Below are 72,089 nucleotides of genomic sequence, written 5' to 3'. Positions count from 1 at the left end.
AACATTCTCTGAAACTCCCGCAACTGAAAATCAAGCTGAGAAGGAACCCCAGTCGGGGAACTTTGATAAAATACAAGAATCTGGAGGTTCGTGAGAGTGCTTGATGACAGATCCCTGAAGCGGAAAACATCTTCCTCAAAGGGCTGATTAGAATAAAAGAAGATCTACCAGACGGCTGGTGTTTCCAGAGAAGAGAGTCATCATCACAGGGTTGCCTGGGTATCCTGCAGTTGAGAAGAAATTCAGAGATTATGGGCTGGGATAGACTGCTAAGGGAGGTAAACCATTTTGGCTTACAGTAGTCTGGGAGTTCTATGCGAACTACCAGGCTAGATTAGAAAGCATGTGCAAGAGTGGAGAGACCATAGCAGACCAACCTTTGCTGATCAGAGTTCCAGTTTGTGGGGTAAGTATAGATATTTTTGATACGACTATCAACAGGTTTCTACATGGACCCAACTTCAATCCTCAGGAGATAAATCCTATATTCCACCATTGTCTGAAGAGTAAGGATGACCAGCGTTCTTGGTTAGCTATATCATAGCTGAGGGAGACCCTTTATGGCTGAACCAACCCAGTGAGCGTATTTATAAGGCTTCTTTGACTCAAGAGGCAAAATTCTGGTAGGGTGTTATGCGCACCCATTTGATGCCGACCGACAGAGATAATATTCTAGGTGATGATTGAGTAATATTAGTCGCATGTCTTGTGGACAACCTTAAGCTGAATTTTGGGGAGATTATTCCTGAAGAGATCAAGATTCGGGTAACAAGATCTGACATAGCTTATCTATTTCTTTGTCTGATTACCAGGATATGAACAGAGGCAGGGGTACCACATATTGCTGGGATTGATGAGACTTTGTATGCCACTAAGACCTATAACCCTATTCGCTATGAGTAAAATTAGCCAAGGCTGACACTTGATAGAGGGGTGAGGGTTGAGGTGAACCCATCAATTGTAGGCCCTAGTTTAGTACGTGAAGTTGAGGTGCAAACTTTTGAGGCTGCTCAGACAGGCTCAGTTCCTAACGATGAGTTAGGTCCATCAGTTCCTACAGCACCAGCAAAAGCTACATCCCAGCCTAATGATATCAAAAAAGTAGCCAAATAGGCCTGATGGTGTGAGATGCAACTACGTGCCTTTGCTGAGCAGTTTGCTGCTGCTGTAGATAAAAGAATTAGGGATGATCTTGAGCCTTTTGCTACTTTTCCTGCATGGGCTATAGATCTGGAGAACCATTTTGATGTAAGGGCACAGGAGCTGACTGGAGCATAGCTTGCTGAATTCAGAGTGGCCCTAGAAAAGGTAAAAGCTGAAATAGTGGTATTACAACAACACCAATTTATGATTCCTGTAGGGCAGACAGTTGAGGAATCTAAAAATGAACCTCCAATCCTAGATCTCACTATGGAGACAGTGAAAAGGAAAAAAAAGAAAGAAAAAGAAGTTGAAAAAGGTAAGATAAAGAGACAAGAAGATGATGAGAATAAGAGCAAGGCCAAGAAAAAGGTAAACAATAAAATAAGGCAGAGAAAAAACTGCAGGCAGATGATGAATTGATGGAACAAGAGAAAGCAGATCTGAAAAGGGCAACGTAAGCGTCCCGAGAGGACAACTGGAAATGGGAAGAAGCACTGCGAGCGATAGCTATAGGAGCATCATCTAGCAGAACAGCTAAACCAAAGCAAAGAGAATCTCCTGATGAGGATAACACTGATGCAGGGTCGAGGACCCATGATTTGAGACTTGATTAACTCCAGGTATATACTAACCCTTAGTTTTATTTTGTTTTGATTTTAAGTTGAGGGTGTAGGGTAGCATGTTTTTGTAGCATATTCTATAAATAACTAGGAGTAGTGCAAGTTCTGTTGGCAGTTAACTAATTTTGTGATTTTGAACACCTCTTCGAAGGTTTGTTTTGCATGACTGTATGAATTGCACCTTAGTGTGACCACTATGCATCTCGTCATGGCATTAGTTTAGTTACTTGACCATCACTGCTGAACAATTGCATGAACCAGATAGGTAGTAGCCAGTGATATTGCTTGTGTGCCATGTGTGTGTGAGACTATATCGAGTTCTCTTTGTAGTGTCAAATCTAGAACTTGCTCGGTTCGTTTTACCATAGTTGAGAGATAGGGGTTAGGAAAGAATCATAGGCCATTTTTGAATTTAAGTCACTATTAGCCTAAATGACCTTCCTCTAATGCATGATATCCCTTGATCCCAGTTTGAGCCTTAACTGACTATTTTTCTTTCTATGATGCCTATCACCTTTTCTTTTTAAATCATAATGAACCTGTTTTGGCCCTAGTCCTCCTTGGACACTGTGCACCTTAACGTAGGCAAACAACCTAAGTAGAGGGTGGCTATCATAGGGGTACGTGATATAAGTTGTGTATGAAGAAGGGTAGAGTAGAAGTGAAAGAATCAAATAAAAAGAATAAAAAGTTGGGTATTGGTGAAAAAGAGCAACAAAAGAAACTCTGCTTGAATAAAAAGTACACCCATCCTGAAAGTGTGATCAAGAAAATAGAAAAAGTAAAAAAAGAACATAAAGAAAAGAAAAGAAAAAGAGAGAAAAAGAGGTTAATAAGTGGACCCCACAAGTTAAGGTAGTGCCAAGGAGGTTAGTCACTCTAAATGCCGTATAATATCATAGCAGCCCTAGCCTATGTTACAAGTCGAATAAAGACCTATATTGATCCTAGCGTACCTATCTGGAAACCTAGGTAATAACGATAAGGGCAAGCATATGGTGTTTGGCATACACTGGTTTGAACTTCATTCTGAGAGTGAGTGTTTTTGTGATGATTCCCGTGTTTATATTTTTGATTTTGAGATGAGAAAAAAAGGGGAATTTCTTTGTTGTGAGGGCAAACTAGTATCTTGCTAAGTTGCTTACTTGTTTGGGTAGTGTACATTGATACATGCATGATTTTCGGTACTTAGTGGATGCCATGGGAAGAAGCCTTTGTATTACGTTGTTGCTTTTCAATAAAATGCATAGTAATTTTGAGTTGGTTGACCTTTGAGATGGTAAACTGAGTTTTGAGCTAAATTGGTTGTTGACTGCTGAATGTTCGTTGTATTCTTTTAGTTAGTTGTTGCTTGAAGACAAGCAATTATTTTAAGTTGAGGGTGTTGATGTATGAGCAAAAGCTAACACATTTAATGCTTTTTAGCTCAAAATAATTATGAATTCTGAAGCAACTCTTGTTATTTTGATGTGTTTGCTCATGATATTGCAGAAAAAGGTTGAAGAAATGAGAATAAACACTAATGGAGCAAAAGAGTTGAAAATCTAAGCAAAATAGAAGAAAACATGGCTGACGACCTCTGTGATAAGTCATCAGCCTCATGATAGCCTATCAGCATTGGCGTCTGCCTTAACTAGGGAGTTACAATTTGAGGAGCTATTCTGATGATGCTGGTGATGTGGCATCAAAGTCCTGATAAGGCATCAAGAATGGCGTCAGCCTTAAGTAGAAAGTAGTATGGGAAGAAGATATCTGACGACGTCGGTGATACACCATCAGATCCCTAACACAGCATCAGCCACATCATCAGCCTAAGACAGAACCTGAAGGCAACTGAAGCCTCTCTGACGCTATCCATGATATGACGTCAACTTCTTGACGCAGGTCAGCCTAGGCGTCACTTATTCTGGACAATTTTATTAATTTTGTTATTTTGTTTTCTTAATTAGGCTTTAGTATAAATAGCATCTTTTAGGGTTGTTGATGGAATTAATAATTCATCTACCAGACATCAACTCTAAGATGAGAGACACATATTTTTGCTCTCTTTCATAAATTATTCTTGTGTTTTCGTATCAAATATTTTTGGGGTTTCTACCTTGTGATTAAATCCGAGGAACTACTTGTTTTTTTCTACCCATTCGTAAGTTTATCATTATAACCATGAATTCAACTTGTTATTTCGTTCATCAAATCATGAGCGATTAATTTCATTAGTCGGAGTTATGGGATCCATGGATTAGGGTTTGATATAATACTAGGTGTTTAACGGATTCAAAGAGTAGTAAAACATCTTGAGATTCTGTTGTTTTAACTAAAATCTAGTGGTTGGAAACATTAGGTTATGCCTTAGGTTTTATTTGCTTCTAACTGAGAAATAGACTAAAGGACGTGAATTATCAATAGGGACTCAGAAGCTACCAACCTTCTGTTTAATGATTAATGTCGTAACTAGATTAATCTACCTGAGATAACATCCTATTGGAAATAGATAAGTTATCTAAGTTCAAGAGAATTAGATAATAAATTTTCTGGTAAGGTCGAGAGATAAGTCAGATAGTATAATCGTCAGGGATATTCTACTATTCTACTCATTTCGAGAATCTCTAGCATCACCTAGTATCTGTCAATTCCCTAAATCCTTGGTGAACAAAGCTCTGGTTTCCCATTTATATTGATTACAACACTAAAGTTGAGAAAGTGGAAATTGATTTATTGCAAACCTCAAACCCCCATCTTTCGAAAATAGTAAACTATCAATAAAGCATTTCGTAAACAAATTGACGTTTACACCCTATTCCCTGTGGGATTCGACCCCAACCTAGTTGGGTTTTATATTAACGATCATTAACACCCACTCAAGAGTGTAATTTAAGTATTATCAGTAGGAGGTTATAAGATATTTTAGGAATAGTTTCCCTTCTCTTAGTATTCATGTAGTGCTAGTGAGCATAATCTCAAGTCAATCTCTCAGTCTAATCAACTTCTCTTTATTTCAGAACATGCCTCCCAAGCGAAGAACCTAGCCTGTCCAAGAAGATCCCTTGGATGAACATTTTTCTCATGCGGAGTTCAGTGCTGCATTAACTACTCTTGATCAGTCAGTTGCTGCTTAGAATGAATGCCCAACTGTTATTTCGGCAAACCCAGTGACCAATTCAGCTGCAGCCAGGATTCGGAACTTCACCTGAATGAATCCTCCAACCTTTCACTGGTCTAAGACAAATGAAGACCCTCAAGAATTCCTATATCAGGTGCAGAAAGTGACAGATATCAGGGGTTAACTACTATTAAGAGTGCTGAGCTAGCTGTATATCAGTTGCAGGATGTTGCTCATACTTGGTTCAAACAGTGGAAGTTAAAAAGGGCAGATGATGCAGGGTCAGTTGAGTGCGAGGAGTTTGTATCTGCTTTCCTTATAGATTCTTTCCCCTAGAATTCATAAACCTCAGGCAGGGCAATATGACAGTGAAAGAGTATTCTCTTAAGTTTACTCAATTAACCAGATATGCCCCTCATGTGGTTACAGATAGCAGGGCAAGAATGAGTAAGTTTGTTTTAGGGGTGAGTGATAGTGTGGTTAATGAGTGCAGATCTGCCATACTGAATAGTGACATGACTTTAGCCAGGCTTATGACCCATGCTCAGAATATAGAGGAGCAAAGTATTAAGATGATGAAGAAGCAGAATAAGAGAGCAAGGTTTGGTAATTTCAACTTTGCTCAGCCCAAATTAGAAGGAGGAAACCGTTCTTAGTTTTGTCCTAAGCCATCAGTTCCAGTTCTTTCTTTAGCTAGTGCTCCATTTCCTAAGTTCAGAGAGGGTAACAAAGATAGAGCGCTAAGATCCAAGTCTCAGGGCAGTGTTAGCAGTGCCCGAACTAATCCTCTTTGTCAGACTTGTGGTAAGAACCACAAGGGTATGTCCAGAGCTGGAAGCGATGTCTGTTTTGGTTGTGGAAAGCCAGTCCATAGAGTTAGAGACTCCCCTCAGTTAGGTTATCAGAGTCATCTCTGCTTCTCAGCTCAGTCTGAATGCCCAAATCAGCAAGGTGCCGCCTCTAGTGCTACTAGTGGCCAACGTCCAAATCGTCTCTATGCTCTTTAGTCCTGGGAAGATCAGGAAAATTATCCTGATGTGGTTACTGGTATGTTATAGATCTTTCATGTGCATGTTTATTCTTTGCTAAATTCTAGTAGATCCCTTTCAGTCTCTACCCAGTGGGTAAAACCATCATAGCCCAGCAGGTATACAGGAACTGCTCGATTATGATATTTCAGAAAGTTACTTCAACAGACTTAGTCGAATTAGAGATGACTGATTTTGTTGTCATTCTCAGCATGTATTGTCTTCATTCCTGCTATGCCGCAGTCGACTGCAGAAATAGAATAGTCCAGTTTTAGTTCCCAAATAAAACTGTCCTTGAGTGAAAGGGTAGTGTATCTGGTTTCAGGGGTCAGCTTGTTTCCTACCTTCGGGCAAGGAAATTAATATCTAAGGGATGTGTCTATAATTTTGTTCATGTTAAGGATTCCAATTCCGAGACTCCCAGTCTTAATTCAATCCCAGTTGTGAATGAATACTCAGATATCTTTCCTGAAGATCTTCCAGGAATTCCTCCTAAAAGGGAAATAAACTTCGGCATTGATCTTCTACCAGATACTCAGCCCATTTCTATTCCACCATGTAGAATGGCACCAGTAGAACTCAGAAAATTGAAGGAACAGTTGAAGGATCTCCTAGATAAGGGATTCATCAGACCCAGCATTTCCCCGTGGGGCACACCAGTCTTATTCATGTACAAGTAAGATGGTTCCCTCAGAATATGTATAAATTACCGTCAGCTCAATAAAGTCACGGTCAAGAACAAGTATCCTCTTCCTAGAATCGATGACTTATTTGACCAACTTTAGGGTGCTAACTATTTCTCCAAGATAGACCTCAGATCTGGCTATCATCAGCTCAGAGTTAGAGAATGTGACATTCTAAAAATAGCTTTCCATACTCGGTATGGTCACTTTAAATTCTTAGTCATGTCTTTTGGTCTTACCAATGCCCCACCCACTTTTATGGACTTGATGAGCTGTGTGTTCAAGCAGTACTTGGACATGTTCGTCATAGTCTTCATAGATGATATTCTGGTCTATTTCCGCAGTGAACGCGATCATGTAGACCATCTCAAAATAGTACTTCAAACTCTCAGAAATCATCAGTTGTTCGCCAAATTCAGTAAATGCAAATTTTGGCTAAGGTCAGCAGCATTCCTTGGTTATATCATTTTCGGTGATGGAATTAGAGTAGATCCTCAAAAGACCGAAGCAGTAAGAAACTGGCCTCGCCCTGTCTCTCTATCAGATATCAGGAGTTTCTTGGGTTTGGCTGGCTATTACAAATGGTTTGTTGAGGGATTTTCTTTTATTGAATCCCCTATGTCCAGATTGACTCAGAAGAAAGTCAAGTTTTAGTGGTCAGATCATTGCGAGAAGAGTTTTCAAGAATTGAAGACTCGACTCACCTCAGCTCTAATTTTAGCTCTTCCAGATGGTTCAGATAGGTTTGTGGTGTATTGCGATGCATCCAGAGTGGGTTTAGGTTATGTCCTCATGCAGAATAGTAAGGTCATAGCCTACGCCTCCCGACAACTTAAACCCCATGAGAAAAATTGTCCTACTCATGATCTTGAGTTAGCAGCCATACTCTTTGCCTTGAAGATTTAGAGGCATTATCTATATGGTGTTCATGTAGATGTCTTCACAGATCATAAGATCCTTCAGTATGTCTTTTCTCAAAAAGATCTTAATGTTCATCAGAGAGGGTGGTTAGAGCTCTTGAAAAATTATGACATAAGTGTCCTTTATCATCCAGGCAAGGCTAACGTAGTGGCCAACACTCTCAGTAGACTGTCCATGGGTAGTATTTCTCATATTGAGGATAGTAAGAAAAAGTTAGCTTAGGAAGTCCATCAGCTTGCCAGACTAGGCGTTCGTTTAGTCAATATAGAAGAAGGTGATATATGGGTTCTGAGTAGTTCAGAATCATCTCTAGTTTCCAAGGTAAAAGAAAAGAAAGATAGAGATCCCAGCCTTATTAAGTTGAAAGAGTCAGTCCAGAATCAGAAAGTAGAGGTTTTCTCCCAAGGAGGAGATGGTGTTCTTCATTGTCAGGGTCATCTATGTGTTCCAGGTGTAGATGAATTAAGACAGCGAATTCTTGAAGAAGCGCATGGTGCATGCTACTCTATTCATCCAGGGGCCACAAAGATGTACTGCAACTTACGGGAGGTCTATTGGTGGAGTGGGATGAACAGAGATATTACAGAGTTTATGGCTAAGTAATCTACATGTTAGTAGGTTAAGATAGAGCATCAGAAGCCTAGTGGTCCTATGCAGGAGTTTATTATTCCTACTTGGAAGTGGGAAGAAGTGAACATAGACTTCATGATGGGTTTGCCTCGAACTCGTCATTAGTATGATTCAGTCTTGGTCATTGTAGACAGGATTACCAATTCAGCTCATTTCCTTCCAGTTCATACCTCTTATTCAACCAAGAATTACGCCAAACTTTACATCAAGGAGTTGATCAGATTGTACAGTGTTCCATTGTCCATTATTTCAAACAGAGGTACTTAGTTCACCTCTCATTTCTGGAAAGCATTCCGAAAGGGTCTTGGTAACCAAGTTTATCTTAGTACAATCTTTTATCCTCAGATAGATGGTCAAGCAAAAAGGACCATTCAGACTTTAGAAGATATGCTAAGAGCGTGTCCAATTGATTTCAAGGGTAGTTGGGATGACCACTTTCCTTTGATTTAGTTTGCATACAACAACAACTATCATTCTAGTATTCATATGGCTCCGTTCGATGCTCTCTATGGTAGGAGATATAGATCTCCAATTGGTTTGTTCGAAGTTAGTGAGGCCTCAGTCATAGGGCCTGACTTAGTATTCGACGCCTTAGAAAAAGTCCAGTTGATTAGACAAAGACTCCGGGATGCTCAGAGCCGACAGAAGTCTTATGTAGATATTCGCAGAAAGTATCTTGAGTTTGAGATTGGTGACTATGTCTATCTAAAGATCTCTCCCATGAAGAGAGTGGAGAGGTTCGGCAATAAGGGAAAGCTCAGTCCCTGATATGTCGGTCCCGTCAAGATTCTCAGTCGCTTCGGCAAGGTAACTTATGAGCTCAAATTGCCTTCAGATCTAGCCTCAGTTCATCCAGTCTTCCATGTCTCTTTGCTTAAGAAATGCATAGGTGAACCAGAAATTGTAGTCCTTATTCAGGGCTTAGATGTTCAGAACAGTTTCTTTTATGAAAAGATTCCAATTGAAATCCTAGACTATCAAACTCGTAGACTGAGGAACAAAGAAGTCTCTCTAGTTAAAGTTCTTTGGCAAAATCAGTCCGTCGAGGGAGATACTTGGGAAGCAGAAGCAGACATACATACCAAGTATCCTCACCTCTTCTCTGCCAACTCATATCAAGCTCAAGGTAACAATTCTTCTTAAACTTACTCAGTTTCATGTTAAGTGTTCATCACAAACTTGGTATCAAGTACCTTTGCATATTCAGTCATGCATTCATGTATCAGTTCAATTATATAATTATGCATCAGATATGCATTCTCACTGTGAGAAAATTTAGTTCATTAGAACACTCAGTTATGCATTCATGAATCAGTTACACATGCATCAGATATGCATGTTCAGTATTATATGTTCAACTTGTTAGTCATGTCAGTCATGAGATCATGTTCCAGTTATTGATGTTTAGTATGAAAGTCAATTTATGTTCTTCCCCTCACTCTCAATCTCATTCGAGCATGAATATTCTTAAGGGGGAGATATTGAAGACCCATGCCTTTTTCCTGCTTGAAATCATCTCAAGGAGGTTAGAACTTGCTTTGAAATACGAATCTATTTTTGTACATATAGTATTTCTAAGATTCTCAATTTCTATCACGTGGAAAATTGAATAAGTTTTCCATCAATACCAATTTTATCAAAATTTGGTATCGGGCGGAGAAGTTATGGCTGAAATATAAAAGGCAGCAAAACCACCCAGGTGCGACGGTGCAGGCCGACGGACCATTGAACAAGCAATGGACCATCGACATCGATCGTCGCATGGAGGTAGTGTGCCAGTTTTCTGGTTAAGTACGACGGAGAGGTCTGGAGGATCGTCGGATCAGCGATAGACCGTCACTCCCTATCATCTCATGACCCGCTCAGTTATTTTAAAATGTTTTAACATGGGCAATTTGGTCTTTTACCACCCATCTATATATACCCAGTTATATTCGGTTTCAACCATTTTGTTTATTATTATTTCACAACAACAAATATTAAAGTTTCTCACTAAGATTAATCCCCAGACATAAAATCCAAATCTTTTTCAAGAACAAAGAAATTAAAATCCCTCAAGTTCAAGAACATCAAGAAACTCAATCCAAGTATGCATAGTGTTCATTCATGGATCCCTTTCGTCCATGAAGTTCAAGAATACCTTTTCTAAATTCAAGATTTATGTATTTCCTTTATGAATTTCATGATTAGGTTGCTCTTATTCATGTTGATAATGTGTAATTAAATTCTATTCCATGTTGGGTGATAATTTCAATGTGAGTTTAATTATTATAGATATAGATTCATACAACCCTATGACTAAACCCTTGAATGATGAAATTAAAACTGAATTATGATGTTTAATTATTGCACAATGATGTTTACATGTACTATGCCTACAATATGTTCGATTAAATTCCTAGATGAAGTAAAAGTGCCTAACTAGCATGATATCATGAAATCCCTATGTATGTACAAGTTTATGCCTATCACATGTTTGATGAAATACTTTAATAAATGTATTATGGATTATGATGTTAGTCATGTGTTCAAGTAAGTCATGCTCTGTCAGTTTCCTTCCATCGTGTCCTGGGGGTACTTGTACCCGAAAAATTAGCTGTGTGCCTAGAGTCATGTCATGTGTTCACGATACTCTTAGTCAAGCTATGGATCCTTAGACTTCAGACAGTCTTATGACTCAGGAATTTTCCATGATCTTATGAACTCAGTCAGTTGTCAGATATCAGTAGTATTCTGCCAGTCGATAGAATTCAGTAACTCAACCCATGTTCAGTTCAGTAAATCATGTTCGAAGTCTAATTAGATAGGAGTAGAAATTAGCACTGAGTAAACCCAAGGATGGGGACACACACTGTCAGATAAGGGTGTGATCGTTAGAAGTCATCCTTGCATTCCAGAACTATGTAGCCAGCATAGGTTGAGACATCAACACTTTTTGGTGAGGGTTAATAAGGTGGATAAGCACTGTCAGCTAAGGGCCTACCGTTTTCTTTTGGGGACACTATCATATAAGTTTCACCCACATCTTATCCTTATCAGTGACATGGTATTGACACCCTTCCAATTGGGGTTACAGATTAGACCCTAACTCAGCCATAATGGCATATTTGGGGCATGTCAATTAGATGACTACTTCCCACAGTTTCAGTATCAGTCTCAGTAGAAGAACTCAGATAGTTCTTCAGATTTCAAGACTGTTAGATACTGTCAACTCATACACAGTATGGAACTTGGCTAGTTCTATCAGATTCAGGACTGTCAGATACAGTCACTCATGTTATGAGTCTTATCAGTTATCAGTATGTCATGTTATTAGTATTCAGACCCAGTAATCATGTTATCACGATGTTAGTATCATTTATTATGTCTCATACATGTATTCTCACGCTCATGATAGTTAGTCAATTATTATTATTGTTCATGTATATGATCCCCATGCATTTAGCCTACCTCACATGTATACCATTACATTCAAAGTACTGACGTATTCGCGTTATGGTGTCTTATACCATAGGTTCAGAGACACGAGTTCCAGAGCAGCAGTAGATTCCAGTCTCATCAGTCAGAGTTAGAGTGAGTCCTCATCTTTTGAGGACATGATCATTTGCTTTTAACTATTATCTCAGTAATTAGTTTATTAGTTGGAGTTAGTTGGGAACATGTCCCATCAACTCCTTACTCATTCAGACAGTCATATTTAGAGGCTTTCCAGGCCATCAGGTTTCAGACTTCAGTATGTTCAATTTTGTTTTGGGTATTCTATTACTTCACATAGATGTTATATTATTCAGATTATGTTCAACTTTGAACCTTATGGCCTTTCAGTTTATGTTTCAGCATTATTCAGTATTTTATGCAGTATACAGGTACAGATATCAGTCATGGGTTAGCTTATGGTCCTTCGGGGTCATAAGCACCGTGCAGCATTTCGGCTACCAGATTCTGGGCATTACAGGTGGTTACAAATCTGTTCCTCCCTTGATTCTTCTTTCAATTTTGTCCATAATTCGACAGCCATTAGTGGCGTGTTTCTCAAACATAGGATGATCTTTTTATGAATATTCCATGATTTTGTGGGATATTGGAAATCTCGATTGATAATCCATTATTTGACGACTTTCTAGTACCTTTTAAGCCTAAATTATCATGTTTTTTCCATTAATTTCTGTTGATTTGATATTTATCTCATACTTAATGATCATTTGTGTAGGAAAGGTTACAAAGGGAAGATGAGCAAATATTTCAAGTCAAAAGGAGGTAAAATATGAAAGTAAAGGGTCATCTACTTTGAATTCGCTTTCCACCTGCTCTCCATCTGCTTAAGCAAATCAAGAGCAAGGTGGCATTTTTGTAATATTGGGCAAATGTAGAATTAGGGCTTAAATAGGAGATTTTAGCTCATTTTCACTATCTTTTATCTAGTCACTATCCATCCTTAGTTTAGTTCAGGGTCTCAACTTATTTCTATTATATTAATTGAACACTCCTACTTATAAAGTGATCATCTAGACAGCTTCAAAATTTATGTGCCACATCAATATCGGATGTTAATGTGACACAATAATGATGAGTTGGAGTGTTTAATTGTACTCTGAGACCAATTTAAAATGTTTACATGTACATTTTCAAAATGAAATAGTTACTTTTTTTTTGGATCAAATTTGAATATCTATTTAAATATGGAAAATCTACATAGGGTAGCAAACCTAAGTATTAAATTACAAAAAATAGCAACACTTAGATCAAATTACATTGTGTAGCATCAGTAGTAATATTTTAATGTAGTCCCCTACTTTTGCCGCTTAAGAGAAGTTACCGTGGAAAATTTCCCCCTTTCATGCTTTTCTTATTTATCTTTCCTTATTTTAAAATATTTTTTCCCTTTTTTTATGCCATTATCACTCAATTCGCGCTTCAAATTTCTTTTTCCTTTTGAATGATTTTAGCACGATAAGATAAGGATTATCTTCCTCTATTTTAGGTAATTATTTAATTCAGTTATTGCATGTTAGTGATTTCTCTTTTTTTTCCACTGTCACACATCTTAAAATCTGATTTTTAGGTTTGTTATGCTTTAATGGATGAACACACACTAAAATCACGAACAAATAGTGGTATACAGAATATTAATTTGGTGTCTGATTATGCACAATATTTTAGTATTGGATTAACTCAAGAAGATGTAGTTAAAGTTATTTCAAATCCTATACAGTCGAAGAAATCTGTGAGTTTGAAGGAGATTAGGTCCAAGTTTCGCAACGACCCGGTGAAGATGACTGAAATTTAAAAAAAACGTTGAAGAAAACTCCTTCTCTAAAATATCAAAAAAAAAAATACTAGAAGAAAAGGAAAGCTAAAGAAATTGAGGTTGATAATGATATTCAGAACTCTTCTGCTGATGATGAAGAAGACAGTGAGGAAGAGGTATTTTTTTGTTGTAAATATATTTTTTACTACTTACTATTAGTATTTTCCGTTCTAAGTAAAGATGTTATCCAAGTTGGGAATGATATGTATTTTTTTCAAGTAGTTAATACGTATTTATGTTCTACTGATATTTATTTTTTGGAATTGTAGCAAGCTTTTTTGTGAAGATGATAGTTTAACTTTGATAAGTTGCATGTATGAAAAATATATTATTATATAAACTATTCATGAAGAGTTATTTGGCTATATGTTTTTTTAGTATGGTCGATATGTATTTTTTGTATTTTTGTTCTGATCAAAATACATATGCATGTTATATGTATTTTTTTTGCTGATTTGGTTGTGTTTTGTTGTTCTTTACAGTTTAGTAAGGTCTAGTTTTAATATGTACTTTATTTTTTGTTGATATGTATTAATGAATTGCAGTGAGCTGATATGTTTTTAACACTTGTATTTTTATACATACATATCAGATATCATATGTATTTTGTTTTAGGGATGAATTTATATTTTTTGGGCTCAAAATACATATGAATGTTATATGTATTAGTTTGGTTAAATACATAGGTGATTGTGTTATTGAATTGTATTTACAGTTTAAGAAGTTGTAGTTTTACTTTATATAGGTGTTGCGTGAGTAAATATTCATTTTAAGAAAACTTCCGAGATTTCCACCTCATATGTGCTCGTACAGTGATAATGATATTGATATAAGTATACGGGTCATATGAAACAAGGAAAAGTATAAAAAGTTTTGTGAAAATATCATTTTTGGTTATTTCATGAAGAAGAAGCACTGTGTAGTTCAGGCACAGTTGTGCAGATGTGTTATGTCGCTCAAGATAAAGAATAGTTCTTCTATGATAACCATTCCTAATGGCACCTCTCTTAATTTTACTCCTAGGAAATTTTCTATTGTCACTGGATTAAATTGTGTATTTAACAGGTACGACTTTGTTTTTTACGAGAATGTGCCAAACAAAATTGTTGAGAAATATTTCAATGGTGCAGAAATTATACAGAAAAGGTAACTATTTCTAGCATTCAAAAGTTTGGGGGGAGAATGATGAGGATGCTGAGAAGTTTGTAATTTTGTATTTCCTGCATTCTTTTGTTTTATCCAATGTTGATACAGTGGTTATACCCCGACTTTATTTTGATTTGGTTGATAGTGGAAGATATAAGAATTTTCCATGGGGTACTTTATCATTTGAGGATCTAGAGAGAAGTAACAGGTTGAAAGCAGGTGAAAAATTTTATTTGATATAGGGAATGTCACTGGCTATTCAAGTGTTGTTCAAATGTCCTATGAAAGATTGCATCGAAGGTTGATAATCAGATTCCCTGATTATTAAATTGGAAGACAAATGTACCTCGGCCACATTTTGAGTATTTGATGGATGTTATGTTTAAGAATGATGAAAAGGTTTGTTGTTAATAAATACATATACTCTAATATGTATTTTATAGTCTACATATATATATTTGATATACGATTGTTCAACAGATACGTTAACATCATTTATCTATATTCCTAGGTTGTATTTAAGAACATAGAGCCAACTCAAAGGGAATTGGCAAAGCTTCAAATACTAGAGAAGGATGTACTTGAAGATGAAGGTTCAGTTGATTTGGATGATGACTTTCAGAATCCACCACCAAAATAGATCAATGTACATGCAAAAACAAAACAAAAGGTTGATTCATCAACCCCAGTAGTGAAGATATCATTAAGAAAAAAGTCACACAATATTGTTGACGAGAATACCGAAAAGAGGACACCACTTTCTCGTGCTGCAAAGGTTGCTGGATTTAAGACACTAGTATTCAAGACACTTCAAACATGACAGGCAACTCCTTCAAAAATGAAGAAAGTGAAGCAAACAGCTAGGTTTATTTTTCCTCCAGAACAGTCAAAGCTAGAAAGTCCTGTAGAGGAAGAAGCTGGGTCAAAGCCAGAGAGTCCTGTAGATGAAGAAACCTTCATTTCTAAGAAAGTTTTTGATGCATTCCGTGATGGGGTAAGTTTTTTGTCAAATACTTGTTTTACATTATAAAAATCTTGTTTATTAATTTTATATTAAAACATGTTCATCAAGAGTTTAAAGAAATTCGTAGACTAGTGAAAAAAAGTTTGATCTGATGCTCAAAACAATTGAACAAAGTAAGGAAAAAATTTTACTATTACAATATTCTTTAAAAAATTTATCTTATTTTTAATATGTATTCTTAGTGGATTAAATTATATAAATACAACACATTTGTGAAACAACTCATTATATACTTGTAGGAACAGTTTTCAGATAAAGAAGATGAACAAAAAAATGTTGATGATGTTGGTTTAGACAAATTTGAACAACACTACAGTCCTAATGTTGTTCAGACTTTGGATAATTTGTTTGACAGTACAAGGTTAAATATTAAACTTTCAAATACCAATTTACAAGAACTTTTAAATGTTGTTCTCATTCATGTTGATAATGAGAAATTAAATTCTACTCCATGTTGGGTGATAATTTCTATGTGGGTTTAATTATTATGGATATAGGTTCATGCAACCCTATGACTAAACCCTTGAATGCTAAAATTAGAACTGAATCATGATGTTTAATTATTGCACAATGATGTTTACATGTACTATGCCTATAATATGTTCGATTAAATGCCTATATGAAGGAAAAGTGCCTAACTAGCATGATATCATGAAATCCCCATGTATGTATAAGTTTATGCATATCACATGTTTGATGAAATTCTTCAATAAATGCATTATGGATTATGATATTAGTCATGTATTCAAGTAAGTCATGCTTTGTCAGTTTCCTTCCATCGAGTCGTGGGGGTACTTGTACCCAAAACATTAGTTGTGTGCCTAGAGCTATGTCATGTTTTTCATGATACTCTCAGTCAAGCTGTGAATTCTTAGACTTCAGACAGTCTTATGACTCAAGAAATCTCCATGATCTGATGACTCAGTCATTTGTCAGATATCAGTAGTATTTCATCAGTCAATGGAATTCAGTCTTTCAGCTCATGTTCAGCTCAGTAAATCATGATCAGTGTCTATTCAGATAAGAGTAAAACTTAGCACCGAGTGAACCCAAGGATGGGGACACACACTATCAGATAAGGGTGTGATCCTTAGCAGTCATCCTTGCATTCCAAAACTATGTAGCCAACATAGGTTGAGACATCAACACTATCGATGAGGGTTGATGAGGTGGATATACACTGTTAGACAAGGGCCTCACCGTTCTCATATAGAGGATACTATCAGATGAGGGTCACCCACAGCTTGTCCTTACCAGAGGCATGGTATTAATACCTTTCTAATTGGGTTTACAGATTAGACCATAACTTAGCGATAATGGCATATCAGAGGCATGTCATTTAAATACTACTTCCCACAGTTTTATGTTACAGAATCAGGAATGTCAGTCACAGTCAATCATTCTCAGTAATAGAACTCGATAGTTTGTCAGATTCAGGACTGTCAGATACAGTCACTCATGTTATCAGTCATGTTAGTCATCAGTATGTCATGTTATCAGTATTTAAATTCTGTAATCATGTTATCACGGTGTCAGTTACAGTTACGTAGTTATGCATACACTCTCACGTTCATATTAGACAGTCAGTTAGTATTAATTATGCATGCAAACTCTTGAATTCAGCCTACCTCACATGTATACTTAGTATATTCCATTGTACTGACGCATTTGCTCTAGTGCTTTCTTTTTATGTTACACCATAGGTTCAGAGACACGAGTTACAGATCAACTGTAGATTCCAGTATCAGCAGTCAGAGTTAGAAGTGATTCCTCATCCTTCAAGGACACGATTATTTCTTTACCATCTCATTAATTAGCTTATTAGTTGGAGTTAGTTGGGGACATATCCCATCAACTCCTTATTCAAATTATTCAGACATTAGAGGTTTTCAGACTAGATATAGGCTATTATGATTCAGACTTCAGTTTTGTTTTGGGTACTCTATTACCCCACACACATGTTATATTATTCAGATATGTTCAGTATTGAACCTTATGGACTCTCAGTGCATGTTTCTACATTTTTATGTCATATTATGCAGTGTATAGGAACAGATATCAGTCATGGGTTAGCTTGTGGTCCTTCAAGGTCATGAGCACCGTGTAGCATTCCAGTTTAGTTTGGTTCATTGTAGACAGGATGACCATGACGAGGGATTTGCCCCAAACTCATCATCAGTATGATTCAGTTTGGGTCATCATAGACAGGAAGACCACATCAGATTATTTCCTTTCAGTTCATACCTCTTATTCAGCTGAGGATTATGCCAAACTCTACATCAAAGAGTTGGTCATATTGCATGGTGTTTTATTATCTATTATCTCAGAAAGGGGTACCCAGTTCACCTCTCATTTCTGGAAAGCATTCTAAAAGAATCTTGGTACCTAAATTTATCTCAGTACAGCTTTTCATCCTCAGACAGATGGTCAAGCAAAAAGGACCATTCAAGTGTTAGAATATATGCTAAAGGCGTGTGCAATTGATTTCAAGGTAAGTTGGGATGATCACTTTCCTTTGATTAAGTTTGCATACAACAACAGCTATCATTCTAGTATTCAGATGGCTCCATTTGAAACTCTCTATGGTAGGAGATGTAGATCTCCAATCGGTTGATTCGAAGTTAGTGAGGCCTCAGTCCTAGGTCTTGACTTAGTATTTGATGCCTTAGAGAAAGTCCAGTTGATCAGAGAAAGACTCTGGGCTACTTAGAGCCGACAGAAGTCTTATGTAGATGTTCATAGAAAAGATCTCAAGCTTGAGATTGGTGATCATGTCTATCTAAAGATCTCTCCCAAGAAGGGAGTAAAGAGATTCGGCAAGAAGGGAAAGCTAAGTCCCCGATATGTCGGTCCCTTCAAGATTCTCAATCATTTCAGCAAGGTAGCTTATAAGCTCGAATTGCCTTCAGATCTAGCCTCATTTCATCCAGTCTTTTATGTATTTTTTATCGGGAAGTGCATAGGTGACCCATCAGTCATAGTCCCTATTCAGAGCATTGATATTCAGAACAACCTCTTTTATGAAGAGATTCCAATCGAAATCTTAGACTATCAAACCCGTAGATTAAGGAACAAAGAAGTCCCTCTAGTTAAAGTTCTTTGGCGAAATCAGTCCATTGAGGGAGCTACCGGGGAAGCAGAAGAAGACATGCATACCAAGTATCCTCACCTCTTCTCTGCCAACTCAGATCAAGCTCAAGGTAACAGTTCTCCTTAAGCCTAGTCAATTTCATGATCAATGTTCATCACAGACTTGGTATTCAGTTTTATGTTCATGTTCCTAGTATAAACTCGGTATCAAATACCATTGCATATTCAGTCATACATTTATGTACCAGCTCATTTATGAAATTATGCATCAATTATGCATTCTTATTGCGAGAAACTTAGTTCTTTAGAACACCCAGTTATGCATTCATGAATCAGTTATACATGCATCAAAAATGTATGTTTAGTATGTTATGTTCAGCTTGTCAGTCATAAGATCATGTTTTAGTTATTCATTTTCAGTTCATATTCAGCTTATTTTTTCTCTCTCAGTCAGTCTCATTCAAGGATGAATGTTCTTAAGGGGGAGATATTGTAATACCCTGAACTTTTCTAGCTAATTGCGTCCCAAGAATGCCTAATATTAGCTTCTAAAGTGAATTATGTTTATTCCATGAGGAGTTTTCAAGATCTTCACTTTTTATCATGTGGAAATTCAATAAGCTTTCCATCAACGTATGATTCACTTAAATTCGATAACCGGGTAAGAAGTTATGACTATTTCAAGTTCCCATTGCAAAACAGTGCCATATAGGTCAGTAGCGCGCTACGTCACAAGCTAAAATGGCAATTGTTCTTTTTCCAATGTCTCAGCATGATTTCGCCTGCATCGCACCAAAGTTCCAGGTCACAAAGGAAGGGGCAATGCAATGGCTCCGCGTCGTGCCACCCCTCAATTTCCCAATTGTCAAATCCCAGTGACAAGACGTGATAATGCTGCGTTGTGCCAGGGGGCCCAGTTTGGGAAAATTTTATTGAAATTACAAGACGCATCTAGGGTTAAAAGGGTTAATTTCCTACCCCTATTTAGCCATTCTTCACCCAAAATATTCTAGTTTCTCTCAAGTTTCTCTTAAGAACAAGCTAGGGTTTCTATTGGGGATTCAAATTCAAGAAGGTTTCACCATCAATCTTCATGAAATCACGAACTAAGGTATGCATAGTATTAATTCATGGACACCTTTTGTCCATGAAGTCCAGGAATCCCTTTTCTAAACTCAAGTATTGGATTTCTATATGTTTTCATGATTTGGCTATTCAGGTTCATGTTGATAAATGTGTAATTGGATTCTACTCCAGGATTGGTTAATAATTTCTATGTGGGTTTAATTACTATAGCCATAGATTCATGCAACCCTAAGATTTAAACCCTTGAAAGAGGAAATTAGAATTTTAATAATGATGTTTACATGTACCATGCCTACAATGTGTTTGATTAAATGCCTAGACGAAGGAAAGTTGCCTAACTAGCATGATATTATGAAATCCCCATGTATGTACGAGTTCATGTCTATCACATGTTTTATAAAATGCTTCTATGAATGTAGTATATATTATAATGATAGTCAAGTATTCAAGTAAGTTATGCGAAGTCTATTTCTTTCTATCGAATCCTGGGGGTACTTGTACCCAAAATGTTAGTCGTGTGCCTAGACCCATGTCATGTTTTTCACAATACTCTCAGTCAAGCTATGAATTGTTAGACTTCAGACAGTCTTATGACTCAGGAAACCTCCATGATCTCATGACTCAGTCAGTTGTTAGATATCAGTAGTATTTTGTCGGTCAACGGAATTCCGTATTTTAGCTCATGTTCAGCTCAGTAAATCTTGATCAGTGTCCATTCAAATGGGAGTAGAAATTAGCTCATGGGAATATTTTGGTCATTTACCACCCACCTATATATATACCCAGTTATACCCGACCTCAGCTTATTTATTCACTATTATTTCACAACAATAAAACTAGGATTTTTCTCTCTAAGATTAATCCCAAGAACAAAAATCCAATCTTCTTCAAGAACTAAGAGATTTCTTTTTCTTCAAGTTCAAGAACATCAAGAAACTCAATCCAGGTAAGCATAGTGTTCATTCGTGGACTCCTTTCGTCTATGAAGTCTAAGAATTCCTTTTTCCAACTTCAAGTTTATGGATTTTATATATGAATTTCATGATTGGGTTGTTCTTGTTCATGTTGATAATGAGAAATTGAGTTCTACTCCATGTTGGGTGATAATTTCTGTGTGGTTTTAATTATTATGGATATAGATTCATGCAACCCCATAACTAAACCCTTGAATGGTGAAATTAGAACGGAATCATGATGTTTAATTATTGCACAATGATGTTTACGGGTACTATGCCTACAATATGTTCGATTAAATGACTAGATGAAGGAAAAGTGACTAACTAGCATGATATCATGAAATCCCCATGTATGTACAAGTTTATGCCTATCACATGTTTGATAAAATGCTTCAATAAATGTATTATGGATTATGATGTTAGTCATGTGTTCAAGTAAGTCATGCTTTGTCAGTTTCCTTCCATTGAGTCATGGGGGTACTTGTACCCAAAACATTATCTATGTTCCTAGAGCCATGTTATGTTTTCATGATACTCTCCATCGAGTTATGAATCCTCAGACTTCAGACAGTCTTATGACTCAGGAAATTTCCATGATCTCATAAACTTAGTCAATTGTCAGATATCAGTAGTATTTTGTCAGTCAACGGAATTTAGTAACTCAACCCATGTTTAGTTTAGTAAATCATGTTCAGAGTCTAATCAGATGGGAGTAGGAATTAGCACCGAGTGAACCCAAGGATGGGGACACATACTGTCCGATGAGGGTGTGATCCTTAGAAGTCATCCTTGCATTCCAGAACTATGTAGCCAGCATAGGTTGAGACATCAACACTGTCCGATGAGGTTTGATGAGGTGGATAAGCACTGTCAGCTAAGGGCCCCACCATTCTCTTTTTGGTACACTATCATATGAGGGTCACCTATAGCTTGTCCTTATCGATGGCGCGGTATTGACACCCTTCCAATTAGGGTTACAGATTGGACCCCAACTCAGCTATATTGCTTTATATGGGGCATGTCGGTTAGATGATTACTTCCCATAGTTTCAGTATCAGTCTTAGTAAAAGAACTCAGATAGTTCTTTAGATTTCAAGACTATCAAATACAGTCAACTCAGATACAGTACGGAACTCAGCTAGTTCCATCAAATTTAGGACTGTCAGATACAGTCACTCGTGTTATCAGTCTTATCAGTTATTATTATATCATTTTATCAGTATTCAGACCCAATAATCATGTTATCATGATATCAATGTCATTTATTATGTCTCATCCATGTATTCTCATGCTCATGATAGTTAGTCAGTTGTTATTATTGTTCATGCATATGAACCCCATGCATTTAGCCTATCTCACATGCATACCAGTACATTAAAAGTACTGACGCATTCGTGCTATGCTGTTTTATACCATAGGTTCAGAGACACGAGTTCTAGAGTAGCAGTAGATTCCAGTCTCAGTAGTCAGAGTTAGAGTGAATCCTCATCTTTCGAGGACATGATTATTTTCTTTTCTCTAGTATCTCAGTAATTAGTTTGTTAGTTGAAGTTAGTTGGGGACATGTCCTATCAACTCCTTACTCTTTCAGATAGTAATGTTTATAGGCTTTCCAGGATATCATGTTTCAAACTTCAGTATGTTTAGCTTTGTTTTGGTATTCTATTACCCCACACAGATGTTATATTATTCAGATTATGTTCATCTTTGAACCTTATGTCCTTTTAGTTCATGTTTCTGCATTATTCAGTATTTTATGCAGTATATAGGTACAGATATCAGTCATGGGTTAGCTTATGGTCCTTCAGGGTTATGAGCACCGTGTAGCATTTGGGGTACCAGATTCGGGGCATTACAATTACATTTTTGTATTGTTTAAATATATAGGGAGCTCAGCAGGACACATACATATATTCTCCTAGAAACATCCATTTGTTTATCACACAATTGATGTGATAATGGATACAAAGATTATCAAGAAGTTCATGGATTGGATTTCTGTCGACCTTCTAAAAGTTCATGCTAAAAGGTATGTCTTTTGAATTATCTCACCATATTTTTTTAATTTTCATTATGTTTTCATTATTTACCATGTAATGAAAAAATAGGAAGGGAAAAGTGGATCTTTACAAAAAGGGCAATCAGCCATTGAGATGATGCATTTTGGAGTTGAGACTGTTGAAGATAAAAACTGATTCTATACTATGGGGTTCTCTGATCAGTCATGGACAGACTTGATTAGTATATTATTTTGATAATTTTTCCTTTACAGTTGTAACACTAACTAAAATACATATTATGTTACCTGTAAATACATATGTTTTTACTAATTTATAAATGTTGTGTTAAAAATATATTTATAACTTATCAATATACATATGAAATTTTTATTTAATCATTTACTGTTGAATATACCTTTTTCTTACATTGTCTGTATATAAGTGTAGTTTACAAATAAGACATTAAACTAAAAAAATGCATATGTATTTATTACATACACATGTTAATTTAGTATACAAATTGTTTGAATGTTCTAAGATTTATGGTGTTAATTACTACAGCACATTGATATTTGTTTCTACTACTTGAGAAAGAAGTCAAAGTATGAGCCAATCAATTCTTATAAATACAGCACAGTAGATTGTAATTTTATAAACATAATAAGGTCTGTGATTGATGTTTACTCTGTGGATGATCCAAACTTGAATGCGGGAGGACAGGAGGCCCATCTTAACGAATACATCAATGGCTTCCGTATGCATGTTGCAGTGCCATAGTATACTATGGAAGACATTTATATTCCAATGAATATAAAGGAAAAATATCATTGGGTTCTCGCAGTTTTGTTCTTCTCAGAGAGGTGTATATGCTTGTATGATTCATATGAATCAAGGATTCATTATGTGGCTGTTCTTGCTGAAATAAAAAAATTAGCTAAAATTATCCCTTTGTGTCTCCAAGCTTGTAATTTTAACGAAAAGAAAGGTATTGATCTTTAAAAGCATCTGAGATACAAAGATAAATACCCCTTAGATCTTTTTGATGTGATATTTGAAGATAATTTGCCTCAACAACCAAGTGGAAGCTTGTAAGTATTTTAATATACATATACTAACTTTGTAAGTTTGTACAGAATATATTTTAGTTATTAATCAATATTTTTTTAGGAACTTTGGGTTGTATATGGTTACATACACAGAGTGTCCTTCATATGGTCAAAGAGTTCCTCCGATTGAGTTCAACCCAACATACTCTGTACAAGATATGCTGCACTTTTGTGGGACTATGAAATACGAAAATAAGAAGCAAATGCTCATAGTTACTTCAAAGCACCCTTGAGGCCTGTTAGGCAAAGCAGAATAACTAGTGTAATTGAAGTTTTTGATGTATGATGATTGATGGATTTATTAGATTGTATAGTTGACAAACTGGTGTATGGATGTAGTTTCGAATTGTAAAAACTAACTTTCTGTTTTGAAGTGTTTCAGGCATACTTATTTTGAATTGCATGAAAGTAATTTATTTATTCGTTTATTTTTAATATGTTTTCAATAATTTTGTACTAAATATTTTATTATAGTGTTCAGTTTTATTTGTTGCAGTGAGATTTACCTGCAAAATATTATGCAGTTTTGACATTTTGTATTAAAAATTCATATACAGTTACAGTCATACGTATTTAACTTAAAAATACATATGCAGTGTTCAAATTTTGATGTGGGTTTTAGTTTAAAAATACATATAGAGTTCGGATTTTGATTTAAAAATACAAATGCATTATACATCATATGTATTTAGATCAAAAATACATATGCAGTGTTAACATTTTGCAAAATATATACATCATATGTATTTGTACATATGCAATATACAACATATGAATTTAACTAATAAATAGATATGCAGAGTTCATACATTGCATTCAAAATACAGATGAAGTTTACATCATATGTGTATTGTTCAAATTTTGCAATATATACAATTATAGTATTCAGATTTAACAAAATTTACATGCAATATATATTGTACAATTCAGTTTTGATATTTTGCATTAAAAATACATATGCAGTTACAATCATATGTGTTTAGCTTAAAAATACATATGTTCTATACATCATGTTTATTTAGCTTAAAAGTACATATTTTGTGTTAACATTATGCAAAAATACATGCATCATATGTATTTTAATATTTATTTATTAACATTCTAAAAACAAACATTAAGATATGTAATTCATGCAAAAAATAGCTTGTTACCCCCTCCCCCAAACTATACCCGAAAGTGCTGTGACACACCTCAACTTCAAGGAGGTCCTATTACCCCCTGAACTAAATTAAAGTGTATTATTGACCCCCTTGACTGCCTACGTGGCGCCTCCATGTCACAAAGAGTGTATGAAAACTCTGATGGTGCGTGAAGTCCTTTTATTGTGTCTCCTTATCCAACAAAAACTCACCACTTGTCCTAAATAAATTAAAAAATAAAATTTTTATTTAAACCCTTCTTCCTTCATTGTTCATTCTCCATTGAAGAAGAATTAGAAGCAACGGCTCTTTCTTACTCTGTAAATTCTTCTTCAAAATTTTATTACTCTTCGAATTTCTCTTTGATTTGGGAAAACAAAGGTAATTTTTGCGTAAATTTCTTATGTTAATCCATGTAATGTCGTTATTAAAGTTCTGATTTTAGGTCTGTTAATGAAAATCCGATCTCTGCATTTATGATTAATCCAAAATTAGAAGTTTTTCAGCATCATTAATGAAGTTTTTCATCTCCATTACTAAAGTTTTCATGTTTTCTATTTCTAAAATTTTATGATTAGAAATGAGGAAATACGAGTTGAATAAGTTGTGTATGGATGAGACTGATCCAATGATCAATGTTGAAGTGCGATGTAAACAAGGCATTTTATTGCAAATACAGACGTCTTGGTCAGATCACAATCCCAGTAAAAGATTTTGGGTGTGTCCTTATTATGAGGTTTGTGTTCATTCTTGATTAATTGGTTAATGTTGATGTTGGTGTAAAAATCTATTTTTATGTTCTTAATTTTCAGGCTACGAATTGTAATTATTTTAGATGGAGAGACTTGGAACGAGTTAACAAAAGATCGAAATTTATTCTTCCAAGATTGGTGAACAAGATTAATGAGCAAGAAGAGAATTATGATAATGTTAAGATACAATTGAATAAGCTTGAAGACTCAGCGTCATAATCCCAACAACATGAATTTAGACAATTTGGAATCAAAATAGGAAAATGACTTTGAAAATATGCAGATTAAATTTCAAAGTCTCAACATCAAGACAAGTCGTTCAAATATGAAGAATGAAGTAGATGAGAATGTGATGGGTAATTAGAAAGAAAATGGCAAGTGCGATTTGAAATACAAGAGAATGAAAATGGCAAAAAAAAAAAGAGCATGCAACTTTACTGGAAAATTCCTTTCTTGTATGACTATATGTGTAGGTGTTGTTGTTGCTAGTTTTGTTATGTAATTTGGCAACATGAAGAATAGTCTAGTTAAGTTGCCGTAGTATGTCGTAGGGACTCACTTTGTGTAGAAATAAAATTGCAATTTGCTATGCTAAGCTACCAAAGTATGTAATAAATCATCATTTTGTGGTAATGTGACTTTACTTTGATTTTATTTTGGTATTGTTACACTTTTTTATTTATGATAAAGAAGGTTATGAATTATTGTGTAAATAACCAAAAAGAAGCAATAAAACAGAACTTGCAATTTGGAAGAACAGAAGCAAAATTAACATTTCATTCAATCAAGAGACTGAATATCAATACCATTTACATAAGATATTCATGAGTGACAAAAATAACAGATTAACAGATCCAAAATATTATCTTTGTAGGACCAAAATAGTAGATTCATTGTTTCATAAAAGAAAAGTAGCTAAGTGACACCAAATTAGTTATCAATAGACAACTATAGTTTCCAGGGGTCTCGGGGTTGTGAAGAGGATGAGGAATGCATGGTTGCATTGTTTGAAGGCCTTGATTGATCTTTTATTTGTTAGAGCCTTCTTCTTATGATTTTTGCTTACCTTTCCACTTCAATCCACTTGAAGGTTTGAATCCAATGTCTCCACATACAACTGCGGATTTCATTACTTGATTAGGTCCAGTGAAAACTATTCTCCTACTTGGCAGCCCAGGATACAAAAAAGGTTGTTTAAGTTCAAGACATTATAAGAAAAGTACACAAGCACTGTGAATATTTTCTCTTACATTAATGGTTGTGAAGCCATTTTCAGCTTAAAACACACCCATTTTAGTCATTCTTGGTCTTTTATATTGAATTGTGTTTCCAACCACTTTTCCCCTTCCTCTAGCAGCAACAATAGTCTCTCTTGGTGAAAAATTTAAAGCATCATGTGTTGTACTACCTTAAGAATAGGTAAACCAACTTTCAAGTGGTTAACCACTCCCTCTACCTCTTTCTCTATCACTTTTAGTTCTTGATAACACTCCAGCATTGTGTGGAGGGATTTCTGGTGTTTTAGATGGTTTAGCATGTGTTGCTCTTCCTCTATAGTTTGGTGGTTTTGCAAAATCAGTACCAATAGATAGAACTAGTGCTTTTCTAGGTCTTTCTCTCCTTTTCTTTGCAGCAGGTTCTGCATCAGTATTTATTTTTAGAAAGGTAACATAAATATATTGGTTATAAACCTAATAAAGAAACAGTAATAGATAAATTACCTTTGGTCTACCCCTTTCTTTTTTTGAGCATGATGATTCTGTAGTACTTGCTGCCTTTGGAGTAGCAACATCACCTCCACTTCTCTTCATAGGAAAACCTTTTTTTTTATGACCTTTAACATGGTATTCACTACATGTCACAGTAACTCCAGTTCTAGGCAATTTCCCAGACTTCTTTCTTTCACCAGATTCCTTTGTTCTCTTCTTTTTTGGCCTGCCTGGCAGTTTCTCTATCTTTGGTGGAGTAACAAATGGGTTTTTAGATATAGGCCACAGTGGCATGTTACTCATTTGTTGCATGAAATATGAGTAAGTGGACATGTACGTCTCTTTAGACTAGCATGGATCAATGAAATCTAGTGGGTCATATTGCTTATGCAACATTGCAGCTAAGTCATATTGACATGGTATCCCCTTCAACATCCAAGATCTACAATTACACTCTCTTTTTGACAAACACACAGTGTGTTGTTTATATACCTCATAACTCCATAACCTGTTACTCCATTGAACTCTATGGTACAACTCATTGACTTATCAATATTTTCCTCTAACACTTTAATTGACATTGGAGAGAAATTACTGACCCAAGTTCTTGGTAATTCTCTTAACTTGGCTAGTCTAGTCATGACCTTGACTCTTATCTATTCAAGCATACTAATAATACTCATATGCCTTGCTGCTAAAATCCATGAATTAAAACTCTCACAGAGGTTGTTATCTATAGAATCACACTTGACTTGACAATTAAAATAAACCTTGCACCAATAGTCTTTATCATAGTAAAGTAGATCAGTAACAATGTTCTTACCAAGTTTAGACAATTCATTCAGATTTTCTCTGAATTCAGCTTCAAAAGTACTTCTAGGACACTTCCAAAATGCCATCTTCCTTTAAAGACCCCTCCAATCCTTTGACCAATTTGCTAAGATATGCCTAGAACACCTTTTTTCCCATACTAATAATACTCATATGCCTTGCTGCTAAAATCCATGAATTAAAACTCTCAGAGAGATTGTTATCTATAGAATCACACTTGACTTGACAATTACCAATAGTCTTTATCATAGTAAAGTAGATCAATAAAAATGTTCTTGCCAAGTTTAGACAATTCATTCAGATTTTCTCTGAATTCAGCTTCAAAAGTACTTCTAGCACACTTCCAAAATGCCATCTTCCTTTAAAGACCCCTGCAATCCTTTGATCAATTTGCTAAGATATGCCTAGAACACCTTTTTTCCTCACAACCTGGTAACAACTCCTTAATAGCCAAATTAAGTCCCTAAAAACATGAATGTTATTAGTAAAAGCAAAAGCATATATAAATAGATTTTTTCCCAGAATGAAATTCAAATTGCAATAAAAAGAGTTTTAACAAAAGAATACCTTTTGCATGTCTGACAAAAATAGTGAAACCACTTCCATCTCCTAATCCCACCAGCTCCATGAATTTTTATTCTCTTTAGGCACTACATCCCAAGCAAGTGGAAGCATTTGGTTGTTTCCATCCTTAGCCACAGCAACCAGCAGCTGACCCCTACATGCTCCTTTTAAGAAATAACCATCCATACCTATGAATTTTCTACATGACCTGAATGTCATCTTGATTGATTCAAAGCAGATATAGAATGCCTCAAAAAGTGGCCTACCAAGCTCATTAGCTTCACCAAGTTTAACCATACAAGTACTCCCCGGATTGGACTTTAATAATTCGTCCTTATAATCAAGAATTCTGCCATACTCTAGAATATGATCACCTATATTCTCATTCAAAATTCTAGTTCTTGCTCTCCTAGATGTTTTTTTACCTATATGCAACTTAAACTTCTTTCTAATTAACTGTTGTAATTTGAAAATTCTGATGTTAGGTTGCTCAATTAAATCCTCTCTCATAGCCTTGGCCAAAATTCTTGTGTTGCACAAGAAATTTTTGGTGGCCCTATCGCAATTATGTATTGGAATATAAGTCCTAATAATAAAGTTATTGGACTTAGGATCGAGACTTGTATATAATAACCACCTGCAGTTTTCCTTGCTGCATCTCACCCTAACTCTATTTGGCTCATTTATATAATTTTCAATTTGAACCCTTTTCTGAATTACATACTTAGTCACTACCTCTCTAAACTCTTTCACACTTGCAAAAGACATACCCAGCTGCCAGAAAACAATATCACAATCAGGATCATACTTTACACTATCAGTCATAAATTTTTTTCTTCTTCTTCTAGACAAGCTCAACCTCATGTTATCTTCTTCTTCAAAACAACTAGAATCTATATCAGTTTCGTAGCTGCCAGGATCAAAACTACCATAATATGGTTCATCACCCACTAACCTTCCTTCTAACTCATTTCTCACTGGGGCAGTCTCATCAAATCCCAAATTTGGTCCAGCTTGACCACAAGGGACTTCAAGATTGTCTGTAGGAATTTTCTCCCCTCTTTTCTTCCTCAAGAAAGCCCTTTGCTCAACCCTCAGTTATTTTACCTCCTCTTGGACATCACTTCCACAGTCATCATCTCCAAGCAAGTTTGTTGCTTTCTCATTTTCATATTTTGTACTATTATCACTAGATTCATCAGATCCTTTTATAGAATAGTCACTATCATCAGAATTTGATGAATCAATATGATGATCAACTAAATCTGAAGGATCAGCAGTATTTATAGCAATTGGATTTGATGTGGAAGTAATGCTTGAAGCAGTATTTAAAGTTGCACCAACCACATTTTTTAAATAAGGTTCACCTACTTCCTTACCCCCTATTTCTATACCAATACTATTTTCAGTGGTCCCCACATCTTTATAAAAAGCATCACAAGATTCCTCCCCACCCATGTGCACATATACATTCAAAACAACCCTATTTTGCAAAGTCTTGCATATTGTTAATAGAATAGCATCATTGTCTATGTCACCTAAAATGCAACTATTGGGTGGCCTTATACTAAATTTTCAATTAGGGTTAAACCCAAGTTCTCTAATATAATCCTTCATCTCAAAATAAGAAACATTATCCACATCAACATTAAAATATTCATTCATTAAACCACCCACATATCTTGCATCTTCACCTTCATACAATAAGGTCCCACCATGATAAAATCTTAAAGTTATATATATAAACCCACTCATACCTAGATGCAAGCAATAGTATTATTAAAATCTGAACAGTTCATGGTTAATATTATTAGAACCAAAATAAGTACAAACAAGCAAATTATTAATGTTCATTCTCATTCATTCACCAAAAGACATTGACAAGTTCAACAAAAAGTGATAGTTTTTTGGTTGTCTAAAACTTAGAGAAGTCTTCAACTCTTGATCTATGTGTTTGTCTAATAAAGTGACAAAGACCCACCATCCAATAACTATCATATTCTGTCCATATTCTTAAACTTTTCTCTTTCTTTTATGGATAATTTAAAAAGAAACAAAACAAGCACAAAAGGTCCAGCTTTTAGCACTATAAAGGTACATTCTATGTTACTCAGCTTTATTATATATGTAAGCCATGCATCAACAAGTAACATCAGCAGTGCAGAAATCCACATTGTAACAAACCAACAATCACAAAAAAACAGATATTGAAAAACTATCTCGGTCATGCATGTACCAAAATCAACATATCTAGGTCATGCATGTACCAAAATCAAACCAACAATCAATACTAGTAACCAAAAGTAACAAAAATTTGACCACAAATGCACATAGTGGCAAAATCAGACAAAAAAAAAATTATAAAAACTCAACCATAAATCAGCATTGTAAGACAAACCCTAACTAGATATGCTTCATACCAAAATCAAAACACAAGTATTACCACAATCAGAACACATATTAACAAAATAGCATCACACGTTATATTTTTCTTGAAAAAATCAAACATCAAACTTTAATCCTAACAAAATATACCACAATCTAACTAAAACAAGAACTCAAAATATATTATAAGCCAGAAATAACTAACCTTTATGTTTAGATATTGAAGATTAAGGATGAAATTGTGAGATTTTTGAAGAAATCAAAGCTAGTCCAACTTATGAGATTTTTGGTCCAACTTGTGAGTACCAAACATAAATTGTGATTTAGGATTAACTTGGGTGAAAATAACAATGTCAATCAACTAAAATTTGGCCAAACGATTACTTAGAATCAACATTTGTAAAGGTTTTCGAATTTGGAAAGTGAAAAGCTTTTGGTAAATTTGGTGAAGTTAATGTTATTGTTTGCAGATACGTTTGAGGAAATGGGAAAGTGAAGAGTCCAAGTTAGTGGACTATGGGTCCCACATGTAATAAATATGCGTGTATTACACGCCCAAGTATTTGGCCAAAAATATCTACCACATAGGCAGTCAAGGGGGTCTATAATACACTTTAATTTAGCTCAGAGGGTAATAGGACCCCCTTGAAGTTGAGGTGTGTCACAGCTCTTTCGGGTATAGTTCGAGGGGGGTAACAAGCTATTTTCTCTAATTCATATGCAATTTACATAATATGCAATATATGTCATATATATCTAATTCTTTCTTATTTACTATCAAAGGAAAATTGAGTTGTTCAGATTTTTCAATAAAATATACAAATACAATATACATCATATGTATTTAACTAAAAAAAATACATTTGCAGAGTTCGTACATTGCATTCAAAATACAGATGAAGTTTACATCATATGTATAGTCTTCATATTTTGCCAAAATAGACAATTACAGTTTTCAGATTTAACAAAATTCAGATATGATTTTGAGTTGTAATGGGTAAAAAATACATATGAGTGTTAAAAATACATATATAGTATTAAAAATACATATGAAATTTATATTCAAAAAACATATGTAGTGTTCAGATTCTGCAACAAATACAAATACAATACTCAAATTTGAAAGAGTTCAGAAATCAACTGATGCATAAATGTCTTAACCCAAAAAAATTGTGTTCATTCATATAAAAAAATAAAAAAATAGTTGTAAGAAATAATACGGAAGAACAAATGTATCATTTTCGATATGTCCTACAAGAATACCTATTGTGACCCTTAGCCCCACAACCATTGCATGAGTCGATGTTCTTCTTTCCAAACATATCCCGTTTCTATTTTCCACGACCCTTTTTGGCAAGTCTTCTTGGAGGGCGTTTGTACTTCGGAGGCAGTACTATTTCACCAAGTATGATAGTTGAAATTATGTCACAACTCAGATTAACAAATTGTGTGGGCACCTAAGTTATTCTAAGTAGCTAGGAGAACCCTTCTTACCTAACTAAAAAAATGCGGAAGACTTCTGTTTTTAAGAAAATACTGGAATAAATATAATAAATAAATTAAATACTACTAAATTAATTTCTTCAAAAACTTCTTACAAATGTCCTTCACTCTCCTAGGACTTGGCCAGATATGTACAAGAGCTACCTATTACAACATAGACTGACAGTAAAATAAATATTACAAGGACTCTAACATCTGCCAGGAGAAAGTGCAGAAGTTAGAGCTGAATATCGTCATCCATCTAGTAACTGCAAACTAACCTGCATCCAGTCTACACCCCAAAAAGAAATGTAAAAGAGTAGGATAAGTACAACCACACATACCGGTAGGCATCATCAGCCGACCGTATTAGTCCATATAATCATAAAATAAAATTAAGAAAAGTAAATCATGACATCTTTAATGGAATATAATTCAACTAAGGTTGTAATAATATTATTACTTTACCTATATAAGTTACAACATCCAACTACTCTTTCAACTCCATCAATATTTTATTCGCTACTAACATACTCTAGCCTCATTAGTTCACACCATCAACCACAATTCAATGCTAATACATCACTATTCCTCTTTATTCACCTTATCTTACCTCACTATTCCTCTTTATTCACCTTATCTTTTTCATTACTCATATTCACAGGAACAAACCCGTAATCATACACAACTCATATTAAACTCTCGGGCTAACAACCAAATGCTCTATTATAATATTAAAGAATGATAACTAGTCATTCTGGTAAGCTACGATTAAAATACGTATAAATGAAGCAAGTCAACCAACAAATAAGTAAGTACAAAGTTTCACTTTTTCAAATACATATCACATAATCAAATAACCAATGAATCAACAATACAACGATAATAAATCAAACAGCGCTCACAAACAAGCAACATAACCATCATGAGTATCAACCATACTATAAACATCTACAGACTCAACACAAATATGTACACACATGCTATGGGACTTATTTTTGTCCAAATAGTCATGACCTGCAGGGAACAATCTATGTTCATGTACCGTACCGTCGTGGTACCCGATCCAATATATGCATATTCATACCGGCGTAGTACCCAATCTAACATATACATATCTATACCGGCGTGGTACCTGATCCAAAATATACATATCTGTATCGACATGGTACCCGATCCAACATATACATATCCGTACCGGTGTGGTACCTGATCCAGCATATACATATCCGTACCGGTGTGGTACCCGATCCAACATATACATATCCATACTGGCATGGTACCCAATCCAACATATATATATCCATACCAGTGTGGTACCCGATCCAACATATACACATCCGTACCGGAGTGGTACCCGATCCAACATATACATATCCGTACCGGCGTGGTACCCGATCCAATATAAACAAGTATTATAATATCAAATTTACACAACCTCATAGCTTACAATACAATGTACCAAGTTTCCAAGTACATTTAAAGTCATAAGATAATTCCATCAAGTAAATTTTCAATAATCCTTTATACACGCATTAACAATCCAAATATCAACAATATCAAGCATGTCAGAATACCAATCAAAAAGTATTCATATCATTACTTTAAGGAGTTATCATTTTCAAACAAGCCACATCATTATCACCAATTTAGCCTCTCATGGGCATCAAATAGATATAGTATTTTTATCAATATCAAAACAAGAATATCATAACATAAATTACTATTTAATTCTTACGTATACAAGTCACTATTGGAGCCTTAATTACTCATTAATTATTAACAATGTAATTATCTTCTTAAATATCATTATCCTCTACCGCTTTTCACATAATACAATCATCACACTAATTCAAGTCATCTATCCCTTAGATATTACTATGCCCATCAATATTCGATCTTAACATAATTCTCCTCATCATATTATTGCACAATATATACAACCTAATACCATTACAACTCAACTAGGTTTATCACTAAAACAACTAAAAAGAATACCATGTTCATATACTACATTTACAACAATCTCTTTTTGGGCACATAACACATAATATTATAATTATCACATAATCAATCAATAATATAATTTCTGGGATTAAAGTTAAGTACTCGTGTCTTTACCCACCTCAACTCCATGCCCGCAGACCTAGACATGCTTTCTCCCATCAATTCTAAATTATGAAAATATAAAATAACATAATCTTTTACTCATTAAACCTAGCCTACCTGAACGCCAAGGTTTTGAATGAAGCAAGCCGCAATAATAATGATATTTCTTTTTGTTCATGCCTTGGAATAATCAACCATCTAAAAATCAAGCAATTATAAGAGTAATTAAACAATTACTCTTCAAACAAATAACTTGGGAATTCAAACTCACTAATTCTATCATTAATTCAAGGTCTATATCATTCCCCAATGTCAGTTAGTCATTAATTAGCTCTTTCAAGCATAACTCATCTCCATTAATGGAGTTTTTATGCTAAAGGTCTCATCTTTACGAAATTCAAAGTTCCTAACCATCAAAATTCATAATCTAGTTTATGAAATCCATGTTAGGAATCTTTAATTTATAGTATAGAATCAGATCTATGACATATTAAAACCACCCATGAGTATTTTCCAAAACGATCCCACCATTGGAGGTCTTTCTAGGGATTGTAAGATGTTAAAGGATTAAAAGACGAAAAAAATAATGAAACAAACTTACCTCAATGAAGGAATTTCACCTTAAGCTTTAAGAAATTACCTCTTAGGGTTGGAGAATGAAATTCGGGGGTTTTAGACCTAAAAAACGGCTGGAGTTATTTAAATTCAATCAAAATTTTCGCTACAGCGAAATCCCGTTTCAACCCCGACAGTGCTCCGTAAAACAGTCATAACTTTTTACTCTGAATTCGGATTGAGGAACGGTTTGTTGTGTTGAAAAGAAGACTCAGCGATCTTTAATTTGATATGTTATAGGTTTCTTAAATCCTTATATTCTAAGAGATATGATCATTTAAAGTTGTCCCTAATAGAAACCCATATCAAAACTGTATCGAAAAGAAAGTTTTATACTTAACTTTGTGTTACAGATATTGTACAACCTTAATTCACATCTAAAGAAATTTCAAAATAAAGTATTAATATTATCACTTATAAATAATTAAATTCACTGGTATTGAGTCTATCTAGAAACATCTAAAGGCTAAAATCTTCGTCAAAAAGTTTAAGGTGACACAATAAATAAAATATTGGCTAATTTGGACCCAAATTAATATTGAGGAATGAATTTATTATGAATAATTTAGTAAAGGATAGATTGGAAATGGGTCGTTACAAATTATCCAGTCATCTTTGTATGGTAAAGTATAGATTGGAACATCATATGTCTTCAACACAGTTTTGGTCTTATGTAACACCCCGATTTGCTGAACCGGAATGCTACACGGTACTCATGACCCTGAGGGACCACAAGCTAACCCATGACTGATATCTATACCTGTATACTGCAAATCATAATATAATGATACGAAATACATGGAACTGTAAGGCCATAAGGTTCAACTGAATACAATCATGTGGGCGAAAATACCCAAAATAACTAAATCTAAATGTAAATCTGAAAGTAAATCTGAAAGCCTCTAAACTGTCTGAATAAGGAGTTGAAGGAACATGTCTCCAGCTAACTCCGTAAAACTGAACTGAAGAATAAATAAATCAATCAAATCATATTGTCCTCGAATCAATGAGGACTCACTGTGTCTCTGCGACTGGAATGCTACCGCTACTGCTGGGTTGGAGCTCGTGTCTCAGAACCTATGGTGTAACACGAAAAGAAAGAACCATAGCGCAAATGCGTCAGTACAACTGGAGTACTGAGTATACGAGGAAGGTAGGCTGAACATAAAGGGTTTCATGCATGAACAACACTGACAGACTAATATGAACGTAGGAGTACAAACACACATATATAGAAACTGGGACTATGGATACGTGATAGCATGACTTGTAAGCTAATACATGGTTTGCTTATAACTATCCTGACTGATACTAAAACTGATAACATGGATGACTATATCTGACAGTCCTCTATATACTAAAATCTGAAGAACGCCCTTAGTTCTTTTACTGAGACTGATACTGAAACTGATAACATGGACGACTATATCTGACAGTCCTGTATATGCTGAAATCTGAAGAACGTCCTGAGTTATTTCACTGAGAATGATACTGAAACTGTGGGAAGTAGTGTTTAACCAACATGCCCCATGTATGCCGTTATGGCTAAGCTGGGGTTCAATCTCTGCCCTGACTGGAGGGGTGTCAATACCGTGCCACGGGTAAGGACAGCCTGTGAGTGACCCTTATCTGGCGGGTACTCAATGAGAATAGTGGGAACCCTAAATTGACGGGTTAAGCCACCTCATCAACCCTAAGCTGACGGGTTAAGATGTCTCAACCTACGTTGGCTACGTTGTTCTGGAACACAAGGATTGCTACTAAGAATCACACCCTGAACTGGCGAGTGAGTTCCCATCCTTGGGTTCACTCAGTGCTAACCTATACTCCCATCTGGAGGGACTGGACATGAATAACTGACTGTGCATGGCTTAATCTTACTGAATTCCATTGAATGGCGGAATGTTACTGATATCTGACAACTAACTAAGAATATGAGGTTTTCCTGAGTCACATTACTGACTGAAGTCTATGGAATCATAGCTTGAGTTCGGATATCGTGAAACATGACATGGATCTAGGCACACAACTATAGTTTTCGGGTACAAGTACCCCCAGGACTCGATGGAAGGAAACTGACACACATGACTGACTAGATCATAAGAGTAGAGTCCATAATTTACAATATCATAAGTAGGGATCTCATACTATGCATGGTTATCAACAATGTATTGTATGGAAATGATTTCATATCACATGGAAGTACTTGAACAATCTTAATATCATGTTCGTTGCATAATCATATTGGCAACACATACTAATAGCATGGAAGTTCATGTGAATTGTATGGTTATCATACATCTTGTTCATAAGTAGGATTTGCAAGTAAACATAGCATAATCTCATAAGAATAGTTCATGAGTATTCCAACAACATTTACAAGGCACATTATCAACATAGAAGTCGTTGGAACGTAAGGGCATATCATGAATCCTTCACTTAGTCACAATTTAGCTATATTACATGATTTCTAGTTCCTTAGGCATTTTATCAAACACCTTACATGCACTTCTTAAGAATAGGTGAATTCATCAAATTATACATCATGAACAACCAAATTTATATGTTTCCAACTCATATGATATCATGAATTCACAAAAACATATAAAAATTCCATCTTGGGAATCACCCAATATCAACAACATGATCATCAACACCCAACAATATAGAAATCATACTTTATAATGAAAAAGAGGAAAACAAACAAGCATCAACATGGGTATGATCATATCACAACAATCAACCATGCTTTTGTATTTTAAAGATTGATTCTTGAACTCCACGGACGAAAGGAATCCGTGGATGAACACTACGCATACCTTAGAAGGAAGATTATTGATGATTGACGGAGGAATTTTCTTGAAATCGGATCTTCAAGCTTAATTATGCAACCCTAGTTGTTTTTCTCCTTTAGTGCTCTTGGATGATGAGCTTTGAGATGAAAATAGGGTTGCAGTATGTTTAGAAGATATATATTTCGTAGGGTTAAGTTTAGGGACGTGTAAGGAGTATTTAAAGACTTAATTACCTTTAAAATAACTTAAGACGAAGTGTTTTTGACACCTAAAATTTACTTAGGTGGCGCCCAAGTGATCGCCTATGCTTGGGTTGGGCGGCGCCCAACCAATCGCCTATGCTTACTGTCTCTCACGAAAATGGGCATAAATTTTCTCTCGAGTATTGGATTAAGGCGAAATTGGCATCGTTGGAAAGCTAATTCGATTTTCTACAATTTGGTGGGTCTAAATCAGCCAAAATACCACATTAACATCGAGTTATACTCATTCAAAGATGACCCTTGCAAAATCGAACACTAAAACTTGATGGATTCAAAAACTCTTACCTTGTATTACCTTAAGTGACTCATATGAACATGCTTAATGGATCATAAGCTATCCTATCACTAGGATATTTATTGTAAGTCATGTACTTAAGTATGAATCACAGGATGCGAAACATGCGGGGTATTACAGCCTATAAAAATCACAACAATATGACCCCTTCTGAAAATTCTTGTTGTCCAACACTGTACAAGCATGTGCACATGATATCTCATCGAATTAAAATGCATTACATGAGCACGTTCTTTCCTTGAGGCAAACGATGAAGTGCTTTTATTTGTCGTGCACCACGTACATATATTCTATGGCTGGTACAACCTGATATAAAAAAATATAAAAGAAATATGTAAATGCATTGCTACAAAATGATGCAAATCATATTTTCTGATATGCTGTAACCACACAAACATATATATTTTTTCTACACCAGTAGACATTTACATATGTATTTAATACAAACAAATTACAAAAATATTTCAATTTATTAATACAAATATTTTTTAATATATTTATAGACATTAATGCATATGCAGTGTTCAGATTTTGCATTAAAAATACATATGCAGAATACATCATATTTATTGAGCTTCTAAATACATATGCAGAGTTAAGATTTTCAATACAAAAAATACATATGCAGAATACATAATATGTTTTTTAATGTTCTTTTTGTTAATGTTGTATATGTTTTTCATTAATTTAGAACTGAGTGGAAGTAATTCTCTTACTTATGTTTTCATAATTATAAATTCCACAAATCTAAAAGATCATACCATCATACGAGTATACAAACCCTCGTTCTCTTTGAGTATGTCATTAAATTTTTCAATGAGTGTTGTGAATGAATGTGAAGCCTCCTGCCTATTTTCGCAATTCCATTTTGCAAACAGCAATCGAACTTCCTCAAGAAAATCATAAAGTAGCAATTCTCTAGTTGATACAAGTACTCCATTTATTGACTCTGCAATGTTTGAAGTCATAGTCCATCCTCAGTGAACTGTTGCATAGGACCGAGCCCACTTATCGTAACCAGCCAATTCCAAATATTTCTTCACCCTAATATCAACTGCTGCAACCTTTTCCATTAACATGTGGAATTTTGACTTTGAATATGCTTTGGTAATTGTATAAAAGATCTCCGATAATGCATCATGTGACTCTGTAAAGTTTTTTCACACTCCCCCATAGATGCCACATACATGTATAATGCGGAACATCATTGTACACATCACCAACAACCTTTATGATGCTTGAATTCAGATCAGATACAACATACATATTTTATCTTTCTCCGTATGCTTCTTTTAGATTCTCAAAGAACCAAGTCCAAGATGCATCATTTTCAGAATCAAGCACACCATATTCCAAAGGGAATATATGACTTGTATTTATAAATACATTTTAGACATTCAGATATAAATATATATAGTAACTGCATATATATTTCTTAAAAATACAGATCCAAAAAACCGTATATTTTACCAAAGAAATAGTATCAATTACATATACTAACATGTCAATGTACATCACAAACAAACATTATCAGTTATACATGTTTTCATTCATGAAACTTGGAAAATATATGTATTTTTATATAGATGTGTATTTATCAGAAACAAATTTGTATTATCAAGGTATATGCATAAATGCATATAAACATATGACCAGGTGTACAATGTAAATATAAAATAAAATGATACTTACCTGCTCCATCCATCGTACATGCAGTTACAAATGTCCCAGTATACATTTCTCTCAGATGGCTACCATCAACAACTATGACAGGTCTACAATAATCGATTCCTTTAATGAATGCATGAAGAGTTATAAATACATACAAGAACTGATTCTCATCCGTCTTCTTCATTCTTCTATGTGACTCGGGATAGGTATTGTTCAACATCTATAAGTAGGATGGTAATTTCCCATAAAATGCTGATGGCTTACCCCTCAACTCTTCTAACGCTTTTTTCTTGGCCCTTCAAGATTAAGTGTATGTCAAATACATACCAAAATCTTTCTTCATGTCATTTTTTATTTCGGTCACACTGTATTTTCGTTTGTGATTTTTGAATTTTTGTTTAACAATACCACCTATCAACATACTAGTAGCATGTACCTTTGGATAGACCTTGTCCTTCATCGGGCAAGTATGTTGAGCTATGAATTCTCTTATTCTAAACATACCAGAATCTCCCATACCAGATGCACGATATAAAAAATCACAGTTCCCTAATTTGCAAACCAATGTATAACTGCATCTAAGATATTTTAACACTATCAAAATACATATCCAAAATCATTTTAAATATGAAGAAAATAGCTTAGAATGTACGTACCATTTCTTACTTGACCTTTCACTTCGCGTTTGAAATTTCTCCCTAATTGTATAATACTTTATGACCGACTTAAAAATCTTTTTCGTCAAGTAAACCTGGTCTTCCTCAATATGTTTGTGATGTGGGTCTGATATAATCACCTGAATCATATCCATCTCAAATACATCTAAGGCTGTTGTATTTTCAGAAGCCACCAAAGATCTTTCATTAGATGTATTTAACACTGTTTGCATATTGTTAACGTCGTCTCTTCTTTCAACAGTGTACACAGATGAACTTGCAAAGCTGCTCCCTACAACTTTCTCCAAAATACTTACATATAAAGGAAGACAATTCATGTCTTGTATCTCTTTTTTCTGTAAAATAAACACCTTCAAAACCATATCGTTTTGTATTGGTATTTGCCCTGCATTACCAGTGATTTGATATTCTACTAGAATACGTTTGCTGGTTAAGTTCACATTTAAGTGTGATGCCAAAACATCTTGCAGCTCATTGAATAATGTTGTTGTGCTCAATAGTATAGCATCAGTGACGTACTCTTCGTAGTTTTTTTCATACGTTCACCTTTCAGAATGCTTCACGAGAACTAGTATTATGCTTCCCATTTCCAACTGATTGAACCTCAAATTCACAAATATACATATTTGTAAGATTTTAATTGTTACAACAAATACTTTTCAAAAGAAAAATTAAAATACATTATTTCAGTTATAAACGTAAAGTAAGTTACACAGCCAACAACTATAATCGAAAATATATTAACACAACATTTGTTAAACTTAAAAAGCAAACACAACAAAAGTTTTTAGCAGCTCGAATTTCGTCAAGCAAAACTTCAAAAAAAAAATAGAATTTCATCAGCTTGATAAAACTGATGTCTATCAGTTTTTTGTTCTATCAGTTCATAGCACTCAACAACAACACTAAAAAATACATTTATTCCAGTCTAACTACAATGACAAAGTATGTGTTCAACGTTAAATACAGTCGAATACAGAACTTTCAGATTCGAACACAACTAAATTATAGGCATAATACATAAATATGACCCTAAACTTGACATCAAATTATAACTTTGACCTTAAACTTTGATAGTGCACAAATAGGACCTTTAACTATTCAAAACCTGAACAAATATGACCTCTGATTTTGCAACCCCCTTACGTAAATTTCACTCGCGTCTATGTGGAAAGATCATCCAATCACATGGTGCCACGTCATTAAAAGGGCTAACATGGAGGGAGGTCATATTTGTGCAGTTTTAAATAGTTAAAGGTCATATTTGTGCACTGTCAAAGTTTTATTTTTTGTGTTAAAACGGCGTCGTTTTTATTATTATTGTTATTATTATTATTATTATTATTATTATTATTTTATTTATTTATACAGCAGCAGCACCTAGCTTTTTTTTTATTAAAAAAAAAGTCACTAGCAGGGATCGAACTCGTGCAGTAGGCTGAAGGAAGCGCCCAAGAAGAGCAAATAACACCACTGGGCTATCTAAGTATCTTGTTTCATGTGGTTCAACATTAATATACGTACATAAATATAGATTTTCTACCTTATATATACAACGTAATTTTTTTACCGAGGGGGTTCGGGTGAACCCAATGAAAACCACGTAGGTTCGCCCCTGCGTTAATTTAATAACATTTTGATAACGTTAATTTAATAACATTATAATAACGTTAATTTAATATACTAGTACTACTGTCCTTAATAACATTAATTTAATAACGTTTTATTAAAACTATATTTTTTTATTATTATTAGTATAGTTTCATCTTTAATTTAATATTTAAATAAATTATATTTAGATATATTATATAACATAAATTCGTCCTCTGCTTTATAATATATATACATACTCGCGCTATTTTTTCGTAAGAGACTGACACATCTAATTAATAAATCTTCAATCGTTCTCTTTTTCCACAATGACAAAAGAAATTAGATGTCATTTTCATCTTTGAGCCGAAAATAATAGTGAAAAATCATTTAAAGGTCATATTTGTGCAGTTTTGAATAGTTAAAGATCATATTTGTGCAGTTTTGAATAGTTAAAGGTCATATTTGTGCACTGTCAAAGTTTAAGGTCAAAGTTATAATTTGGTGTCAAGTTTAGGGTTATATTTATGTATTGTGCCTAAATTATATATAAAAGCTCTTTTCATATATACAGTTATACTCTCAAATTCTGACAAGAAAAAATACAAAAAAATAGAATTTGATCAGTTTGAAAATCTGAATTTGATCTTTTTTGTTCTAGGAGTTCAAATTACAATTGCATATACTTTAAGTCACAATTTGTTTAGAATATATTCATAAACGATTTTATGACGACGTGAAAAATTTGAACAGAGCATCACAATTAGATTAATAGAAAAAACTATCAAAATAACAAAAAAAAGAAACTTCCGAAAATAAATTAGAATCACAAAAAAAAAAAAAAAATTTAATACCTTCAACAACAGTTAAGCATGAACTTTCAACTGAAAGTTGAATTTCGAAATTTTATTCAGAAGAAGATAAAGTTGATCGTTGAAGTAAAAGAAAGTGATTGGTCAAACTGATTTCAAACAACAACAAATACAACTGAATTTGATCATTCGATTAGGGATAAATTGTAGATTCAACTTCATTTAAATTTTTTTTTATGCAGGATCACGTTTTATGAAACTGTTTTTTGAAATTGAATAGGGTTGTTAGCATAAAACGAAAAAGGCATGATTGATGAGCTTTTAATGAAATTGTAATCTTTAACAGTTAATTTAAGGAAATATTACCATAGTAAAATCAATTAATTATGGACAGTAAAAACAGTTGTATTTATATTTTTATAACAACAGTTTACAAAAATATAAAATATATTTTGTTATATTATATAATTATGAAAGTATTGCTATGAAACATATAATTAAGGAATTAAGTATGCTATTTCTAAATTTTGCCCTTTAAATATTATGTATAAAGAAAAATAGAATGAACAAGTCTCGGTCAAAGTGTGTTAAGTGAAAGTTGGTGGCAACTTGGGGGTCATGAATGGATTCCGTCGAATTGTAACACATTACACAGCTAGAAAAAGGTCAAATTTGCTTCTCTAATTTTAAAATTGGCTAAATGTATTCTTAGTCATACTTAGGATTAAGAGCCAGTTTGGATAAGTTGAAAAAAAATGACTTTTAAAAGGTACTTTTGAAAGTACTGAACTTATTTTAAAAATAAGCAGTTATGTGTTTGGATAAAAGTGTTGAAACTGAAAAAAAAGTTATTAGTGTGTTTGATAAAAAAATGCTTTTAAGTACTTTTTTTGTTAAAATTTCAGTAAATTTATCCTCGTTGTTATATTTTAGGGCCAGATTTATCCCTCTATGTTGAAAAATTGACTAAACATACCTCCATCATACTTTGAGATCAGACCCTAAAGTATGTCAATAAGAATAAATTCAATCCTTAAACACACATATTAACATCCAACGCTTTCCGGTTCCACTCAAAATTAAAGCCCCACTTATTGATTTCATGGAGACTTTTTTTCATTTTATATTAATTTTATATATTTATATTTATATTTATATTTATTTTGTATCGAATTTAATAGTTGTCGAAACATCTCATTTTTTAACTTAAGTCTTGCCTCTGATGATAAATGATACTTCCTCCGTCTTATTTTATGTGTCGTTATTTGACTGAGTACAAAGTATAAGAAATAAGTGATGACTTTGTAAAGTTAAAAAAATTGCTCCTCTTAAAATTATTTTAATATTTACTTTTTAGTTGTCTTTTCTTAATAAGTAAGACATACTAAGGATAAATTGGGATCATTAAATAATTATCAAATAAGAAAAAAAAATGACCACACATAAAATGAGGCGAAGAGAGTATATTTGGTGCAGATAGAAATGCAAAATCCTAATGAGCCAAACGTGGCCAAATGACATACCCATATCCCCCAAAAGAAATCCTATTTTCATTTTAACAGTTAGCCAATACTGTACTCTGTAGAGGGAAAAAAAAAAACATGGCGATTTCCATTTTCAAGCCCTCAGTTTCTCCTCATCAACACTTTCTCTATTCAACTTATCCCCAAAATATTAGCTCAAAGAGGAAACTTCGTTGTTCTCCATCAGATTCTGCGACTCCTACTAGGTAAATAATTCAACATTCAACTAGCATAGTAACCACCACATAATACTAGTATTCTAAAGTAAAACATCTAGTACATCTTGAATTATGACTAAATTTGTTATAATACACTCCAACTTTACGAGAGTTCTATTACCCCGAACTAAATTTTAGCGTATTTTTGTCAATCTTTTTAGCTACGTGGGACCTTTGACGTAGACCTTATTTTATATAATAAAAGTGTTATGTCGGTACAAAAGGGCGACAGAAATGCGCTAAAATCGAGTTTGGGAGAGGGGTAATAGACCCCTGTGAAGTTGGTTGGAGTGTATCGTAGCAACTTTGACCATAGTTCGGGAGGATACTGAACGCTTATCTTTAATATTATATCATTAATTTACTAGCATAGTAACCAACACATAATATTATAGAGTAAAACATCTAGTATTCCTGAACTATGATCAAATTTGCTACAAACCTTTTTAGCTGACATGGACCTTATTTTATATAATAAAGATGCCATGTCAGCACAAAAGGTGATAAAAATGCGCTAAAATTGAGTTTGGGAGAGGGGGTAATAGAACCCTGTGAAGTTAGTTGGAGTGTGTCGTAGCAACTTTGATCATAGTTCGGGAGGATACTGAACACTTATCTTTAATATTTTACCATTAATATACTAGCATAGCAACCAACACATAATATTATAGAGTAAAGCATCTAGTATTCCTGAACTATGATCAAATTTGCTACAACGCACTCTAACTTTACGAGAGTTCTATTACCTCATGAACAAAATGTTTAACGTATTTTTGTCATATTTTTTAGCTGACGTGACACTTTTTGTCAACCTTTTTAGCTGACGTGGACCTCATTTGATATAATAAAGGTGCCACGTCAGCACAAAAGGTTGACATAAATGTACTAAAATTGAGTTCGAGGGAGGGGGTAATAGAAGCCTATGAAGTTGGTTGGAGTGTATCGTAGCAACTTTGACCATAGTTCGATATAATACAACCAATTTTAAAACACAGTAGATATACATAAAAACAACTAGTTTTACTAGAACATGAATTCACCTTTCCTATTATTTATGCTATAAGTTCACCACTACTCTTCTAGGTAAATAACTCAGCATTTAACTATGTGCAACATTTAGACTTGTTGTAGCATGGGTGTTATGATAACAATTGGCCCATGTTTGAGCCATTGGACGTAGAGCAGTCAGTTCATATACCATGCTGATACAATCCATATATCATGCTGATACAGTTCGTAAAGGAAAAGAGTAGCGAATTTAGGGATAGAAATTGTATCATTATTATATATAATATGCATTTTTTTAATATTATGTGCGTAGAATATAAGATGCATATTAAAATTGTATTTGTATAGAATATATACCTATATAAGATAAAAGAAAGGGCAGCCCCGTGCACTAAAGCTCCCGATATGTACAAGATCCGGAGGACACCACCACAAGGGTGTATTGTACGCAGTCTTGCATTTCTTGCAGAATGCTATTTTCAAGACTTGAACCCTTGACCTCCGGGTCACATAATAGCAACTTTACCTGTGGGTGTATTGTACGCAGTCTTGCATTTCTTCCAGAGGCTGTTTTCAAGTCTTGAATCCTTGACCTTCGGGTCACATAATAGCAACTTGACCAGTTACTTCAAGGCTCCCCTTCTATATATCTGTATAAAATATGTATCGGATTTGTATCACTGTTGTATAAAGTTTTTAGCAAATGACTATTAAATGAAATTAAAATTTAATGGTCATTTTCGTGTCAATAGTTCACATGCCTCAAATTTTACTTATAAATTTGCCCCTGTGCACACTCCGCTTTCGTACACCACCTGCGTGATTACCCTAATCACTGGATTTTTTATTGTTGTAATTATTATCATTGTCCCAAAGAACTAATAGTTATTGTGTGTCTGCATTTTTTTATTTGCAGGCAAGAGATGTCATCTGCTCCTCCTACTAGGTAAACCAGAAAAAAAAACTCACAATAGTTTTAATTTTTAGTTTGCTTAACCAGTAATCTTACAAAGTAATACAACAACAATAACATACCGAGTGTAATCTTAAAAAAGTGTGGTCGGGGAAGGGTAAAGTGTACACAGTCCATACCACTACCTCAGAGGTGAGGTAGAGAGACGGTTTGGTAGACCCCCGGCTCAAGACAAAAACAGTCTAGAAAAAGACGTAATAAAGGAGCAAATTATCAAGTAGTAAAGAAATTATACAGTATCTTTATCTTAGTTGCTTTGTTTACCTGTTATTCTTTACAGCTTGTTTGGATGGTTGTTAACTATTGTATTGTGTTGTTAGTTTAAGTACAATGTTTGTTTATTGTATCAAATCGTTAAATCCATCGGTAGGTACGTCCCATTTTGTGTAACGACCAATTTGGTATAATTTCGTTGTTACTTTTTTTTCCCTTTATGTTGCATTTATTTAGTATTTAATAATCCTATTTTACTCTTTAGTCTATCTTTAATAGTAGCTCTACCCTATACCTTACTTTTCTTGTAAGTTTGTTTTTCGAACTATGATTATTAATGTGTGGCACTATGTGATGATGGAAATCGATAAAATATATCCAAATATGGTATTCGTTAAAACAATACAGTATGATATAATACAATACAATACATAGAATACGACACATTATGAAAACAATATGTAACAACAATCCAAATAGATTGTTAGCCTCCTCAATATCTTATTTTCTTGCTGTTGTTTTTGCTTGTTAGTGCTGCCACTTTTTCAATCTTCATTCAAACGTGGATCTAGCGGAAACAAACTCTCTGCCTTCTCAAGGTAGGGGTAAGGTCTTTGTACGCTCTACCATCCCCGAACCTTACCTATGAGATTACCCTCGATTTGTTGTTGTTGTTGTATCCATTGTCCCGGAGAACCAATGGTTATTGTGTATCCGCATCTGTTTGGTTGCAGGCAAGAGATGTCATTAAGTGTTGGAATGTACCTAATTCCACATCCCAACAAGGTAAGTAGTAATGCATATTGTTGATAAAATATGAGTAACACTACTTCTCATTTATTTCATATGGCTAAGTTTGATTGGGTGTGGAGCTTTCTTTAAAAAAGACTTGTGGAACATACCAAAATTAATCTTAAATGTTTTGGTATTAAACGAAAGGATGTGAACTTTATTATGGGTTCTGAATTCTAGGACAACGACATAAGGTGCTAGTAACTTGATTTGAAGCATATATAAGGTTTGGGCAAAAGCTATTCGTTTCTAATGAACTCATATATATATAAGCCTGCAACAGCCCCTGGTCTACATGCCATAACACTTAACATTTCTATTAGTTATAAGGGCATGTTATTTGGAACATACGAAAAAGGAAAGAGTCGTATAAAATGTGGAACATGGAGAGTATTTCGTTAACTATACATCCACCGTTGCCGGTGTTGTATTTCTATTTTGAAGGTCGAGAAAGGTGGAGAAGATGCATTCTTTGTGAGCAGTGATAATGGGAAAGTGATTGTTGTTGCTGATGGTGTTTCCAGGTGAGATGTTTGATTATATTTTCTTTTGAAGATGGACTTCCTCAGTTTGCAAAAACATGTTGTTTTATTTATCAATGACCCTTTGGCAGAATTTTAGTGAACATATGTTAAAACTATATTTAACTATGAAGACTTGTGTAATTTCTAAATGTGTACATCTTTTAAGGAATTGGTTTGTAGTATTATACAAAAAAAACATAGTATTCTTTAAATTTGTTACTCTGAACACGTCTTTGTGTTTGGGACGACTAAAGTATGAACTTCGTATATATGCTAGTCTGGCCTTTTACCTCACTAGAAAAGTTGGATGTGAAACAGCTACATGTATAGTTCTGGTGTTCTCGACTTCTTTCTACCTGTGATTTAGGAGGTTTAGGACTTCTGGACTCTGAAGGGGAGCCTTGGAGTTACTGGTAAAGTTGCTGCCATGTGACCAAGAGGTCAGGAGGTCACGGGTTCAGGCCTTGGAAATAGCCTCCGGCAGAAACGCAAGGTAAGGTTGCGTACAATACACCCTTGTGGTGGAGCCCTTCACCGGACCCTACGCATAGCGAGAGTTTTAGTGCACCAGACTGACTTTTTTTTTTCTTAAGTATTTTCTGAACTCCTATTTGGAAAATTCTATAGTCACATGCTTGCGCCACATTTAATTAACATATTGTACAAGTTTCCACTTACAAGTCGTACTCGCCAAGTTGCAAGTCTCCTCTTAGGTGGGCAAGAAAATTGAGCGTGATACTGTCCCGTAACAATCAAATCGATCTATCAATCATCTATGCCTCAGTCCTGAACTAACGAGGAAACAAACGTATAACTGATTTAAGTTCACCGACACGCAAAATCTTGCTCACCTTCCTCATAGTGATCATGAATAAGTGAAAAGAAAAAATGATTTAAATGATATGATAAGGCAACTTCTTTTCTCAAACTTGGCCGTAAACTTGGCAGAAACATGGATTGGTGTAAGCTATGTTTTAAAATGTTCTGTTTCTTCTATAACATGTCATACACAAGTGCAACCTTCTCCTTTTCGTTTCAGTCCCTTTCATCTTATGTTTACTAGGATGGTGCTCGCTGTAGTAGTTCCTTATCATCTGTGCTCTATATGATATAACATGAACATTAAAATACAGTATTGCGTCAGTTGAATCTTCTAAATGATACCATCAGATTCCCGTTTATTTTTGTTTCGAGATCGAAACTACTACTAAACTGGAGTAACGGATCCTTTAGTAGAAGAAGAGGAGCATGTTGTGTCATTATTTAACTTCTGAGTGGTATATTTACGTGGATTGGAATTTCATCTTTTAATTCAGAATTACATACATATATAGAGAAATAGTGCATAGATGAGGTTCTCAATAGAGGATTATGCAATGAAAGGATATTAACAAACTCTCAGGACTAACCTTATCAGCTAATAAGGAACTGTTATGATTCCAACTGTTATGTCGCTTACACTTAGCAATCACCAATTTGAAGCTCTTAGATCAGTTAAAGTGGTGAACTAAATTAACCACAAATTTGCACTGGCGTTCTCTCCAAATGACAAATATGTTGATCCTACATTCTTGCAGCTCAGAGTTGCATAAATATCTAACATACATTTTATTCCATCAAATGTTCTTGGCAGTTGGGCTGAAAAGGATGTGGATCCTGCACTGTTCTCCAGAGAATTGGTGTCTAATGTTTCTTCTTTGGTGGGAAATGCAGAGGTACCAACGTTGTGAAGACAAACCTTTCTAATTTTACATTAGTTTCATGCGTCGCAGCACATTAACGAACAGTGACCTTGTTTCGGTTTAAGTAATCGGCCTAGATTAATCAATTGTTATAAAATCTTAGCAAGACATGGTTTACAAAATTTGGCAGGTTAACTATGATCCTCGGATTCTCATAAAGGGAGCCCATGCTGCTACATCATCTATTGGTTCAGCTACGGTGTAGGTTCCTTTATCTTCAGTGCTATTGTTCTTGGTAACAGTCATCCAGATTGAGGAACTTGGTTATTATCATTGAATATGGCTTTCTATCTGGCACATAGAATTGTTTCTGTATTCGAGAATGGGATTTTGAAGATAGCTAGTGTTGGGGATTGTGGACTACGAGTCATTCGTAAAGGTACAAAACTACAAACTCATATTTTTCTTTTGTTCGACTTTGATTTTCAGAAATCTCCTTGTTCAATATCATCTGATGTCATTATTGCCTATTTGGGTGCAGGTCAGATGATTTTCTCCACATTTCCACTAGAACACTATTTTGACTGCCCGTACCAGTTGAGCTCGGAGGCTGTTACTCAAACGTACCTTGATGCCATAGTATGGAAAGTTATATACGGTGAATCATTTTACACTATATCTTTCGAGTAAAATGGACTTGCTTCTATTTTGCTTCCATGTCATTATTGGTATTTGGTTAATACACGAGGAAACCTTATAATCTTTTTTCAGCTGTCAAAATTTTATACTAAAAGCTTTCAAGACCTCCTTGGATACTAAGCACTTTGATATCGGTAGAAATCTTGTTACTCATTGTCCAATAAGCCTGCATGTCCTAGGGGGTCTTTTCTGCCGCCTCACTGCATAAATTTTGTGATGTTGTATTTGGCTACTAGAGTAAGCGTGCTCTTTGTCCCGTCTGTGTGTATGTTCTTTTCACAGGTAAGCACAGTGGATTTGCAAGTAGGAGACACAATCATAATGGGTTCAGATGGCCTCTTTGATAATATTTTCGACCAAGAGATCATTTCCATTGTGACCACACATGATGATGTCTCTAATGCTGGTACTTGTTTTCTGCTTAATCTAAGTTCTGCTTGGAAACCATGACTCAATTCTGTGACGCTCTTAGTGTTTTGGTATCAATGTTAGCAAAGGCATTAGCTGATTTGGCACGCAACCATTCTGTGGATATCAAATTCGACTCCCCCTATTCAGTGGAGGCTAGAGCAAGGGTAAATTTTTAGTCTGATTCAATATGTATATCGATTGTCCTCAAAAGGCATTATCTTTCACGGTATACGATGATGCTTACTTATAGCATTACTTTGATAATCAGGGATTTGAAGTTCCTTGGTGGAAGAAAGTTTTTGGAATGAAGTTAACAGGCATGACTAGCATGAACCTTTTTCTACTAATCTTTCTGCTATTTTCTTGATAAACATGCTTGACAAGGTTTCTGTAACCTTGAACAGGAGGAAAGCTCGATGATATTACAGTCGTTGTTGGAAAGGTGAAAGACTCGTGACCAAGTTTGGCCTGGACGCCACTAAAAGAAAACAAAAGGCTCATGAACAAGTCATATATCTTTGGTACCAAGACTTTGGCAGGGTCCCCTCTCCTGAATGTTTGGGCAATTGGATGGTGTTTTGAACTATGGAGTTGAAGGATGAGGTAAGAAGATAACAGCTTCAAATGACACTCAGATCATTATTCTGTATTGCATTATTTCAAGGTGTCTGTCGTAAGACAATATTTGACACAAAATTCTGTCTGACACTTGGGACGATTTAAATTCTTCATTGTTCACAAAATACAACCATGAAAATCTGGCTAACTTGTTAAACACTTGCAGTCTCTATTGAAAGGCTCTTAATCACCATATGGATATTATACACCTGCATGTATTTTTTCTTTTGAAATGATAAATATTATAGATGTTAAAATTTCAGCACCATGAAGGTGCTGCAGTTACATCCAAAGGTCAGCAAAAAGGAACAAAAGAGAAGAGAAAAAGAACTATCCTGGCTAAAAAAAGGGGGGCAGCCCGGTGCACCAAAGCTCCCGCTATGCGCAGGGTCCAGGGAAAGGACTTACCACAAGGGTGTATTGTACGCCGCCTTACCTTGCATTTCTGTCAAAGGTTGTTTCCAAGGCTTGAACCCGTGACCTCCTAGTCACATGGTACCAGTTACTCCAAGGCTCCCCTTCAACTATCCTGGCTATCTGTACAAAAGATTCAATGAACTGTAACAGTGTTTCAATATCATCTATCCATTCCTTTTTACACCAAAAAAAATATCCACAAACCGCAATCTGACTTGATCTTCAAGATTTTCTCTCTTTCCAAACACACCAACAGATGGCGACTTGTACTCCATTCCATGAAGTCTTGATCTGCTGTGAAAGACCTTTTGTGTTCCAACATGACAGTAAGCTAGCGTTTGGCCAAACGGGAGCTTAAATGCATGTCCAAACCAAACAGGAGCTTAAATCTGATGTGGTACCTGGCAGTTACCCATTTTGATGCACAAAAAGTTAAAAGAGAAACTGCCACAGTTGCGTAGTGATAGTACAATGTAGAAGTAAATGGTAAACATACTCTTCTCCTTCTTTGCAGATAAAGCACCTGTTGTAGATTAGCATGTGCCAATCATAAAAGCATTGCAGTTTCGTTGGTGCTTTAGAGTTCCAAACTTGTTTACAGAAACCAAAATGTTGCTGATATGACTCCCTCGTGACCAAACTATAATATATCTTTACTGTAAATATGCTCTTGCTGTGTTCCTTTATCAATAGGTCTTCACTAGTGTACTATAGAAATCTGCAATTTTACCAAGCTCCCAATTATTGATATCCCTTTCGAAAACTGTGTTCCAATATTGTTACCATCCCTGTATTGTGCGACTGTGCGTTCGCTGTTATGAACTAGGTCGTGTACAGTGGGGAATAGTTCTTTGGGAGATGGATGTCCCAACCATTTGTCTTTGCCAAAAGAGATCTTCCTACCATTACCTTGTTTGAAACCAATATGTTGGGAAAAGACAGGCCTCAAAGAACAGATGTTGCTCCAAACACTGACATCTTGTAGATGGATATCAGGGGTGGACCTAGGTTGAAAATTGTGGTGCTCCGGCATCGGTTAAACCTGGTGCAGAATAGATATAATTATATAAGAAATGTATAAAAATTGGTAGAACATGGAAGAAAGTGCACGTGAAACCAAGAAGATAGTTGGTTGCTTTGATTTCCATGCGGAACCTTAAAGCTTTGGGTGTCAATATATGTATTTGAACCTCACGACCACCCACGACTCCTAAATTATAAGTCTGCCAGTGGGTGTCATGCGGACGCTAGCAAAGCAAACCTCGAAAGACTCCAAATAAGAAGACAAACGAGAAATACACCAAAAGAGACGCAATAATTTAACGTCGTTCGTCCAATCGACTAACATCTACAAAAGGAGATGACTAATCCCCTATATAAAAGCGAGTATAAAACTCAAGGGTGTATTATATGCAGTCTTACTTTACATTTCTGTCAAAGATTGTTTCCAAGGCTTAAACCCGTGACCTCCTGGTCCTGGTCACATGACAACAACTTTATCAGTTACTCTAAGGCTTCCTACATGCATCAAATAAAGTAAACTGCTATATTATTTCTGGATAAAATTTTGGAGATACTTTTCTCCAAAGTCTTTTAACAAAGTTTTAACAAAGTGCTTTTATAATTCTCAATCTGCATGAGATACAAAGTGCACGTAAAATTTGAAAAGCATACTCATAATTTAAGCATTGCTGGATGCAGCACAACTGAAACAATTCATTTGGACCTAATCAGCTCTAGTTAAATCAATTGATGTGTAACTAACACAAGATGGATGATCTTGTTTAGTTTGTTTTTGGTCACCTCTGTCAGACTACCAATTGCTTATGCAGAATTTTGTTTAATGGAAGGCGACCTATTGTCGCAACTCAACTTGTCAATAAATTTGGGTCTAGGGTCTAAGACTTTACTACTTCATGTGGTCGGTTTTTCATTAATTTTTTTTTCATTAATTATTTTTAAAAAAATGAAAAAAAAAAAAGAACGATCACAAGTGATGCTTTTTTCGCGACCACCATCTGGGGTCACTTTTGGTGGTCGCAATAACTTTTTTTTCAGTAGTGGATTCTCTAAAGTTTTACTTCTCATCCCAAATTATATCACAGTTTTTTTCTTTTTCAATCTGTGTATGTTTATTATATGCGTATTGAAGCATTTTCAACAACGAGAGTGATATCTTTTGGATGATATGATAGTACTCCCTCCGTTTAAAAATAAATAACCTACTTTTCTTTTTGATAATGAACTCTTTTCTTTTTTGTCAATACTTTAATTTCAACTTTCCACATGACATGTTTAAGACCACAAGATTAGAGGACATTTTGGTATATTTGATTTAACTTTAATTTAGGACCACGAAATTCAAAAGTCTTCTTTATTTTCTTAAATTCCGTGTCAAGTCAAACTAGGTCATTCTTTTTTAAACGGAGGAAGTATATATTTGTGAGGAATGAAATTTCATTATGTTACTATACATTTATTGCCTCTCTACCTTCAAGGTAGGCAAGGTCTACGTACATTTATCCTCTCTAGACTTTACTTTGCGAGATTACATTGTTATGTTGTTTTACTATAATATTTTACCTGGAGTATTGTGAGGGGATTAAATTTCTCAAGGGCACGGTCAATTCTGTTCTATTCTGGGAAGAAATAATTAATCTAATAACTAGGATACTGTGAGGGAATTAAATTTCCTAAGGAAACACAATGAGTTCTATTGTCTCAAAAGTATTTCTGTTTAAACATTACTGTCTAGGTTTTCCAGTTCACTTTTTGTTTCCACAGTCGATAACAAGTTAACAACACATGTCTCAGCTAATTTTATGGGATACCTGATACTTTTCGTCGACAGAAGTATCAAATTACTTTGTTTAGAGAAAAAAGGGACAAATAGAAAAAAATCACATAGTATTTTTCCTCCGCTAAAATTAGAATTGAACCAAATAACCTCTAGGGACATGCCAAAGATTTTTCTTAGGTGCCTCTACCAAAAATGCAGCAATTATATGCTGATTTGTTGTTACTTGTACTGCCATTATTTCTCTTTTAGGGTTATTGTGAGATTTTTTTCTTGAACCGAAGGTTATCGAAAAAAAACTCTCTACCTCTAAGTAAGGCTTGAGTTCACTCTACGTTCTCTAGATCCCACTTTGTAGGACTACACTATGTATATTATCGTTGTGATATTTGCAATTACATCCTCAGAAATGGAATTTAGAATAGTGTAAAACATAAATAATATTTATATTTTTCAGGGAATCTGTGATTAATTAATTACTTTATATTCAATTAAGTAGTACTGCCTTTTTTATCTTTTCCAAGCACCATAAAAAGTATTTCCTCCCTCAGCTTTACTCATCAAAAACAATTATAATAAGTCAATTCAAACACCCTCGAATATCCTACTTATTTCTTCTTGCACTAAGGACATATATATATATGGCATAATACATAAATGTGCACTTTAACTTAGCTTCAACTTTCATGTATGTCTTTCAACTTTGAGTACACACAAGTCGGCACTTAAACTTGTATAAAGTTAAACAAACAGACACATATATTAAATTCCTATTAGCATTGAATAAATTCGTCGAAGATAAAAGGCTCCCCACCAAAAAATTCTCCATCAAAGTTACTGAGACCTTACTGAGACCTTTAGCGAAAGAATCACCCATCTCATTCACCATATATGCCCCTTGGTGATCTTTCTGAATTAACAAATTCAGTATATTAAAAATACTTTATTTCATACACAGATAAGCATTCAGTATCCCCTCCAAATTATGATCAAAGTTGATACGACACACCTTTATTACCTCCCAGAACTCAATTTTAGCTCATTTTTATCACATTTTTCTGCTGACTTGACACCTTTATTACATTAAAATGCTATCCACATCAACTAAAAAGAGTGATAATAATACACTAAAATTGAGTTCAAGAAATAATAGGACCCTTGTAAAGTTGAAGTATGTCGTAGCAAATTTGATCATAATTAAGGAATTACTAAATGTTTTACTCTTTCATATAATATACATAACTTTAAATCACTTGACTGTTTATATTTGTCATATTTGAGTACAACTTAAACATTTCAAAGAATGAGTTCAACTTCCATATTATATATATTACCTCCAAGGCAATTAAGGATGATCATCTACAATTAACCATTGATGTTAGTAATATGAGAACAAGTGTAAATTCTAAAATAGCATAATATATAGGCAATTTAACTTTGACTTTAACGGGCAATTAAGCATCTTAATTTTGAAAAAGTTTAGTTGGACACCTTAACTTGGTCTATATTGACCCTGTAAATTAAATACCCAACTTTGAAAATGCATACGTAGAATGCACCTACTTGAAGATAGAGAATGTGGATTTTCAAAGTAAGGTATTCACGAGACACACTTGTGTCGAGTTGAAGTGTCTAGATGATCACAATGAGAGTTTAACTATTCATTAATTGTTATTCCCTCCGTTCATCTTTACTTCTCCATTTTTCCATTGGCGTAGTGCTTAAGAAACAGTAAATGATAGAGATGATTTTATCATATTATCCTTTGAATATGATAAATTTAATGCTTTGGGAAGATATATTAGATAATGAATCGTACTTGGGTGCGTTTGGTATGATGGAAAATGTTTTCCATGGAAAATATTTTCTTGGAAAATGTTTTCATGGAAAATAAGTTCATTTTCTACTTATTTTCTCATGTTTGGTTGGTGAGTGGAAAATATTTTTTGAAAAATATTTTATGGTGTTTTGGTTGGTTAGCAAAAACTATTTTTCAGAACAATATTTTTTAGTATTTAGTTGGTGAGGGAAAAAATATTTTTTGGAACTATCTACTAATAATTAACTTGAATATCACTACCGCTAGCAACTCAACAATCTGTAGGAACTAATTTAAGAATAGCAAATAAAATCAATATCGAGTAGCAAAATATTACAAGTCACTAAAATTTAAGCAACTACTAATTAAATAATTCAAGCTTCCTAATCAATATTTCCTTACATACACAAAAAGAGAGATCAATATTTCCTTAAATACACAAAAGAGAGAAGTTTGGTAGAGTAAATTTCCTGAATGGTCATTCATGTTTGGGAAATTGTCTACAAATATCACTTTTATTTTATTTAGGACAAGAATCTTATCCAACTTTTCTTTTTTTTTCTTAAAATATACTTAACACCTCAAAATCTTTCTCTTTCCTACTTGGAATGTCATGTCATTAAAAAAAAAATTGATAAGTGTATAACTTATCGAACTTATTTAACTAAAGTTTTATCCTAATGTTTTTTTTTTTAAATTACACCTGATATATTAATGATTGAAGATTAATTTAGTTACATCAAAAGTTTTGGTTATTTTATTTGATATGTAATCTTCAAAGTTTCTTTTATCTACTTATTTATTTCACCACTTATTAATAGTTTTAAAATACAAGTACTTATACGAATTGGTACAATAATTTTTTTTTGTCGTTTATTTTATATACTAAAATTCTTAGAATGTAAAAGAAATAAAATGATGTATTTTATATTTTAGACATTAAGTTTGTTATTTATATGAGAATAAAAGAATAAAATCTTCTATTTTGAAGGAAAGAAAATTATGTAGTCTTGAAACAAATTAAATTTCTTAAGAAATATTAACAAAATGATATTTTCTTCAGTACTATTACAAATGAATTTTTAAATTACTACTCAATCAATTATTCTTTACTTTTGATGGATTTAGAATGAAGTACAGATATAAATTAGTGTTTAATTGTATAATAGAATAAAATATAAATATAATGATCACAAAAAAGTGAAGAAACTAAATTAAAAATAATAATTTTTTTTTATAAATTTTTATGTCTTATCTTACCGATTTACTTGATTTATTTACGGGCAATTACTTGTAAAAATTCTGCAATAAAAAAAACCATCTTTTCACTATATATTTATCAAAAATTATCTTACATAAAAAGTTGCAAGTAATCTATATCCAAATTAAATTTTCAGGTAATAATACATATTAAAATTTTCTAATTAAATTTTGTTTGGTAACAAAAAATACCGTAGGTTTGCCATCAATGCTTTTAAATAACAAATTATACTTTTTATTCTCTATTACTCTATATTTAAAGGTAATATAATATCTTTGGATTATATTAATCCAAAAATTCTTTTGTATAATCCAAAAAAGTGAATTTTATTTTTTTTATTCTCATATAAATAACAAATTTAATCTCTAAACTATGAAATCCGTCATTTTTATTTCTTTTACATTTTAAGAATCTTTAATATATAAATTAAATAAATGAAAAATAAATTACTATCAATTTTTATAAGTACTTCAGTTTTAAATAGTATTAAGTGATAAAGTAAATAAGTAAATAAAAGAAACTTTGAAAAGTACATATAAAATAAAATAATTCAAGCTTTTAGTGTAATTAAATTAATCTTTAATGATTAGTATATTATGTGTAATTTAAAAAAAAAAGAATTAGGATAAAACTTTAGTTAAATAAGTTTGATAAGTTAAATAGATCTATTTATAAAAAAAAAAAAAAATTTAATGACATGGCATTCCAAGTAGGAGAGAGAAGGCTTTTGAGGTGCTAAGTATATTTTAAGAAAAATAGAAAGAGTTGGGTGATATTCTTATCCTAAATGAAACAAAAATGATATTTGTAGGCAATTTCCCAAATATGGGTGACCATCTAGGGAATTTACTCAAGTTTGGTAGCAAATACATGATATATTATCAAAAATAAAAGTTCGTGAAATATAATTGCTTTCAAACCCTATGAAGCTGAGTTCTTCCAATCAATAGGTGTCACTATTGTTGTTGCTTGAATCGTTCCAACCACACCTTACAAAGATTTTAATTTTTTGCCATGAATGCCTTAGCTAAAGTGTCTCTTTGAACCAAATAATCAAAAGTATCACCGAGGAACTCTTCCTCATAACCTTCCATTGCCATAACTTCTTCGTACAACTTTGTCATATCTAGATGAAGACTATCAACCATCCTACCAATTGCCGTTGCCACTTCTCCAAATTTAATTGATATATCACCTATGACATCTTGCACCTCAAAAGAACGTTTTCTTTTGCGACTTGGCTTGACTTGAGAAGTTTCGGTCACTTGCGCATCCTTTTCCGTGGATGGTCCTTCAATGTCATTATCATTATCTTTCTGAGAAAAATACTCAAAATCTATATCTTCAAATGACTTAGCACAATCTCCCCTAGCTCGATCATTCCCACACACAAGACATTTCGTCAAACATATCAATTTTTTTGTTAATGAACTTATCATGATTGGGATGTACCTACAAGACAAAGATTAGAGAAATTTTGGTATCAAGTCCATTTGATTCGAATGAGTTATTCTAACATAAACAAACCATAACAAGCATCAAAATTAAAAAAGGTGAACACAGTAAAGGAGACTTGCCTAGTACATTATACAGTAGCAAAGAAGCCATGACGAAAATAACGAGGAAGAAATAATAGCAATAAAAGATAATCAATAAGATTGATCAGTAAAATTTAATAAGAGTGAAACACGTCAAATGTGAATAGATAAAGATAGATGAAGTTAGTATTTAAAATAGAAATTACATTAGATAAATAAAAATATGAAGAGATAAAGATATATGGAGTTAGTATTTAAAATAGAGATTACTTTAGATGCAGCAATCAAGTTGTAGTGAAAAAATGGAAAACCAACCGCCTTTCACTGGGATATTGAGTAATGATTCCAAGTTTAACTCAGGTACTCTCCTAATTCAATTTTTAATTCATTGCACATTTACTTAATGACTTTTGTATTTTATCTACAGATACAACTAAGTAATGCTATTCTATCTACAGGTACTCTTCCTGCAGGTTGTGTATTTTGTTCATAAGAACTCTCTTTTTATTGAGCTTCTATGGCTCTCTATTTTAGTCTACCTCTTCTATCGTGTTGAGGAGGAGGATCTCGAGACCTCGTGACAACATCCACGGATCAACTTCAACACCCAAAATAACATAACAGGAAGCAACAATCTTAATAGAACAACTACTCTAATACTAACAGGAAGCAAAAATCTTATTTTATTCCCGAGGAAAAAAAAGAACGATTATGTCGAGGTGCGCGCAAGATGGCTCGGACACAACGGTTATAAAAATTAAAATAAAAAGAGAATTTTTATAACCGTTCTGTCCGACCAATCTTTCATACTGCCACAGTTGTTGATCAATTTTTTGCCGAACATATAGCAGTGAATACTACTGGACTTGTGAGTACTGAAACTTGTTTACCTGGTCAAAAAAAAAAAATAACAACAGTGTATTCTTCATTGAATCATCATGTGAGTAAAATGGCGGTCTTTCTTTATTACTTTTAATTCTATCAACTATCATAACTGGTAGTTGGTAATAACTTTATTCACCTGTAGTACTCGCGGGAAACATTGAAGACCTAATTCCACGCAGTGAAAGATACATTTTCAACTTCAGTTCAAAGGATGAGCTCAAGAATTGGCATTTGTACTCAGATTCAGAATATGGAGGTATACAAACTTACATACTTTTCTTACATGTAATGCAAGTACTTGGTTGCCAAGCAAAAACTTTCCTGGGGTATATTGTAACCTGTTTTGGTGGAATCAGTTTTCCTGATTTACTCTCCTTTCGTTATAGGCTTTCACAGCCTTATGTTGCACAGGGTTCTTAGTGGAGTTAGATTCTCATCTTAACAGAAAACATTGTTTTCCATTTGAGATGAATCTATTATTTTGATTACTCCAATTTAAAAAAGGGATATAAATAATGAAAAAATTATTCTATTTTCTTGAGCATCTAATTACAAAGGCTAGATTCTTTGGTTTTATCCAATACACTTGTCTTTTCATATCTACATCTATTATGTGAGGGGCTCGTAATTGTTATTTTTGAAAATCAGAGTGATGGTACTTAAGGAGAGTACCCAAGAAGATATCTTTACTTTCTTCAAAGTATTTGGCAGGCTGCTAATAGGTAAGGAGGTAAGAGAGATGTAATCAGTAATAGATAGTTCATCAATCTGCTTCATTCCCAGAAGTTAGAATGTAAATAATTCAGCATGATAAAAAAGAACCCCCCCCCCCCCCCGCCCCCGCCCCCGCCGACTTAGGAGAACCAACAACTTCAAACTTTTTCAAATTTGAAAGTTGGATAGGTGTCTCCAAAATGAGTTCAGGGCATCCTGAAATTGTCAAGCTTGTCATACGGCAAAGATTTTCAGGCAACTTTCTAATCAACTTGGGGCAATCTTCAATCGTAAGGTCCTGAAGTGCATGGAATTCTGCATTCCCTAGTACATGTCACTGCTTTCACTCCAGCATCTCTAAAAATTCAAGCTTCTCAAGAGAGTTAAAGTGCAATGAATTACCACAAAATTCTTAGTCACCTTTATGATTCCATGCATCCCTCTGATACTAAGGAATTTCAAAGAAGGAAATTGTCCTAATGCTGGCAAGGAATCACAACCTTTGCAATTGCTTAGAGACAATTGCATCAGCATAAGAAGCGAATGATCAGCTAGCCAATTTGGAAATCTTGTCCCTCTATTTCCAGTTATTTGGAGTTCTTTTATGTTTATATTTGGTTGTAGCTCAACAAGTATTTCTCTGTCGTTTTGTGAGTTGTCAGCAGTACTTACACTCCATTCCAATTATAACATCTCAGCGTGTCTCTTCTCCCTCACGTTTGCCTTCAAAGCTTCCTTTCTATCAACCACATTATGCAACTCTAGAATAGATACAGATCCATACAAGCTATGTAGTTCATCCAATTCTCTGATTCTCAAACCAATGGTACTGCTTAGAAGAAAATTAGCTCCCAATAACACATGAAGGCTTTTCAGCTTGCTTAATATAGCGATATGTTTAAAAGAGAAGTGTCGGGGCTGAAGAACTAGTTCCTGGGCCTCTATAGTTCGTGGGGATCTATTATGCAATCCATATAACTCTTCGATTTAAAAGAACAGTAAGAAACTAAGTTTACTTCTCAATTATACTAGAACTACCAGTAAGAACTTCAGAAAAGAAACCAGAACCAGGTAAAACAAATTAGAAAACAAGAAAATAAGCTAAGAAGCAAATTTTACCTGAATATGGACAGCATAGACTTCGGTACTGGCCGTAATCATCTTCAAGTTGTCTTCCCATCCAAGACCACTTTTATTTAGTAGAGTTTGAATTGTACTCCAAGTGTTTCTTGTAGTTTTAAGATGATTCTCCACATGCTTAGATGAACAATCCATTCCTAGTTGTTAGCTAATGGCATTCGCAACACGATTGAATGAGCTAGCTTTAAACTGATTAGTCGATTTATTCCCTTGCTTCACTTCATCAGCTAGAATCTCCAACATCAAATATTCCATTAGTTTTGACCACCTAAACTACTTCTCTCCTTTTTTCCCCATGATTTACTGTTACAAGTCAATAAACTATAATGAACAAGCCATACTCAACAGAAAACAAATACGAATTAGCAGAAATCTGTGAACTCTCCAATACCAAATAAAAAGAGAAAAAAGAAGAACAGTCATAGCTAACAGAAAAACAATAATAAACCATAGAAGTATTTCTTTCATAAAGGATCTACCCAATAACTACTACAGGAAGAAGAAATAATGCAATATCAAGAGCAAAAACAAAAACAAAAACAAAAAACATTATCTATTTAGCTATCAAGGTTTCTTAATACACTAAAGTCCCTCATTCCTTCGCCTATCATAATTTATAAACATGGCATGAGCAATTGCATCTCTTTTTGATGTCCATTGTCTAGCTTCTTCACGTCTTTCTCTTTGCGTTTGATAGCTTTGACTTCCTTGAGAATTTTGAGTAATTTGAACATTTTGAGGTTGAATTAATTCTTCAACATCTACTTCTTGTATTATCATGTCATTTGGCTCCAAATCAACTATGTGATTATGCAAAATGCACGACGCTAATACCACATCTACTTGTGTTTTAAAGTCCCAAAAAGATGTTAGGATTTTTGTCCCGATTTTCTTACCAAATTTAGGTTTTACTTTTATTGTAAGGAAAATAAAAATAACCATAAATACTTTTACTTTTCCCTAAAGAAAAATATAAATTTTTTCCATATTTGGCAAACCTTTTTCTTGGAGGAAAGATTTTGTACATCTATAAATAAAAGACCCTCTTCTCATACCATAACATAATAACATCCACAATATAGTCATTAAAGAGTCTTTGTTTAGGGGGAGATTTCTCCCAATAGGTTTAATAATTTTTTTAATATTAGGTTTATTTGTAGGCCAATTGGCCAAATCATATAATAATATTATGTTTTTAGTATTTTTTCTTTGTCATCTGATTTATCATCTCTATAGTTTGCAACTAATAGCTTCCGTATGACGCCCTCTCGACTTCTAACCCAACAAGTGGTATCAAAGCCTATGGTTCAAAGATCCAGTGGTTTGGTAAGGCGAGTTTGAAGACAAGTCCAAGGCAGTTCTAATCAATTTGCAATCAATTGGATGACAATGAAGATTTTGTCCAACTACATGTGGAGAAGATATTTCAATCATATTTTCAAAAATCCTACTGTCACATCTTTAAAAATAAAGCTATATATTTTTAACCCAAAAGGGCTCAATTTTTAAGCATGACAAACAACAGAGATAAATAAAGATTATGTGAAGAACCAAAATTATGCATATGACATGAAGAAGGCGGATCAAGTCAGGAAAATCAAGCCAAAAAGGGGAGATTTGTTAGGATTTTTTTCCCGATTTTCTTACCAAATTTAAGTTTTACTTTTCTTGTAAGGAAAATAAAAGTAACCATAAATACTTTTACTTTTCCTTAAAGAAAAATATAAAATTTTTTCATATTTGGCAAACCTCTTTCTTGGAGGAAAGGTTTTGTACATCTATAAATAAAAGACCCCCTTCCCATACCATAACATAATAGTATCCATAATGTAGTCATTAAAGAGTCTTTGTTTAGGGGGAGATTTCTCCCAATAGATTTAATATTTTTTTTAATATTAGGTTTATTTGTATGCCAATTGGCCAAATCATATAATAACATTATGTTTTAAGTATTGTTTCTTTGTCATTTGATTTATCATCTCTATATTTTGCAACTATAACTTCTGCATGACGCCCTCTCGATTTCGAACCCAACAAAAGGTTCATTGACAATCACGCAAAATCGTCTCTTGAGAATAGCAAAGGCACGTTCAACTGAGGATCTCAATGATGCATGCCGAAGATTGAATAGTTTTTTTTTCATTTTGGGGACAATCACTATACTCTTGCAAGTGATAGCGTATTCCATGATAAGGAGGAATAAACCCCTTACAAAGTCCATATCCCACATCTACAAGATAGTATTTATCTATAAAGTCAAATTAAATTTAATTAATACATTGTTCACCAACTTTTCCTATAAACTACTTTATATCGAATAAGATACCTTGTAGGATTTGGAGATCATGTGATCTCTCCAACGCATCATTTAATATGCGAGAATCATGTGCAGATCCTTCCCAACCAGCAAACACATACTTGAACTTCAAATTAAAGTTGATAGCAACTAATACATTTTTTGTTGTTGTGCCTTTCCGGCCACGAAATCTATTTTGTTGTTCAATAGGAACATATGCAAGCACATGTGTTCCATGTATTGCTCCTACACAATCCTATGTACAACTTAGGTGAATAAGATGTAGTATTTTTCAAAAAATAAGCTAAAATATGAAATATTAGTATGTTACTTACGGTAAACCAGGGATAATACCAATGATTGTTCATTATCTCCGGTTGGATAATTTCATCCGATGATTTTATAAGGATTGGATATATCTTCAAAACTGCTTGAAGTACAGTGTGGAAGCATCGATGAATAGATTCGATTGACGTATAAAAGTGTGATCCAATCTTCCGAAATCGTTCATTAAAATCAACAATCTCTAAAAATATCAATACTTGTTCTTAAACAGACATATTTTTGGTTGAACACAACAAACTATTTCTTCTAAGAGCATTGCATAGTTCATAAAACACATGCTTACTCATTCTTATTGGACCTACACAATGAACATCACTTCCATTCAAAATACTATTCATGTAGAATTCTCTTTCTTGTTCTTTATTAACATAAGGTTCTCTAGGAATGCTACTTTGATGTTCGTAGGCAACAATTATTGCAACTCCGGCAGCTAAAACAGATGTGGTGGCAGCTCCGATTATTGCATCATCTTCATCTTGGTTAGTCAAATTCATCTGTTGTACTGACCAATATAATTTCATTTACTATATAATAGAGGAAAAACATACAAATATGAAAGTCCTAAGATATTCGTATAGTTTGAGTCTACTGCTAATCACTCAATTAGCTCACAATAACTTACCAATTTGCATTGAAAGTAAGGTCCAGATTTTAATTTTCAAACAAACTTGAACTCAAATAAAAGTTGATAACTAGTTTAACAGACAATTTATATTTAACTAAGGTTCTCATTTTTTCCAGATGTGATTTATGGAATCATAATTTGTCAAAAACATACAAATGAACCATCGAAATCTTCATTCAACCAATGCTTTACCTCAGTTGGATAACATCATACTTCAGTACGTAGATGTTACAAACTCAAGTTCGATAAATCATTTTTTTAATTTCCTTTTTTAGGAGGATCAACAACGTTCCTACTTACTCCAACGTCGAATCGGCAACCTACCAGCTAATGGTGAAGGTACTCAACCACTTAAGCAAGCCTCAAATCAGGATAGTCTAGCTAATAAATTTCAAAGGTCCAAGCTATCTTTGACTACACTATCCACTTATCATTTCAAAACTCCTTTCGACTAATTTGTCATTAGGACATATACATCTACAATGTCTTAAAACTAAACTATTTTTCTTTCTGCACTTAGCCAAATAAATGATGCGGCCACCACCTTTGCTAATCAAGTTGATAGCTCACTTTCACATCACAAAAGGATAATCTCCTTTACCATCATTATAAGCTGCTAATGCTGCTACTCTAACTAACTGCACTATATCTTCATCTTATTTTAAAATTAAACCCAATTTTCACTTTTAAAACAAAAATAAACTTAAATCATTAACCCAAACAAGCAAAAGAAGAGATTTTTGAAGAAATTTTTGACCAAAATCGTAGAAGAAACTAATTATGAAATATACCTTGAGATTCCTACAAAAATCGCATTGAAGAGAAGAGAAATTTTTTACTAATATGGTAGAAGAAATTAATTATGAAACATACCTTGAGGTTCTTGTCAAAATCGTAGTGGAGAGAAGAGAGATAAACTCTAAAATTGTATTAGTAGTGATAGTGAAGAACGCCTCTAAATTTGGGACAAAAAGGAAGCTTGTGGGGGGTGGAGGGATAGGGATACGGTTGGTGGGAATAACTCGCGCCAACTTTTTTTTTTCTCCTGAAAATGACTTCCCTTGACCAGTCAGGGAAGTCATTTTCCATTAATTGAAGGAAAATAAGTGACTTTAGAAAATTCTTTCTCAACACTTTATTCCAACCAAACATGAAAAAATAGGAAAATATTTTTTGGAAAACATTTTCCATCATACCAAACACACCTTTAATGTTAAAGATAAAATGCGTAGAAATGGGTAAATCATCCATTGATTTTACAAATTGAAAAAGTATTGTACATCTCAAAATAGAAAAGCGGATAAGTAAAGATGGATATAGAGATCAACCATCCTAGATTGGACTTTTGAGCCTTTAAGTTAAAATGTCTACCTATGTATGTATTGTTGGGTTTGCAATGAAAGTGAATGAAAAATGGAAGAAAAAGTAAAAAATGAGTTCACTTTAAGAAAAAGTGTTCCTTTATGTGGATAGTAAGGCAAGAAGAAGACAAGTCTCGCGTCGTCATCGTCGCTCACTCGACTAGGCTTAGGATTAGGATTAGGATTTGAAAAATGATCAAGAGATTATTTTTTGGACAAAATTCATTTAAAATTTAAAAATTAGTGATATTTTAATCCAAAATCTGAAAAGAAATTTCTCCATTTGCGAACGCACCCGACATGTGCAGGTGTATGTTGCAACACACCTCGAAGGGACGTGATCCTTTGAGGCACTGTTTTGAAACACAAAGGTGACCTGCGCATGTAGGTTCCAACGCAGGTCAGCCTACACACATTGGTTTGTGCAAAAAGTTGACATACAGACGCATATCATGACCCGCGGTCGCAGATGGGTCCCGCAGGTCGTACCGACTTTTCAAAAATTTGTAAGTTTTCATGTACCATTGTTTCTTTTTAGAAGCAACACCTTTTGACTATAAATACCTGATTTTTTTTTAGGTATTGATATGAAATTTTGAAGTGAGAAAACATTTCTTCTTCATAAAAACTCTAGTGTGATTTACAGATCATTAAGTGTGCTCGAATTTCAGCAAATTTGAGGTACTACTATTTGATGAAGTGAATCAATTTATCCTATGAGGATATATTCCATTAATCTCGAGTACTTGAAGGAAATAAATTCCTTAAGGACACATCGTGAATTCGGTTGACTTAATTCTTTCTGTTTTCATCCTTTTTCTAAATGTTGGTTTTACTATTTCTTAGAATATAGTTTGAACTTCGTTTTGATAGTTCATAAGTTGTTTGAACTTGGATGTGAAGTTCTTAAAACTTCATTATTAGAGTTCGTAAAATGTTTAAACTTGTGTTTGAATTTTTGATCGTTAATACAAATTTTATATCCGAAAAAATAATATATATTATTTCTTTCTAAGATTATTTAATTACTAGTCAAAGAGAAAATGAAGCCTTGGGAACCAATAATGCTTTCTTAAAGCAATGAACTTTCAGGTAAGTTACCTTTCAAACTTCAAGAATAGAACCTACTCCATGTTGTCAAAGATTAGATTGTTTTAAATCTTTCACTATTAATATTGGAATTTAAATAAAGAAAAGAAAGAAAAAAAAAACATTCATGTGGTCAATGTAATCGAATTTTCCATATCAAATTTATTCTAGTTAAGAAACTTTTTATCTGTATCCTTTTTTAACAGAAAAGTTTAAATTACCTACTTTTTAAAGAGAAAATACATTCTAATCGGTTCAACCCCACTCGAGCCACAAAAAAGACACAAATAAATATATCCCTTCAGTTCTGTTGGTCAAATTTTCTCAAGGAGATTAAGCCACTGGATATTTATCAGTGCATAGCTCATGAAAAGTTAATATTCATCAGTGTAAACACAAAGAAATATAACTCTCTCTCAGTTTCTGGATTTGCATCAGCGCAAAGCTCATGAAAAATGACAATTGACAGTCAAATGCAATAAATTAGGCCCACTGGATATTTCTCTAGATGGTTGAGTTAAGAGGTCTCCCTATGTGTCAATCATAACATTTTTTCATTCGTATGTCTTTATATACAATTTAGATCTACACAAGCTTTTCATCATATCATTTACTCAAAAAACTTATCCACTGATTCTAGAATCTAAATGCACAAAGAATTGCTTATCAAATTTTGAAATTTAAACATAACTAAACAGGAGCAGAGTTTGTAATAGACATATTCTCTAGTTTCATACTTCTATGCTATCCTATTCCATTTTACTTTTTGTTCATTTGTAAATAACCTACCAGTGTTGCATATAGAAAAAGAAGTATTTTTGCTCGTTGAAAAAATTTGACCAACAAAACTGAGGAAGTGATATATTTGTTTTAGTATTTTTTTTGTGGGTCGGATCGAGCAGACAATTTAACGTTGATTTGTGTGCTTCTATTAAAGGAAGGAAAAAGAACACAAATGGCTTGTCGACTGAAACATATTCCATCCAAATAGCCTAAGAAATTGAATTTTCATATTGTAGCCACATGGCTGATGTCAGTCGCTAATGTGTGCGCTGACATATGTCCCTTTTTTTAGTTTGTTATTTTTTAGTTGGCCAATGCTTCTTTTTGCTTTTTATCTTTTTTGTCATTGATTTACTTTTTTCTCCTTTATTTCAAAGAACAATATTGATCTATCTTTTTTAAAATTCTATCAAAATAAAAACTAATCAATAATTATAAAAATTATATTATTATTGTACAAAAGAGTTTTTTTTCAAATACATATTATATATATATATACACACACATCATAACAATAATGTAGTTTTTACACATATTTTTATACAATTTTTAGCTACAATTATTGTTTAGATACGTATTTTATATAACTATTATACAATTTTTTTGCACGTTTTGTATCATTTCTATATATATGCTATACAGATACTTATTTTATACAATAATTATATAATTTTTATACGCATCCTTTCTGGTTTCTATACATATATCTTATATAGTAACATATTATATATAATAATTATACAGTTTTTTATGTTATTGTATTTATGTGTAATAACTATATAATAAATGCATAAATACTCATTAATTATACAGATATTATACAATTATCTTACACATATGATATATATCTTGGGGATATTTCATGAAAGCAATAATTAGAGATTGAAATTTTCACTATCCATAAGGCTACCACTCATGTTCCACCGTGAAAGGTCTATATTTTTTTCTGTCATCTTCATCATTTTCACTGTTCCACAAACACGATTTAAATCTCAATAAAAATATTTAATCAACTCAAACAGCATTAATGTTGGTTGACTCCTTCACCATCTTTCCTAATCATTTTTCACCATTAAAATGGTCAATTGTTGTTGCTAAACTTATTGAAACTAGCATTAAATCAACACCCAAAATGATATTTAAGTCAAATTTTATCTTTGCTTCAAATTTTCTTTTTCCTTTTCTCTGTTATAAGGTTTTTTCTTTTTGCTAAACTTTGAGCTTTTTATTAATCAAATAGAAAAAACAAATTACACACTAAAACCAGTCGGCCCAAATAAAAAATAAAGAACACACAACAAAAGAAAATAAAAGATCCTAAATGATAGTCTAAGTCCTAGTCCAATAATTATTATTACATATGAATAGATAGTAGGGTTTCCTCTTTCCCATTTTATCTTCTTCTTTTCTAAAGCCTCTGCCACCTGATCGATGTTGCCTCCAGGGTTCAACATTTGTTTTCTTCTCCTGCTGCTATGGGTTATCAACATTGTCTTTTTGCATCCATCTTTCTACATCTGAATTTTTAGCTTTCAAGAGTAAGTACCAACCTTTCTTTGTTTCAAATCCACTTTATTTCTTTCTCATTTATTTGGTTCCAATTAATTTTTCTTTTCTCAATACACCAGTAACGAAAAAAGAAAAATGAATCGAAATCAAATAAATAAGAAAGGAATGAAGTATATTAAAACAAATGAAGGATTGTACTTACTCTTAAAAGCTGAAAATTCGTATATAGAAGGATGCAAGTGGACAATGTTGATAACCCATAGCAGTAGAAGAAGAAGGCAAGTGTTGAACCCTAAAGACAACATCGGTCAAGCAACGAGTGTTTTACAAAAGAAAAAGATGAAATGGGAAAGAGGAAATCCTATTATCTATTTATATGTAATAAATAATTACACAGTTGGGCTATCATTTTGGATCTTTTTATTTTGGGATAATTACATAAATAAATTCTTTTAAATTAATTATTATCATGTGTACTATTAACTTTTAGTTTATTACCAACTATAGTTGAGTATTAGCTTTAATAACAGATCTCCAACTTTTCTTTACTTTCCTCCCTTCTTCCGTCAACATCGTCTTCTCAGACGAGAAGCTTCAAGCTCCGGTGAACCAGAGCAAAGCACCAACAGTTATTAATTTCTTTTTCTCTTTCTACACAATCGTCGTCGGAGATCCGAATTCAACAGCCACCACATCCACGCTGGATTATAATGAAGCAACCAGATCCGATCGAAATTATTTAGATCTGATCAAAATTATTGAATTTTGACAGAGTTATTTAGTGCTGGAGGACAAACGAAGTTAGTGTGAAGTTTTTGGTTGCGCCGGCGATATGAATTCACAGGAGAAGGCGAGGATTTTTTGGTGACTGATTCACCAGAGAGAGTTAATTGAAAAAGTGATTTCTCTGTTCAAACAAATAAAGGTCGGGTGTGGAGATCTAACCAAAATTTGATGGTGGTGATGGACTCTCGCCGGAGTTTGGTGGTGGAGATCTGGTTGGAGTTTAGTTATGGTGACGAAGATCTCACCAAAAAAATGAAAAAAGAGAGGTGATGGTCTAGTGGTGGCGGTGGAGCACTAACCGAAGTTTGGTAGTGGTGACGGAAAGGATGATGTATGGTGATCGCGGTATTGTGTTTTGTATTAAAAGTAAAGGATCGCTAGAATACAACAGGGATATAGTTTGAATTCAATATTATACATTATTATGAATTCAAAATTTGTTATTTCATGACAAATATAATGTTTTTTGAACAATGTAAACTAATTTAAATTTGTTTCGGTATATTTGAAATTCATATATAATACTTATAATA

The 72,089-nt window shown here is 33.9% G+C and overlaps 1 protein-coding gene and 1 non-coding gene across 4 annotated transcripts; one reads left to right on the top strand and one right to left on the bottom strand.

Annotated features, from left to right (window-relative positions):
- The first annotated feature begins 45,004 nt into the window (after positions 1-45,004).
- Positions 45,005-52,384, top strand: LOC107873585 (probable protein phosphatase 2C 26). Of its 3 annotated transcripts, XM_016720488.2 has the most exons (12): positions 45,031-45,259; positions 47,196-47,225; positions 48,200-48,251; positions 48,702-48,781; positions 50,415-50,496; positions 50,654-50,724; positions 50,826-50,902; positions 51,005-51,102; positions 51,445-51,568; positions 51,655-51,737; positions 51,842-51,890; positions 51,978-52,384. In XM_016720488.2, the coding sequence occupies exons 1-12, from the start codon at positions 45,132-45,134 to the stop codon at positions 52,028-52,030; spliced, it is 927 nt and encodes a 308-aa protein (XP_016575974.2). In that variant the 5' UTR covers positions 45,031-45,131; the 3' UTR covers positions 52,031-52,384. The 3 variants fall into 3 exon arrangements, 2 of the variants coding, with proteins under 2 accessions (XP_016575975.2, XP_016575974.2); XM_016720489.2 differs by lacking the exon at positions 47,196-47,225 and having other exon boundaries at positions 45,005-45,259; XR_001675439.2 differs by lacking the exon at positions 51,978-52,384 and having other exon boundaries at positions 45,038-45,259; positions 51,660-51,737; positions 51,842-51,891.
- A 6,845-nt stretch (positions 52,385-59,229) lies between these two features.
- Positions 59,230-67,097, bottom strand: LOC107875155. The gene is made up of 3 exons (XR_007056383.1): positions 66,902-67,097; positions 62,742-63,065; positions 59,230-59,937 (listed from the first exon to the last, which is right to left on the bottom strand). It is a non-coding gene; the product is annotated as an uncharacterized protein At2g29880 (transcript).
- Positions 67,098-72,089: the final 4,992 nt, after the last annotated feature.

This window comes from Capsicum annuum, chromosome 6 (assembly GCF_002878395.1).
Source record: "Capsicum annuum cultivar UCD-10X-F1 chromosome 6, UCD10Xv1.1, whole genome shotgun sequence".
Classification (NCBI taxonomy): Eukaryota; Viridiplantae; Streptophyta; class Magnoliopsida; order Solanales; family Solanaceae; genus Capsicum; species Capsicum annuum.
The sequence above is the reverse complement of the archived record's forward strand: the minus strand, read 5'-3'. Positions and strand labels throughout refer to the sequence as shown.

Coding starts and splice junctions, on each gene's coding strand:
- LOC107873585 (XM_016720488.2), top strand. CDS start 45,132: ATGGCGATTTCCATTTTCAAGCCCTCAGTTTCTCCTCATCAACACTTT. Junction 48,782..50,414: donor GTTGCTGATGGTGTTTCCAG/GTGAGATGTTTG, acceptor TGTTCTTGGCAG/TTGGGCTGAAAAGGATGTGG. Junction 51,738..51,841: donor CAGTGGAGGCTAGAGCAAGG/GTAAATTTTTAG, acceptor TTTGATAATCAG/GGATTTGAAGTTCCTTGGTG.